The following is a 72,089-nucleotide window of genomic DNA, read 5'->3' on the forward strand; positions in this document are numbered from 1 at the left end:
ATATTTTTCTATGAAGTTTTAGATGTTTTTGATTTAGTCCCGAATTGTTTCTAAAGTGTTTCTAAGGCCTCGAGGGCTCGAATTAGGGATGTTATGCATGTGTTTGATTTGGACTTTGCAATGATTATGAAACATTGGAAATCAATGATTTAAGTTTTGTTTTTATGGTAATTCTTCGTAACCCTATTCTGGCGATGGATATGGGTTAGGGGTGTTACATTACTTATTAGCAGGCAAATGTTATTCCCTCATATTGTGTTCTATACCACCAGAAGAACTTTAGTCGTTAGTTTTCTTGAGTACATAAGTATCTTCTATAAGTATGTTCCTATATCTTGAAACCAAAAGAAAAAAAATATGTTAGTAAAGCTGATGTTTAAAATTTGTATCTCTAATGTATCAATTTCCTAATTATTCTATTAAAATGCAAAAATTAAAATTGCAACACCTCAAACCCAGCCTAGGAGTTATGGCCGAATCTGGCGGTGTCACATTGAGGTGTTTAGCGTAAAACTTGTTTTGTTCAAATCTTTAAAATCAATTAATCATTTTGTTATTAAACGGTGATTCCAAAACGGGTTGTTCATTTCCAAGCGTGCATCATTAGAAACTAATCACTTTTAAAATGTTATAAATTTTCCAAAATCTCATTTATTGCGAAAACGTGGTGTCTTTGAAAACTCGTCTTATTTTACAACTATCTGTTTATATCAAACTAAATAAATAAAACCCCCAATTCAAATTTCATAACTTTAAAGAGTCCTTTTTACATAAAAATACCCAAATTCAGTTACTTATAAATCAAAAGCTAAAAACAAAATCTGATGGTTACCTGCACAATTAAGAGGAGAGGATGAGTTTACGAAAACTCAGTGTGTAATCCCTTATCAAACAGTCGGCATATAGAACAGAATCAGTCTAGGCCAGAGCCCTTTAACAGTAACAGTACAGTGTTGGCCTTATCCCAAAACAGAAACAGTGTGAGCCTAAGCCCGATACAGAAACAGTGTGGTGCAAGTATGCAAACCCATCCTAATCCAGCCAACATACCACCCGTACCAACCCAACACACCATGTGGGGACAGAGTCGACCCACCCAACCCTCACACCAATATCACAACATAGCTACCAATAGTAATAATGCAGCAGAGCTACCAGTAGTTAGAATGGCTAAGAGCCGTAAACAGGATAGCTATAAGCTATAAACAGAATGGCTACAAGCCATAAGACAGTAATGTGATTGGCTCAAAGCCATCAGTAGCAGTGATATGACCGGCACACAGCCATCAGCAACGGTAACATGATCAGCTCAAAGCTAGCAGCAGCAGTGATATGACCGGCACACAGCCATTAGTAACAGTGAAATGATCAGTACAAAGCCATCAGTAACGGTACTATGATTCGCACAAAGCCATCAGTAACAGTACTATGATCGACACAAAGCCATTAGTAACAGTACTATGATCGGTACAAAGCCATCAGTAATGGTACTATGATCGGTTCAAAGCCATCAACAGCACCGCAGTAAAGTTGCCAGCAACAGTATTGCACCAAAGTTGCCAGTAATAGTATATGTGGCCAAGCCACCAGTAGCAGTGATTATGGCAAAACCACTAGTATAGTACTTCCTCCATAACAGTATCCTAACCCCATATAGTATGTCGTGTATGCAGAATGCTATGCTTAGAATCAATCATTCAAATCACAGGCAAATTATTCATACCAAACACAGACAAACCAGTAATTTAACCACAGACAAAATAATCATTTGACCTCGAGGGGGAAAAATTGTCATTTACCCACAAGGGCATTACGGTCATTTTACCCTACAGAGGTAATACGATCATTTTACCATACAGGGATATTACGGTCATTTTACCCTATAGGGGCATTACGGTCATTTTACCCTACAAGGGTATTACGATCATTTTACCCTACAATGGTATTACGGTCATTTTACCCTATAGGGTCATTACGGTCATTTTACCCTACAAGGGTATTACAGTCATTTTACCCTACAGAGGTATTACGGTCATTTTATCCTATAGGGGTATTTCGATATTCTACCCTATGAGGGTATTTCGGTCATTTTACCTTATAGGGGAATTTTACTCATTTTACCCATCGAGGGTATTTTGGGCCAGATATCGACCTCTTGAAAAGTCCACAATCACCTCAGCGACTCAGGTAACCTAATTGGTCACAATAGTGTAAATGGGCCCAAGGCCTATTACTCGGCCCAAGTGGGCCCACACGCTCATGTGGCATGTTGTACGAGTCACAAAGCCCAACTCAAGCTCAAGAACATGATGGGCTCAAATTACCACAAAGGCCCAATAATGAGGTCAAAGGCCAAGCAAATGCGTATGAAACTAAATGGAACCATTCAAGGCTTCATTAGCAAGGCCCTAGATGCATATACAAAGGAAAAAGAAAATCAAGATTCACTTTCTTGTTTTCAAGAAAATCAAGAAACCGAATCTTGGTCCAATTTTGCTGTTTTGAGCGATTTCAAGAATCAAGAAAATCAAGATTTCAAATCTTGGAAATCTTGGTCCAAGAAACTAAATCTTGCAGCTAAGGCGCATTGGATCTCAGTAACTAGCATCAACGAACCAATTTCGGGAGAGAACGGATTACAAGCTCAAGTTCTTGAAGATACGACCCAATAAGATGTTCCAAGCCCAACCAAGAAGTTTAAATTAGACTTAGTTGAAAATCAGGCCAAATTGTCAAAGTGACCTAATTTGTGAAATTTTAATTCTTTAAATACTTAGTTTTAATTTTTAGACTTTATGAATAAATTTCTATGTAAGAATTCAGTCCAAGAGGCCCATTTAAAGGCCTTGGACGAAATTCCCTTGAAAGGCAACAATTAGGGTTTTTTTTTTCCTAGTAGGGATAGGAAAGTAGTTAGGAGGCCTATATATATGGCTTGGCCGACCACCCTTTTACAGGATATATTGAATTCAGATTTTTTTTGTGGAGTGAAAACTCTCTTTGAGTTTCTCCAAGAATTCTCTCTTGAGTTTTCTTTAGAAGTAGTTTTAAAAATCTTTTTGATTGTGGGAGCCATCTTCAACCTTCTTCTTGCTGTGTTTTTACATTGGAGGGAAGATTAGAGCCGTTTGAAGGGAGTTGTGAAATCTTTCTTGATTTCAAGGCTTCTTAGGACTTTATCCATCCTTTTTGCTATTTTTTCTTTTTTAATTATTTTTGTTTGTGTCGAATTGTTGATTAACTTGGTTTAATTATTCTTGTTGCGTTTGCAGCCATTCCAAGCTTCAAGGATCTGTTTTGTAACATTCTTTGGCATCAAGAAACGTTCTTTATTCATCCTTTCTTGCCGCCCAAGTATCATTCTATTTCAATTTGGTTTTCTTAGCCTTTTAAGTTTAATTTTCTATTTTCTGTTTATGTTTTAGATCTAAGTGTCGATAGTTTTCGTAGGATTTTCCCCTGACTTGGCAACTCGATCTTGGTCCATGCGCAACCTCCTATCATTTGGTATCAGATTTTGGGCGTTTTGGGTGTTCTTGGTTGATTTCTAAACTGATTTCCTTTAAAAAACAGCATATAGCAGTTTTTACCAAGAAAAATTTTTGAAAAAAATTCATTTAAGTGGAAAATATTGTCCGATTGGTCTGAAATTTTATATGCATATTTGTGGCATTGTGATAGAATATTAAAAAACATCTCCCGCAAAAAAAATCAGTAGAAAAAGTCAAAAAAATAGAAAAATACGAAATCAAATAAAAATTTAAAAAAATATTCAGCGAGTTGAGTTTAGTGCCGAAACTTTCCAGATCAAATATACAATATTAAGGACATTCCAGTTTAAATTTTGTGATTTTTGGAGATCGAGAACACCTCGAACGAAGTTGTGAAGTTACTCCGCAGTTTTTTCGAGTTTTCGGGTGTCAGCAATTTTTATTGATTCTTAGCTGTAGGTTTTCATTTGTTTTTCTTTTATTCTTCCTTTACAGTATCTAACACCTTCTTGTTTCTTGTGTTAGTAGGATTTAAAAGTGTGCACAATTCTTCCTCGGTGCGACACAAATAAATTGGTGCCTCGTCACTTTTTGGACTCCTAGTGCAATTAAGATTCTTTGGTAGTTACGGTTCATACACTTTCTAATTGATTGATATAGACTCTACTAAAGTACTCACAAGACTGAATTCTACCTCTTTGTGAATTTGATTTTCCTTTTTGAGTGATTAACGGTGAGGTTTGTTAATTTTTGAGTGTTGAGTCTTTGTTTTGCAGGTATTCCAAAAAAAATAAAAAATAAAAATAAGATGTCTAGAATTGGTCAAGTCGTTGATTTTTTAGATTCGAGGACGAATCTTTTTGAGGAAAGGGGAATGATACGAGTCCCAAAGGCCCAACTCAAGCTCAAGAACGTGATGGGCTCAAATTACCACAAGGCCCAATAATGAGGTCAAAGGCCAGGCAAATGTGTATGAAACTAAATGGAACCGTTCAAGACTTCATTAGCAAGGCCCTAGATGCGTATACAAAGGAAAAAGAAAATCAAGATTCACTTTCTTGTTTTCAAGAAAATCAAGAAACCGAATCATGGTCCAATTTTGTTGTTTTGAGCGATTTCAAGAATCAAGAAAATCAAGATTTCAAATCTTGGAAATCTTGGTCCAAGAAATGAATCTTACAGCTAAGGCGCATTGCATCTCAATTATGAGTATCAACGAACCAATTTCGGGAGAGAACGGATTACAAGCCCAAGTTCTTGAAGATACGACCCAATAAGATGTTCCAAGCCCAACCAAGAAGTTTAAATTAGACTTAGTTGAAAATTAGACCAAATTGTCAAAGTGACCCAATTTGTAAAATTTTAATTCTTTAAATACTTAGTTTTAATTTTTAGACTTTATGAATAAATTTCTATGTAAGAATTCAGTCCAAGAGGCCCATTTAAAGGCCTTGGATGAAATTCCCTTGAAAGGCAACAATTAGGGTTTTTTTTAGTTTTCCTAGTAGGGATAGGAAAGTAGTTAGGAGGCCTATATATATGGCTTGGCCGGCCACCCTTATACAGGATATATTGAATTCAGATTTTTTTTGGGGAGTGAAAACTCTCTTTGAGTTTCTCCAAGAATTCTCTCTTGAGTTTACTTTAGAAGTAGTTTTAAAAATCTTTTTGATTGTGGGAGCCATCTTCAACCTTCTTCTTGCCGTGTTTTTACATTGGAGGGAAGATTAGGGCCGTTTGAAGGGAGTTGTGAAATCTTTCTTGATTTCAAGGCTTCTTAGGACTTTATCCATCCTTTTTGCTGTTTGTTCTTTTTTAATTATTTTTGTTTGTGTCGAATTGTTGATTAACTTGGTTTAATTGTTCTTGTTGCGTTTCCAGCCATTCCAAGCTTCAAGGATTTGTTTTGCAACATTCTTTGGCATCAAGAAACATTCTTTATTCATCATTTCTTGCCGCCCAAGTATGATTCTATTTCAATTTTGTTTTCTTGGTCTTTTAAGTTTAATTTTCTGTTTTCTGTTTCCGTTTTAGATCTAAGTGTCGATAGTTTTTGTAGGATTTTCCTGTGACTTGGCAACTCGATCTCGGTCCGCACGTGACCCTCTATCACCTGTTCAGCCCAAATTTCACCACGGCTATGAGATCTACATAGCCCAGTCTAGTATTTGCCACAAATAGTGGGTTTCATCTGTGTGGGGCCCACAAGCCCATTGAGCCCACATGACCCAACGTGGGCCATTACGGCCTAAGCCCATGAAAATGCTCATGGAGGCCTCCACAGTTTATTGCCAATGATTCGCAGGTTCAGCTTTCCACACGAGCGATCACACGCTCGTGTGGTCTCAAACATCGTATTTCAACCTTTTGGCTTTTGCCATTCTACAGTTACAGTGGGGAGTTTACACACCTAATGCAATTTGCAGATTCCCTTCGATCCGAACACTCTTATTCTGCAAATCAATGATCATCGCACCCTTGGTTCCCAGGAAATGTGCCAATCAACCTCGACTACCTCCAGTTAGGAATGGAAGCAATACAGGTTGGAGAAAGTGACGAATACCTTGAAAGCCTCGCTGATCTCCCCCATTTAGAACAAGGAACAAATGAGATTATATATAGCTCTCTACAACAACAACCTCCCCAAATCCCAATATTATCCTCCATAACAACCTCCAAGACCCATTCAAACTCTCACCCAACAGAGTTCGAAACCACCTCAAACTCCTATCACCTCATGCTAGCAAAATAAATATCCTTTTTGCTTGCAATGAGATTCGAACCCAAGCCCCCCTCAATAGCTCAACACGCCACTTGTTCATAACAACAACAATAAAAATTAAAGGATAGGGAACTAGAATCAAATCCAGTGTTTCTCTAAAGCTTGACTAGTTTGCTCTGCTCCTCCTTCTCCGCTTGTTCTTATTGAACCAAGGCTTCTATGAGCACTTGAATGCTACGTCGAATAGTGGTTGAAGGGCTCTTTTCCAGGAGGGGAAATCGACAAAGGAATGGAAGGGAAAAAGAAGAACAAAGGAACGGTTTTGAAGAGAGAAAGTGAGAGAGAAGTGAAGAATGAAAAGATAAGAGGTGAGTTTGAAATGAACAGCTAAGGGGGGTACTTATAGGTTGAGTAGGCTACTAAAAATAGAAAAAATTAGTAGCCATAGACTTCCCCGGTGGCCGACCACACATGTGGCAAGTTTGAAGCTTTCAGACTTGCTAAATTTAGCTAGGGCCAAATCTACAAAGGCTTGAATAGTAGAGGGGTTTGAATGCAATTTCAAGAAAGCTTCAAGGGTTGTTTTGCAAGCCAAATAATTAGGTAAATAAGCTGATTGGGTCAGCATGTTGGACAGTTTTTGTAACATTCTATTTTTCAGTGGTGTCAGAAACAGTGGTTTCGGGGCCACCAAATCTGACGAGTATGTTCGTAAATAATATTATTTAATATTTACAAGTCAAATATGGTTTTAAAAATATTTTTGATTTGATAATTTATGTTATATAAGCGCTTTTTTAAGTTCAAGTGCTAAAACCCTGAGGTCAAGTGGTTCTAGAAAATGAGGTATCGGGACCTCGTTTATACAAACTGAGCTGTAAATATTTTTATAAATATTTACGGAATGTCATTAAGGTGGTATTAAAGTTCCATTGAAAAATTTTAATGTTTCGATAGTTAATTAATTAAAATGGACTAAATTGTAAAAGTTGAAAAAGTCAATCGCTATTTAATGTGAGTGATTTAATGGCTTAATGAATGAAAGTATATGGACTAATATGGTAAATATACCATATTACATTTGAGTGGGCGGTTGGTTTTGTTTTATTATGAATATATATGTGTGTTTTATTAATTAAAAATAAAACAAATTAAAAGGTAAATAATTAAAGTAAAAGATATCATCTTTTTTCTTTTTATGTGTTGTTGAATTTGAGGAAGGAGAAAGCCATTGTTGGACCTTCAAGCTTCGGCCAAGCTTCATAGGTTGCATGTAAGTTCGTTTTAGCCTCGTTGTTAGTAATTTTGAATGTTTCCATTGATGATTCTTGTATTTTTTATGTTAGATGATGAATTTGGAATGTTGATTCATAATTAAAAGCATTTTATTAAGTGATTTTTGATGAATTTACCGATTAGGGACTAAATTGTTAAAATAATAAAAGTATAAGGATTTGATGTGAAATTATAACAAATATTGGCTGATATGGGTGCCATGAATTTTGGCTATTATAATTTGTCATTAAAATGGTTAATTTGCATGTTTTAGGCTTAGGGACTAAATTGAATAAAAGTAAAAATTTAAGGGTAATTTTGTAAAAGTATCAAAATGATCAAATTGCATGAAATATATTGTTTTACTATCTAATTTGATAAATTAACTGAAATCATTAATTTAGATCAAGATCGGGTGGAAAATTGAGGAAAATGGAAAATTACCAAAATACCCTTAAACTTTGGTATTTCTGTAATTTAGCCAGGTAAGTTCGTATGAACTGTATTCTGTATAATTTTGATAAAATTGATTGTTAATTTGTGATTATGCTGTGATTAAATCAATATATATGTTAGTATGCAATTTACCGTGTTATGAAACGACGTAAATTCAACGACGTACGACGATTATCGAGCCCCGTTTGAACCTTAAGAATTTGTAGGATACAAATGACATATCATTAGAGTTTACATGATTTGGGTGCTAGTCCTGAACGTCCTACCGATGGCTGAGGTCTGGCATGTGTTACGGATACTCCACATCTTGTGTGAGTAGCATCGTGTATCGACGTTCCAACCCAGAGCTCGTGTGAGCAGGCCCATTTTCATAGCTCGTGTGAGCATTCTGATTCACAACTATTGTGAGCATACATATACATAAATTGATAGATTACAGTTATATGAGTTGGCACATTATTTGTGGCTATCCCAAGTATCCAACGGTATTCTAAATGGTTCAACGGGCATTATTCGGATAAGAAACGGTAAGAGAACGATATGTTTTATGACATGCACATATATGAACATCCTTGATATGATGATACATGAAAATTATATAGGTTGAGATGAGTTATAAACTCATGAGATACATGTATTGGCTAAATGGCTATTTATGTTAATGTGCCTACGATTTATATCTTGTATGCTAACATGTTTGGTGTAAATGCTTAAGCTTTGGCCAAGTTGTGGTTGGATTATGCCATGTTAAACTATAAGTTATGCATTGAAATCGTAAGTGCCTAAATGGAAATATGCTTGTGATCATGAAAGAGTTGTAAGTTTTAAATTATGTAATTTCTTTTGAAATGGTTTAACATGTGGTTAATTCCAAAAGAGATATGTTTAAATGCACAAGTTTGTGGCTATGGTTAAGGACATCTTTATGTCTTGTATGTTATGCATATGAAACGAGTGTGGAAAGAGAATGAAATGGTAAGTTCATACTTAAAGTGTAAAATGATGAGAAAGAGAATGATGAGTTGAATTGATGTTGTTATTTAAGCTAAAGAAAGTAAATGCTATGGAAAGTAATGAAATCCAAATGAAAATAAGAAAATTTGAAAGGGTTTAAAGTTTTATAAAATCCTACTATGCTAGGGATGATATGTATATGTGATGCGGTGGAATTATTCACTTTGTGAGTTGTTGAATATGGTTTCATGAATCTTGCGGTATCGGTATAGGACTATTCTTGATATGTATAAATTTCATATTTGAAATGAATTGATATGACTAAAGTTTATACGAGCTTACTAGGCATTCATTGCTGACGCGATTGTTTTTCCTTTACTTTTCAGATTATAGGAAGCTTGATCGAGTTGGAAGCTAGTTGGAGATCCATCACAGTATCCAACGATTATATCGGTAGATTTTGATGTCTTGGTTAAGGTTATAATGGCATGAATAGTTGAACTTATGGTTGATGATTAGTTGAATGTTAGTTGATGTATTTAGCATGTATATGTTATTTTGGGTGATGTAGCCTTGTTGATATGTGCTAATTTGATAATGTGTTAAAGCATGTTTGAATGGCCAAAGTGATATATGATTAACTGGCCTCAACATGGTCAAGATGTGGTATGCTTTGGAAAGGTTTTGAACTAGATATGGCATGAATCTAATATGGTGTGGAGATTATGTAGTAATTATGTCATGTTTTGGCATGGAAACAAGTTAATTGATAATTGGATAAATATGCATATTTATAGGTGTTTTTGGTTGATGTTTTAGCCATTATGTTTTGGCTTGTAAATTTTGTATTTTGAATGATTGAAATGGTTGATATGTGGATATATGTATGTAGCCTTTTGATGGATGAATTTATAGTCTTTATGATGCTTAGACAATGGAAGTTGAACATGGTCATTTTGGTATTAAAAATGTAGTTGGTATTTATGGCTTATGATACTAAATGTTAAATGGTAGGTTTTGGCTAAACTAAGTATTTAGTTATACATGTTTAATTGTTGTGATTGAGGTGCCTTTGGGCATATTGGTTGTATGAATATGTACCTGTTTGGGTAGCTTGTTGTTGTATGGTTTGGTGTACTTTGGGATGCTTGATTACATGTGGTAAATTGGTTCTAGGTGTGTGCATGAATGGGTGAGAAAAATGGCTTGGAAATGACCTATTTTTCGTCCACACAGTCAGAGACACAGGCATGTGTCTCAGCCGTGTGTGACACACGGCCAAGCGACATGGTCGTGTGTCCCCTGTAGGTTTTTTAAAGGTTGCATTTTGAAATTTACACGGCCTGACACATGAGTGTGTGGCTTGGCCGTGTGACCCAAGTCAGAGAGTTACACAAGATAGGACACGGTCGTGTATCCTTACTTCGAATGTCCACATGACCATGTGACCCCTGCAATTTGCGAACTTTCATATTTTTCTGAAAAATTCTATATGTTTCTGATTTAGTCCCGACTTGTTTCTAATGTGTTTTTAGGGCCTTGAGGGCTCGTATAAGGCATGATATGCATTTTATTGTTTGGTTTACTGTGATTAATGATATGAATTAAAATGAAATTTTGATAGTTTTGAAACATAAAATTTGGTAATGCTCTGTAACCCTATTCTAGTGACAAATACAGGTTAAGGGTGTTACAGGTTTGGGCAGCCCATTGCTCGATTGGATCGGTCTGCTTGGTTTAGCCTAATTGAGCTTCTTTTCATAATTAATTAATAATTATTTAACCCAAAATAAATTAGATTAAAATTAAAATTAAATATATTATGAATTAATATTCATAATTTGGACCGTCTTAGGCTGAAAAATTAATTCGTCTCGATGATTCAAAATCGCTTCTCGATTTTGTGCTTCCAATAGTGTCTACCAAGCCAATTTTTCCCCTTTGTGCGAATCTATCGAAAATAAATCAAAATAAATCAAATTTTATTATAAAATTAATTAAAATTCAACATGTTAATAATATAAGTACAATTTAATTACTTTATAATTATTATATGTTTTTTGACAAGAATTACCACGAAATTACGTGAATTTGAGTTAATAAGGGCATGAAAAAGTGTGTATATTTTCGTGTTTCCACACCCCCAAACCTAATCATTGTTCGTCCCGAGTAAAACACAAATTGAAAGGAATTTCTCGAAAACACCTTTGAAAAATTCCTTAAAATTAACACTCTTCCCAAAATTATGAATTTAGTATACTTATGCTCAAAAACAAGAAATTTGATATTTATGCTACTTAAGTGTACATATCATTCAAATTAATATCAATTACTATTATGATAGCAAAAATAGACTAAATGCTTACTCAATAATGACATGTTAAATCCCTACCAATTTGATTTTATTCCCTTGTTTAAGATTAAGCTACAATAATTAAGTTTAACTTATGCCTCCATATGTTGAATATAGAAATTTTTCTCCACTAATGTAGGTAGCATAGAAACTTGAATCAATATGTCTTTTAAATAGGTTGTAACGTGACTAGGCTAGGGGTAGGTGAAAGATAGATAAATTTAGGCTAAAAACCCTAGACTTAGCTTCAGTTAGACCTTCAAAATATTTACCTTCAATACACCAACTTATTTTACTTTCACGTGCTCTTTTGTACATCTATTTTCTTTCAAATACATATGCTCTTTCTCTTCTTTTTTTTCACGAGCATTTTTATTTATGTACTATAATTTTTTGAGCACTTGATACCTCTTTTCAACTCTCCCAAACTTATTTTCAAAGAATATTTTGAATAGTACTGAGTCTAGTGTTTGAGACAATTTAAAGATAATTAAGAGAAAAGTGATGGCTAAATATTGCAAGGTTCAAATAAAATTAGGCCATGTAGCTTCAAAGTTGGGTTGCAAGGGATAACAATTCGTCAAGGTTGGCTTTAAAGGCTCAAGCGGTCCAAACAAAAGTTTCCTAAATCATTTTCAACATTCCATGCTTCCTAGGATTTCGTCTCAAGAAATTACTAAGTCAATTCTAGAGACATAAACTTTCATGCATTCCTAGCTTTTCTAAGGAACTAAAAATTTTATGGTATGATTTACATACTTATTAAAAGTACATTTATGTCATAATTCAGCTAGCATAACAATTATTGAAATAATAGAACTTTATTCATACTGAAGTTTAGCATACTTAGAAAATTTTCAAATTTTTGAACAAAATATAACTTAATCATAATTAAAAGAAAATTTTATTCTGAAAGGAAATGATTTCAATTTTTCGGTCCCCCTACTTAAGATGAACAATGTCCTCATTGTTAACAGTGAATAGATACTATACACTAGGTAAGATTCTAGAAAATAGAAGGTGAGTCAATTTGACTACTTAAGTACCAAGCTCTTTCTAGATCCAATCCTAGACATGTATATATCTATTGCCACACTTCTCATTATAAAAAAAATTCATTATTATGATTTCAATCTCTTCTTTTATTATGCGAAAAATTAAAAATTATAATAGATCCTAATCCTAAAATAACCTAAGAAAGAAAATAATATAAGGTAAAGATCCCTCCTTTCTTATTTATTTACAGAGCCCCATCATCTTTGTTCTTGCATGAATCGCTTCATTCCCTCTTTGATAGTGGACTCCATGGTTCAAATTAAAATCTAGAAACTCAGGCACAAAAATAAACGGGTCATTGAATATTTTCGTAAGAGTGCTTCTCATTGAGTCATCCCGTATTTTTGAATATCTCCAGTAAGCTTGTTGCTGCCACTGCATATGTTGCATTATGTCCATCAACTTTGACAACTCATCTCAAAGATCTGGGAGAGGCGATTAAATTCTGAACATTGAGGTTGTCATGTCAAGTTCGGTTACTAGTTCTATTGGTTCTTCCTTATCAGGGATTTCAGCTGACTGCATTGGTTCAATCTCTTTAGGATCTTCTTCTTCTTCTTCTTCGAGATCCTCGTTCTCTTCAACTCCTCACTGGAGAACAAAGTCTCCAGCTATTCGGTAGAAGTCTCAATCTGTGATTGTGTCTTGGCTATAACCTGTCTTTTGTTTGTTTGCAAGAATTTTAGCTTTCAAGCACAAAATTATTATCATAAAGGGAAAGTAAGTTGGGCGAGAATGTCTAGCGGCACAATTCTGCATTTCTATCAGAATGAATTTCCCACATCAATGGTCTTTCCAGTTAAAATCAAGTATAATAAGACCATTCACTCTAAATTGTAGTTCCATGCGAAATAGGCATAAGGTTGAATCAAATGAAATAGAACCATACATTCGCTAGTGGTGTCAAATATTCTCTACGACAAGTGTGAATTCCTTGCTTTGACACAGTCCACTTAGAACCTGGAACTGTAAGTTCCTTAAGAATTTCTTGTAAAATTTTAGCCTCAATATTTATCATCAAGGAAGAATATTCTTCGTCTTCAAAATCAGGTAATTCAAAGAATTCATTAATAGCGTTTGAGTTTATTAGTACCTTAATTCCTCGCACAGAAACTTCCGTCAATTCGTTTGAGGTCAAATTTGTCATAAAATTCACGAACTAATTCCTCATTTGCACTAAGTCTTTTCTCACAAAACAACTCTCAATTGAGAGCTTCAGCAATTTGTCGAATGCGCGACATGAAATCGATATAGTTGCATTCTTTCAGTATAAAGCCTTTTTCAAGGTGCATTTGTTGATTCTTGAAAACGTTTTCGTATCTCGCTTTGGCTTCTTCACAGTGGAATTTGTTTTATAATTCGTCAATTTGGACAGAGGCACAAGTTCTTTTGCGAGGCATGATCAACCTGAATATAAGATGGAAACAAATATTTTCTCAAAAATTCAATTAGTATAAAATATTAACAATTCAATAAATTGAAATATTAAATAAATTTGAAATTTAGGAGAAAAATTTGTCTTGCCACATTTATATAAAAATTAAGAACTCAAAGAAAATAAATATAAAGAAAAAGAGGTCGGTTTAGGGATGGTTGGAGGGTGTCTTGATGGTGTGGTGCGTTAGGTAGGGGTGTGCGGCTAGCAAAGGTGTGCACAGGTTTGAAGTAACGCACAGCAGTAGTGCACCTCCTTAGCATGAGTTGTTGCGTCATCTGGGCAGCAACTAGCGGCAGCGTGGTGTGATAAAGGCAGGTGCGTGGGAGTAGGCCTGGCGTGAGCGACAATAGCAATGTAGGGTGATCAGTTGCTGGGTGCAAGTGTGCCGTGTGGAGCTGGGAGATGTTGTGGCTAGAGGTTCGAGAGCTGCAGCACTAGGTGATTATTGGTGTGGTTTGTTTAAGGTGATGTGAAAAAGTGTAGAAGGTGATTGGAATTTATAGTGAAGAGGGTACGAGTTCCATTAGAATTCTTCGAACAAATTAATAATTAAAATATTCTAAGTTCTAATTCTACAAAAAGTTAATAACACTTAATAATTAATATAATGCATATTAAATTATTATTTTCTATTAATTTATTGAAAAAATTATTAATTAAAATATGATCAAATTTAAACAAATTCTAATTCTATGCAAAGTTGATAATAATTAATATAAATATAATTATATACCGTTATTACCATCTTATTTATTAAAATTAAATTAAAAACATTTATTTTAGATCCCTTTGAAGATATTTACAAAAGAGACATCTAATTTTTAATATTTTCAAAAGAGTAACTGAAATTTGAAAATAATTCAATTAAGTACGTAAACTTAAAGAAAATTCAAAATTGAGTTGCAATTAAAACTTGGATAAAAATTGACCCTTTTATTTGAAAAAGTAAAATATTATTTTGTCATTTAATGAATAATTTCTCGGAAGATTATGTTAAAATCAATTCCTAGGAAAGATTAGAGGGGTCACAAGCGGTCCCGCTTAAGTTCCAATCTCCTAGATAGAATTTTTTTAAACATGCTAATCCCGAAAATATACCTTAAATCATTTATTTAAAATGAAAAATGAGAAAAATTAAATATTTGATAAAATGAATGAGACTGTATCCTGCTCAATTTTATCCCCCCAATAATGTTTTAAACGCTGAGCATTGACTCGAAAATTACCTCATTTATCTTGAAGTTCAACAACTCCATATGGAAAGACTTGATGAATCTTAAATGGACCAGACCAATGTGATTTTAACTTACGTGGAAAGAACCTTAATTTGGAATTGAATAATAAGACTTGTTGACTTTCTTCAAATTCTTGAACTCGAATGTGCTTGTCATGCCATCTTTTAAGTCTTTCCTTAAATAGTTTGGCATTCTCGTATGAGAACATCCCGAACTCTTCTAACTCATTGAGTTAAAGCATCTATTTCTCTTTAGCAAGCTTAAGATCCAAGTTGTGTTGTTAGAAAGCCCAGTAAGATTTGTGTTCTAACTCCAAGGGCAGATGACAAGCTTTCCCAAAGACCAACCTATAAGGTGACATCCCTAAAGGTGTCTTGTATGCTGTCCTGTAGGCTCATAAAGCATCATCCAGACTTTTGGACCAGTCTCATCGATTCGGGCAAACTACCATCTTGAGTATGCCTTTTATTTCTTTGTTCTCCAGTTTAGCTTGTCTATTCGTTTGCAGATGGTAAGCTGTGGCAACCTTGTGCTTCACTCCATGTTTGTCGAGTAACCATTTCAACCATTTGTTCACAAAATCGGACCCTTCATCACTGATGATAGCTCTTGGGGTTCCAAACCTTGTGAAAACATGCTTCTGCCTAATGTACTACTACCAATATGTACTTGTGACCAAAAGATGGACGGAAAGGACCAAGGAAGTCAATACCCTAAGCACCAAATAATTCTACCTCAATGATGTTTGCTCAGGGCATCTCATTTCTGTCGGTGACGTTTCCAACCCTTGGCATCGATCACAACTTTTTACATAAGCATATGCATCTTTGAATAGCGTTGGCCAAAAGAATCCAGCTTGCAATACGTAGGCTGCAATACATGTACCTCCAAAGTATCCCCCACTTGAAGCTGTGTGAAAATGATATAAAATCTTATGTACTTCATCTTCTGCTATGCATCTCCTGATCATTTGATCTGCACACCTTTGCAACAAATATAGCTCTTCCTAGAAATAGTACTTCACATCGTGAAGAAAGTTTTTCTTTTGGTGATAGATCTTATCAACTAACATCAATCTACAAGCTAAATAGTTAGAAATATCAGCAAAACAAGGGGTATTATGGACATGATTTACCTTCAGTATGTGTTTACTTAGGAATGTCTCTTGAATGGCTATAAGTGGAGAATTCCCTTCTTGTGGCTCTAATTTGGACAAGTGGTCTGCTACTTGGTTTTCTACCCCTTCTTGATCTTGAATTTCCAGATCGAACTCTTGGAGTAGTAGTACCCACTAGATCAATCTCGACTTAGCTTCTTTCTTGGCAAGTAAATACTTAATTGTCAAATGATTCGTATAGGCAGACACATTGGTACCTCCAAGATAAGATCGACACTTGTCAAAAGAAAACACAATGGCAAGTAACTCTTTCTCTATTACTGTATAATTCAATTGAGCTCCTGTCAGAGTCCGACTTACATAGTAGATGGGATAAAAAATTTTGTTCCTTTACTGGCCCATGACAACTCCTATCACGAAGTCACTTGCATCACACATCAATTCAAATGGCAAATCCTAGTCCGGTGTGACGATTATGGGTGCCAAAACTAACCGACTCTTCAAATCATTGAAAGCTTTTAAGCACTCCTCATCAAATTTGAACATCGTGTCCTTCTCCAATAATTTGCATAAGGTTTTAGCAATTTTGGAGAAGTCCTTGATAAATATCTGATAGAAACCGACGTGGCCCAAAAAGCTCCTAACACCCTTTATAGATGTTGGAGGTGGGAGTTTCTCAATAACATCTACCTTTGCTTTATCTACCTCAATCCTATGTCTCGTTATCCGGTGCACTAGAACAATACCTTCTTGTACCATAAAATGACACTTTTCGTAGTTAAGTACGAGGTTTGTTTCTTTGCATCGCCTTAGTACCTTGGCTAGATTGGCTAAGTAATCATCATATGTATCTCTGAATATTGAAAAATCATCTACAAACACTTCCAAATACTTCTCAACCATGTTAATAAATAGACATCATACATCTTTAAAATGTTGCAGGTGGATTACATAAACCAAATGACATGCGTCTAAATGCAAATGTACCGTATGGGCATGCGAATGTTATCTTTTGTTAATCTTCTAGCACTACTGTAATCTTATTATACCCAGAGTATCCATCAAGAAAATAGTAATAGCTCACCCCGCGAGTCTATCCAGCATCTAGTCCAAGAACGGTAAAGGACAGTGATCTTTCCTAGTTGCCTTGTTCAACTTTTGGTAATCGGTGCAAATTCTCCATCCCGTAACCATTCTAGTTGGTATGAACTTGCTATTCTTGTTCTCAATGACTGTGATACCTCCTTTCTTTGGCATGCACTAGACCGGACTTACCCATGAACTGTCTAAGACGGGGTAAATTATACTCGTATCTAACCACTTAATGATTTCTTTCTTTACCACATCCTTCATGTTGGGGTCCAGTCTTTATTATCCATCAATTGCCCATTTCTCGCCATCTTCCAGGATGATCTTAGACATGCATATAAATGGACTAATGCCACGAATATTGGCTATGGTCCATCCAATAGCCTTCTTGAATTTTTTCAACAATAGGATGAGTTTCTCTTCTTTCTCTTCGGTCAATTTTGCTGAAACAATCACAGGCAAAGTAGAAGCATTATCTAAATAAACATATTTTAAATATGAGGGAAGTGCCTTCAATTCTAATTTAGGAGGCTCCTCGATTAACGCTTTTGGTTGGGCATAATCCCTCTTCATTCATTCCCTTCCAATAAAGTATGCTATCCATTCTATGCCTAGTAGCGTTAGTGCTTGAATGTCCACCAGTGGCCCTTCATCGAAGTAATTGAATAATTCCCTTCTCAACAAAAAATTAGAACCAACTACGAAATTCTCTTTCCTATTCAAAAGTTGACCATCCCATGTATATTTTGGATGAGAGGAAGACTACAGTTGCAAAGATGCACAAAGTTTCTTAAGCTTCAAAATTTGTCTCCGAGATTGTTATACCTTTCCCAACAATTTAGAAACAATGGAAGTACACCCCATTTGCCAATACTAACCTTCCTCAATGAACTATTGTCTAGACAACCCATCAGCCACCACACTGGTGTTGCCCCTTCTATAAATCACCTAAAAATCATAGTCGACTATCTTTGCCACCCACATTTGCTAGAAGTGTAACACCCCTAACTCACTTATGACATCGGATTGGATTATTGAGTAATGCAAAAAACTTAACAACATTTAACCTTACATAAATTCTATATATTTCTAAGTAAATATGAATAACAAAACACATTCAATTTCAGTCAAACATGCTTTTACGGGTATTAACTGAGCTTACTAGGCCCAAACCATAAATTGGAAACATTTTGGGGTTCATCTAAAACAACTAAAAAAAGTTAGGAAAAAGTTAAAAATTTTGGAAACAGGGGTCACACGGCTGTGTGGCCAGACCATGTGACATAGGATAACCCGTGTAGCTAAAACATGGCCATGTGTCTATCCCATATACCTGTATCCCCATCCTCTGTAACTCATTGACTAGGACCACACGGTCATGCCCCAACCCATGTGTCTGCCCGTGTAACTCACTACTTCGGGACACATGGTTGTGCCATAGGTCGTGTGCCTGACCATGTCAAACCTGCACTTGAAACTTAAAAAACACATAGTTGTACGAACAGACCGTGTGTGGTACACGACCGTGTGATTGCATGTGTCTCAGGCCGTGTGTACCAAAATGTACCTTAAAAATCAAGTTTACCAATTATATTTTCTTGTGCCACAAGCATACAATTAACCAACATATAAAACTATTCAATACTTACTTAAACATGACCAAGACATATCAAAATCACACATATACAACCTAATTCCACTAGCTAAGCAATGTACCCTCATTAGTACCACATGTAAATATTCAATCAACCCAAACATCATCACATTCAATATCTCAACTATTTCAAATATTATATATGCATAACATATCATATTTAAAGCATAAACACCAAAATATCAAACATACAATTCAAACATCAAAATGACCATTTCAACTCACTAGTTCTACTACATTATATCATAGTACCTTCTTAATTACATGCCACTTTTAACCAACATCAAAACGAAGTAAAAAATGACTACCAAGGTATGGATGATAGTGTATGAGCTTTGGAATTGATCCAACCGACGACACGATTCTAAGAGACCTACAAAATGAAATCAACCTAGTAATATCAACATAGCTTAGTAAGTTCGAGAAGTTAACCTAATTTTTTTTAGCTCAATTCGAAATTTAATAAAACATCAATAACCTAAAGAACTTGATTCATTGGCATAAAGCCTTCTAGGCACTAAGCCTGAGTACCACCGGTAAGAAGCCTACTAGGCGCTAAGCCTGAATAACACACTGGCACAAAGCCTGCTAGGCACTAAGCGTGAATATCACACCGGCACTAAGCGTGTTAGGCATTAAGCCTGAATAACACAACGGCACGAAGCCTGCTAGGCACTAGGCCTGAATAATTTTAAGGTACAACTAATCATTATTGTGAATTACTTCTCCAATTAACAATTTATAATAACATACTAATTTATAGTGAAACTAATAGTGATAATTAATTGTAAACATAAAATGTATAATACTAACTTACAGGAATTCGATAGATGTGGAAATGCGACTAAGTCTACTCAACGAGCTTTTCTTTTCCCTGACTAATGATCGACGGAGTTGATTCTTGATTTAGATAAAATCATTAATTCAATTAATGAACTCAACCATATCAAAAAACTCAAATAATTCACATAGCTAACCTTCAATGAAGGTATACACATTTAACCTAAACTTTTGCTATTACTCCATTTACCTATCTATCTTAGACTTCTCCATTTAAACAAACTAAGTTAAAAGAAAATATGTTGATTTTGTAACAATCCCTATGCAGTTAAAAAATTAGTTTTTAGTCCTTGACTTTACTACATTGTCACAATTACAACCCTAGCTACAAGACCATTCAAAAGTACCTTGCTAAATAGTCTAGATTTATCAATAAGATTCGAAATACATTTATTAACATCAAAAGATAAAATTTCCATCAATAGCAAATTTTTAAACATTTGATAATTTTAAAAGTAAATCCATAAACTAACTAGATGAAGCTCCCAAGACTCCAAAAATACAAAAATCAAAAGAAATGAGCCTCCAAATACCTACCACACGACCCCAAATATGCTTCACCGAATGTTGTTTAAGTTTTTATGAAGGTTTGCAGCATGGAGAAGATGAAACAAACAATAAAAATATAAAAAAAAGGTAAAGTGCTTTGTTTTCTTTTCTTTTTTATCTTAACTTTCTTATTTTATTAATAATAATATAATTATAACACATATAATAAACAATATTAACCATTTAACCGTCCACTATAACCATTTAAGGTTTATTTACCTTTTAAAGCCCGCAAATCATGGTTTTATAACCATTTAACACATAAAAGCTAATAGTGATTAACTTTTGCAGTTTTTTACGATTTAGTCCGTTTCAATTATTTAACTATCTAAACATTAAAATTTCTTAACCAAAATTTAATTCAACTTTAATACAACCCTATAATCATTAAAATATTAACTCACTTATCGAAATCATGGTCTTGATACCCTTTTTTTTGACACCACTGAGAATTGGTTGTTACAACTCTCCCTTTCTTAAGAAATTTTACAAGAAAATAGGATCGGATAGTGCACTTTCATAGCCTCATCTGGTTCGCAAGTAGCTACCTTAACCCCGTTATGATGCCAAAGAACTTTAACTAAAGCTATGCTTTTATTTATCAATTCTTTAACTTCCTGAGCCATAATTCTAACTAGTTCCTCATTATACGACATATCTAATTGAATTTGCACATCAATAGGCGAAATTACATGTGAAGGGTCGGATCGATATCGCCATAACATCAATACATGAAATATGTTTTGAATTTTCTCTAATTCAAATGGTAAGGCCAAACGATAAGTTGTCGGTCCGATTCTCTCGATGATCTCGTACGGTCTGATAAATCGTGAACTAAGCTTCCCATTTCAGCCAAAACAAAGAACTTTCTTCTAGGGCGATACTTTTAAAAATACTTTGTCATGGACCTGTAATTCAATGTCTTTTCTTTTCAAATCAACGTATGCTTTCTGTCGATCGATAGAGCTTTCAAACTATTTCGAATAACCTTGACCTTTTCTTTAGTTTCTCTAATTAAATCAGTACCGAAAAGTTTTTTCTCTCTCAATTCAGTCCAATATAAAGGAGTTCTACATTTTCGACCATAAAGAGCTCCGTACGATGCCATCTTGATGCTCGAATGATAACTATTGTTATACGTAAATTCAACTAAAGGAAGAAATTTTCCCAGCTACCTTTAGATTCTAGAATGCAACAGTGAAGCATATCTTCGAGTACCTGAATTACTCGTTCAAACTGACCGTTAATTTGTGGATGAAATACCATGCTAAAATGTAATCTAGTGCCTAAGGCTACGTGAAATTTATTCCAAAATCTAGAAGTAAATCATGGATCTCGATCAGAGATATAGATAGTGGTACCCCGTGAAGTCTAACAATCTCAGCAACGTACAGTTTTGCCAACTTTTCGAGTGAAAAATCTATCCGAATAGGTAAAAAGTGTGTTAACTTAGTTAAGCGATCAACAATAACCTAGATGGCATCTTTCTTCTTCAAAGATAATGGAAGTCCTGAAACAAAATCCATAGTAACTCGTTCCTATTTTCATTCTCGAATCATAACAAGCTGAAGCAATCTTGAAGGTACCTAATACAAATCAAACATTTAGATACAAATTCAGAAATTTCACATTTCATATCTAGCCACCAATACATTTGCTTCAAATCACTATACATTTTGTTACTGCCAGGATGTATCGAGTAACTACTATTGTGGTCTTCTTGCAAAATCATATGTTTAATTTCAGAGTTTCTTAGTACATAAATTCTATTTCAGAAACACAAGCTACCATCAGAACCAATATGATATTCTGAATCAAATGTATTTTACATTTTTTCCCGCTTACTAATCGGTTTGGAATCATTCTTCTGAGCTTCACAAATCTATAGCAGAAACATCGATTTAGCTTTTAATTTAGCTAAAATAGAATCATTTTCCATCAACATCAACTAAGAATTCAAAGCTCGTAAAGCAAATAAAGATTTTCTACTCAAAGCATCAGCAACAAAATTAGCTTTACCCGGGTGATAATCGATGACCAGATTGTAGTCTTTTAGTAGTTCTGACCATCTATGCTGACGTAAGTTTAATTCTTTTTGTGACATCAAGTATTTCAAACTTTTGTGATCTGTGAAAATGTGTCATTTTCCCCAAATAAATAATGTCACCAAATATTTAGAGCAAACATAATAGCGGCAAGCTCTAAATCGTGTGTTGGGTGATATTTCTCATGAGGCTTCAATTAATGGAAGCATAAGCTACAACTTTACCTTCTTGTATCAACACACAACCCAAACCATTAAGTGAAGCATCATTAAAAATTACAAATTCCTTACCTGACACTGGTTGACATCGCTTTCAACTGATCAAAACTTTGTTGGCACCTTTTTGTCCATTCAAACTTAACATCTTTCTATAGTAAACTCATTAAAGGTAAACAATCATTAAAAACCCTTTCACAAACCTTTGATAGTATCTAGCCAGTCCCAGGAAACTTCTAATCTGTGATGTTTTTCGGGGGCTTCTAATCCAAAATGGCAAATATTTTACTTGGATCCACTCTAATGTCGTTAACCGATACTACGAGACCCAAAAATCCAACATCTCGAAGCCATAACTCACATTTACTGAATTTTGTATACAACTATTTCTCGCATAGAGTTTGCAGTATTAATCTCAAATGATGAGCGTGTTCCACTTCATCTTGAGACTAAATCAGAATATCATCAATAAAGACTACCACCTTCTTCTCTGGCACTCTGGAGTCTAGAATGTAAGCTAAAAATGCATCACAACCTTTCCGAACTAGTTTATGCACCTTTACAGCTAAGATCATACTCGAAATACCATCAGCTTTATCAGATCTAGCATAAATTATCTCACCATCGGGACATCTCAAATCAACTCTTTTTTGTCGACAATTAGTCAAAGCATCATGTAGATTCAACCAGTCCATTCTCAAAATGACGTCAAACTCATTAAAAGTTAAAAGCATTAAAACGACAGGAAAGTTGTGACCTTGAATTTCAATGGACATTGTTTGCATACCAAGTCAACTATAACACTGTGACCTAAAGGATTCGTGACTTTGACAACACAATCAGTGGATTCGACAAGTAAATTCTTTTCTGTCACTAACGTAGTGCATATATACAAATCTGTTGACCCCGGGTCAATTAATGCATATACACTAACATTAAAGAGAGAAAAGGTACCAGTAATGACATCAGAAGTCGAGGCCTCCTGTAACAGGCCGTTTTTAGTGAAATCAAAATAGTGGTTTTGGGACTACAAATTTGACGTGAAAATATTTATTTTACTATTATTTTAGTGTCTATGAAATATTAGTAAGGTCGTATAAAATTTTCATTAAAAATTTTGACATTTCCTTGCTTAATTAAGTAAAAAGGACTAAATCATAAAAGGTGCAAAAGTATAATTCTATTAGCTAAAGTTAGCAAATGGCTATAGAAACTTAATGTAAGAGTACTTAGGTGGTAATTAGATCATTTTTGTGGTAGCGAACATTTATGAGATTGGTTTTATTGAAATTATACAGAGTTTTAAAGGACAAAATGGTAAATAAGTACTTATAGTTAAAATAACTTAAACAAAATATGTCCATCTTCTTCATTTTAACATCCTCAACCGAAATTATCAAGGGAAGCCATTGTTAGGGTTCGGTCAAGCTACATTCAATTGCATGTAAGTGGTTTTTGTCTCATTTTTAATGATTTTTATGTTGTTGAAGACGTTGTATCTTAATCTAGCTAGCCCAGGGACTAATTTGCAAAAATTTTAAAGGATTAGGTTTTTTCCATAAATTGTTTTGTATGATTTTTTAAGTTTTATGGAAGAATCAATATTTTTTGTTAAATAAGCAACTTTTGTAAAGAGATTTTTGATGAAATTATCAATTAAGGACTTATCAGTAAAAGTAGTAAAGTGTCATGGTAAAATTATGAACTGATGACTTGTGTGGGTTGATATGAGTCCCTAACTAAATCAGCTAGCATGGTATGTGGATGAAATTGCATAAATTTTCATTTACGAGCTTAACGACTAAATTGTAAAGAAGTTGAAATATTAGGGGCAAATATTTAAAATTGCAAATATGTGAATTTTGCATTAAATTGAATAGTATGTGTATTAAATAGATTGAATTTGCTTATTTAGATCAAGGTAAGCCTCGTACGGATCTAGATTGAGGAAAAGATAAAAGTCTCAGATTAGTGATTCTATTTCGACATCCTTAAAATCGAGGTAAGTTCATATGTTTAAATAATGTTTTAATGTTATTTGATATATGTATGCTATTTTATTATTTATCAAATCATGAAATGAGGGAAATCCAACAGCGTACGATGTCATTATGGTTACCATGTTTTGGGTGCTTATCCTGAATGTCCTACCCATGGTTGAGTTCCAGCATTTGTGTAGCTACATTGTGGTCAACTTGTGTAAGCGACATTGTGTAGCTACATTCCGACCTTTAGCTTGTGTGAGTAGACCCATTTATGGCTCAAGTGAGCAATGATGTAAAGGAAAAGGAAAAGGAATGGTTTCGACCATATGTATAGAACACTTTGTGTGAGCTTCTCACATATCCGATATTATTTTAAGTGGTTCAATGAGCATGAAAAGAGAAGGAACGGTAAGTGTTTCGATCGTCTATTTTATGAACCTATGAAAAGGTATTAAATGTCAATGATCAATGCATTTATATTCATGATTACGGAAAATATGAATTCAAAGATACTATGTTCATGAAATTTATCTTACCATGTGATGATTTTATTAAGTTATGTGTTAAAGCACTAACTTGTGTTGTTGATGATGCATAGGCTTGTGCCAAGCTTATGTTGGATTGATTCATGTTTAGTTTATAAGGTTTTGCATTGAAATGGTAAGCTATGTTCTTGATTTACAAAATTACTAAGCATTATTAGATTACATAGTTTTCTTTCCTATGTTTTATAGATTATAGGAAGCTCGACAGTTTGGAATCTCGTTGGAGACCTATCACACTATCCAGTGATTATATCAGAAGATTTTGATATTTTGGTCAAGGTTATAATGGCATGTATAGGTGGACTTGTGTATAAATGATCTAGTTGGTGTTTTGGTATATATATGTGTCATTATGGTTTATGTACTTATAGTATTTGATGCCCTGATGATTTGTGTTAATATGGTCACTTTGATGCATGGTTTTATGACCAAAATGGTAAGTTTGGCATATTTGCAATATGGTTAATTATGGTATGCTTGAATATGAAATTTAGTTCAATGTGTTTGTATGAAATATGACCAATTAGACATATGTTTAGATATGGTTGATGCTTTGTGATTGAGGTGCCTTAATGGCATATTTGTTGGATGGATGACGGCTAATTGAATTGGTCTTATTATGTATGTTTTGGGTAGGTGTTCATGCCTTGATCATATGTGCAATTTGTGTTTAGGTGCATGGTTGAAATGGGTGATAGAAATGGCTTATTTTTTTTCCAATTTCTTGTCCACACGGCCTAAGACATGGGCATGTGTCTCAGCCGTTTGTCCCCTATAAGTTTCAAAGGTTACAAGTCAGGCAGTTACACTGCCTAGCACACGGCCTAGCACACGGGCGTGTGAGGCCATTTCGAAAGTAACACGGCCTGGCACACGGGCGTGTGGCTTGGTTGTGTGACCCAAGCTAGAAAGTTACACAGGCAAGGACATGACCGTGTGTCCCTATTTCAAATGTTACACGGCCTGAGACACGGGCGTGTGTCTCAGTCGTGTGAGTCATAAGGCTTGGCCACATGACCGTGTGACCTCTGCAGTTTGATTTTTTCTAATTTTTCCTTCAATGTTTCAAATGTTTCTGATTTAGTCCTAAATCGTTTCTAAAGTGATTCTAATGCCTCGAGGGATCGAATAAGGGATGACATGCATGAATATGAATTGATTAGGCTATGTTTAATGAAATGTTTGGAAATGTATGTTTTATGTTACGATTTTATGGTAATGCTCCGTAACCCTATTTCGGCGATGGATACGGGTTAGGGGTGTTACATTTAGTGGTACCAAAGCTACGGTTTAGTCAATTCTCAGACTAAACGTAACGAGTACGAGTCTAGAAATACAAGCCATTATATAACCTGTGATATTGTGATAACTCCTGACTCGATTTCAATTATGCTTTCATATAGATAATATCATCCAATCGAGCCAATTCCGATGAGGCTGAAAGTAACACGCAAGCCTCCGTTCATGGAGCAGTGTGGAGTGGTAGTAGGCCCGTATCTGAGGGCTAGGGAGGAGAGGCTAAGGAATCCTTCTTCCAAATGATGAATAAGTGGTTTACCGAGTTCGTACGAACGAACCCGATGGCTCAACAACCTCTACCCCCTCCTGTTCCCCAACCAGGCCCCGTAGTTCCTCAGGGTTTGGAACCAATATGAGCTAGCAAACCTCCAATTGATAAATTCGTAAATATGGGGCTGAAGAATTTAGAGCTACTTCTAAAGATGATCCGAAAAGAGCCATGTTTTGGTTGGAAAATACGATCAAGGTTTTTTATGAGTTATCTTGTACACTAGCAAAGTGCATGAAATATGTTGCTTCCTTACTAAAGGACTCAACTTATCAGTGGTGGAATATCTTGATTTCAGTTGTGCCGAGAGAGCGAGTAGACTAGGAATTCTTCCAAACCAAGTTCCGAAAGAAATATTTGAGCGAAAGGTTCCTTGACAAGAAATGCAAAGAGTTTCCCGAGCTTAAATAGGGTCGGATGACAGTATCTGAGTACAAGCGAGAATTTTTTTCAATTGAGAAAGTATGCCCGATAATGTATACCGACCGAGATTGCCATGTGTAAACAGTTTGAAGATGGGCTGAATGAAGACATAAAGTTGTTAGTAGGGATTCTAGAATTGAAAGAATTTGTGGTACTAGTTGATCAAGCACACAAAGTTGAAGAATTGAGTAAAGGTAAAAGAAAAATTGATTATGAGGCTCATGATTCGGGTAAGAGATCAGCAGGAACATCTTACCAATCGCCATCAAAGAAGCCAAAGGAATATCATAACCGCTCGTCAGCTTCAGTGGGTCATTCTAATAGAGATCGAGGAAAATAACATGCGAGTTTAAAACCTCAAGCTATATCTATAGTGATCGTAGGCAGTGTTAAGAGTAACAAGCCTGATTGTCAACAATGTGGACGTCAACACTTTAGTGAGTGCAAGATGAAAGATGGGCATGTTTTAAATGTGGTTCGTATGAACATTTTATTCGAGATTGCCTGGAGAGGTCCAAAAAAGAAAAGGCTCAGACTGTTAGACCGAGCAACACTGCTGTGAGAGGTAGACCACCTCGGAACCCTAGAAATGCGAGAAATAGTCGTAGTAGGACAAAAGACTCTATTGTGATATCTGAGGCACGAGCACCAGCTAGAGCTCACGCGGTCCATGCACGAGAGGAAGTGTCAGTGCTAGATGTTATCACTGGTACATTTTCTATCTTTGCTACAGATATTACTGCTTTGGTTGATTGGAACACATTCATATGTACACACAAATCTAGTGTCATGTAAGAAATTGCCTGTTGAGTCCACTAAATTTGTGGTTAAAGTAACGAACCCCCTCTGTCAGTATGTGTTAGTGGATAAAGCCTGTAAAAACTATCCTCTGATGATTTGGGGTTGCAACTTCCGACTGATTTGATTCTACTACCCTTTGATGAGTTTGACGTGATTTTGGGTTTGAATTGGTTGACTTTGCATGATGTCGTTGTGAACTGTAGATGAAATTTTATTGTGTTAAAGTGCTAGAACGGTGAAAAGCTTCAAATTGAATCAGATAGAATGGATAATATGTCAAATGTTGTTTCAGCTATATCAGCACAGAAATATGTTAGAAAACACTATGACGCGTATCTTGCTTACATATTTCATTCTAGAGTTTCTGAGTTAAAGCTAGAATCAGTTCTAGTGGTATGTGAATATTAAGATGTGTTTCCATAAGAGTTACTCAGGTTACCGCCAATTCAAGAGGTTGAGTTTTCTATTGAATTAATGTCGGGAACATCTCTGATATCGATAGCTCCTTACAGAATTGCACCTATAGAGTTGAAAGAGTTGAAAGAGTTGAAAGCACAGCTGCAAGAATTGGCAGATAGGGGTTTTGCTTGACCTAGCTTTTCTCCTTGAGGCGCACCTATTCTATTTGTTAAGAAAAAGGACGGATCCATGCGATTATGTATTGACTATTGATAGCTCAACAAAGTTACAATCAAGAATAAGTATCCATTGCCGCGTATTGACAATCTATTTGATCAGTTGAAAGGTGCGACAGTGTTTTCAAAGATTGATCTTCATTCTGGTTATTATCAGTTGCAAGTTAAAGACTCAGATGTGCCGAAAACTACGTTTATAACTAGGTACGGACATTATGAATTTCTTGTGATACTATTTGGTTTGACTAATGCACCTACGGTATTTATGAATTTGATGAATAGAATTATCAGACCGTATTTAGACAGATTCGTGATGGTATTCATTGATGATATTTTAATCTATTTATGAGATAATACTGAACATGCCGAGAATTTGAGAATAGTTTGCAAACCTTGTGCAAAAGCCAATTATTCGCTAAGTTTAGCAAGTGTGAGTTCTGGCTTCGAAAGTTGAGATTCTAGACATGTTGTATCAGCCGAGGGCATTAGAGTTGATCCGAGAAAAATTTCAATTGTGGTAGATTGGAAGCCTCTGAGAAATGTATCTGAGTTTAAAGTTTCTAGGTTTAGCCGAATATTACAGAAGATTTGTCAAGGGATTCTCGATGATTGCTACACAGTTAACGAGACTGTTGCAAAAAGATGTGAAGTTTAAGTGGTCTGAGAAGTGTCAGCAAAGCTTCAATCAATTGAAAGCATTGTTAACTGAGGCACCTGTGTTAATTCAGCTAGAGTCGAGTAAATAATTTGTGATTTATAGCAATACATCATTAAACGGTTTAGGTTGTGTTTTGATGCAAGAGCGCAAGGTGATAGCGTATGCCTCTAGACAGTTAAAACCGCACAAAAATAATTATCCGACATATGATTTAGAGCTTGTAGCGATTGTATTTGCTTTAAAGATTTGGTGACGCCATTTGTAAGGAGAAAAATGTCATATCTTCACAGATCATTAAAGTCTGAACTACTTGATTTCACAGAAAGATTTGAATATGAGACAGCGCAGATGGCTCGAGTTATTGAAAGACTACGAATTGATCATTGATTATCATCTAGGAAAGGCTAACATTGTTGTTGATGCTTTAAGTAGAAAATCTTTGTTTGCTTTACGAGCTTTGAACACGTGGTTGACATTGATTGATGATGGTTCTATTTTAGCTGAGTTAAAAGCTAGACCGATGTTTTTGCAACAGAATTGCGAAGCTCGGAAATGGGATGATATGTTGATAGCTAAACAAAAATAGATTGAGACGACTCCTAATTCAGACTTTCAGATTGGGTCTGATGATAGTTTGTATTTTAAAGGAAAAATTTGTGTTCCGAGAAATTCTGATCTCGTTCAGAAAATTTTACAAGAAGCTCATAATAGTAACTTGTTTGTTCATCCTAGTACTAATAAAATGTATGGTGATTTCAAACAAACGTACTGGTCCCCAAGTATGAAATGAGAGATCTCAGAGTTTGTATCCAGATGTTTAGTTTGTCAGCAAGTTAAAGCCGAACATCAGGTACCTTTTAGATTGTTACAACTAGTGATGATTCCAGAGTGGAAATGGGAACGTGTTACGATAGATTTTGTATTGGGACTATCTCCAATAAAGAAAGATGTTTTTTAGGTCATTGTTAATCGTTTGACGAAATCCGCGCATTTCATTCCAGTGCGTACAAATTATTCACGCGAGAGATTAGCAGAGTTATATGTTGCTGAGATTGTCAGATTGCATGGGGTGCCATTTTCTATTATTTCTAATAGGGATCCGCGATTTACATCACAACTCTGAAGCAAGTTACATGATGCTTTAGGTACTCATTTCCATTTTAGTATCACGTTTCATCCCCAAACCGATGGTTAGTCTGAGTGAGTGATTTAGATACTCGAAGATATGCTTCAATGTTTTGTTTTAGAGTTTAAAGGTAACTGGGAAAGATTTCCACAGTTGGTTGAATTTGCGTACAATAACAGTTATTAGTTGAGCATAAAAATGGCACCGTACGAAGCTTTATATGGTCGAAAATGTCGAACTCTATTTTATTGGACTGAGCTCAGCGAGAAAAAGCTTCACGGGGTTGATTTAATACGAGAAACTGAGGAAAAGGTTAAAGTGATTCAACACAGTTTAAAAATAGATTCAGATCGATAGAAATCCTATGTGGGTTTGAAAAGAAAAGATATAGAATTTCAAGTCGACGACAAAGTATTCTTGAAAGTATCGCCTTGGAAGAAAGTTCTTTGGTTCGATCGTAAAGGAAAGTTAAGTTCACTATTTATTGGGTCGTATGAGATAATTGGGAGAATCGGGCTGGTAGCTTACACATTAGCTTTACCATCAAAATTGGAAAAGGTCCACAATCTTTTTCACGTGTTGATGTTACGACGGTATCGATCAAATCCATCACGTGTTTTTTCACCTATTAAAGTTGAGATTTAGCCTGATATGAAGTACTGTGAGAAACCGATTAGATTTCTAGCTCAAGAGATTAAAGATTGAGAAATAAAAGCATAGCTTTAGTGAAAGTCCTTTGGCAATGACATGGTATAGAAGAGGCTACCTAGAAACCGGAAGAAGCTATGAAAGTGCAATACCCGAACCTCTTCTTTGTTAAGATTTTCGAGGATGAAAATTTCTTTAGAGGGCGAGTTTTAATAGAGCGTTTTTAGTGAAATCAATATAGTGGTTTTGGGACCAAAACTCTGATGTGAAAATATTTATTTTATTATTATTTAGTGTCTACGAAATATTAGCAAGGTCGTATAAAATTTTCGTTAAGAAATTTTGACGTTTGCTTGCTTAATTAAGTAAAAAGGAGTAAATCGTACAAGATGCAAAAGTATATTCTTTTAGCTAAAGGTATCAAATGGCTATAGAAATTTAATGTAAGAGTACTTAGCTGGTAATTAGACCATTTTTGTGGTAGTGGACATTTATGAGATTGGTTTTATTGAAATTATGCATAGCTTTAAAGGACAAAATGGTAAATAAGTAATTACAGTTAAATTAACTTAAACAAAATATGTCCATCTTCTTCATTTTAACATCCTCAACCGAAATTATCGAGGGAAGCCATTTCCAGGGTTCGGTCAAGCTACATTCAATTGCATGTAAGTGGTTTTTGTCCCGGTTTTAATTATTTCTATGTTTTTGAAGTCGTTGTAGTTTAATCTAGCTAACCCAGGGACTAATTTCCAAAAATGTTAAAGGATTAGGGTTTTTCCATGAATGTTTTTGTAAATTTTTGAAGTTGGATGGAAGAAAATGAATCTTTGTTGTTAAATAAACAACTTTTGTAAAGAGATTTTTTCATGAAATTATCAATTAGGGACTTATCAGTAAAAGTAGTAAAATGTCATGGTAAAATTGTGAATTGATGATTTGTGTGGGTTGATATGAGTTCCTAACTAAATCAGATAGCATGGTATATGGATGAAATTGCATAAATTTCCATTTACGAGCTTAAAGACTAAATTGTAAAGAAGTTGAAATATTAAGGGTAAAAATGTGAATTTTCTATTAAATTGAATAGTATGTGAATGAAATAGATTGAATTTGCTTATTTGGATCACGGTAAGCCTCGTACGGATATGTAGATCAAGGAAAAGATAAAAGTCTCAGGTTAGTGATTCTATTTCAACATTCTTAAAATCGAGGTAAGTTTGTATGTTTAAATAACGTTTTAATGTTATTTAATATATGCAGGCTATAATGTTATTTATCATATCATGAAACAATGGAAATCCAACGATGTACGATGACTATCGAGCCTTGATTGAACCTTAGGAATATCTTGAATATCCTACCGATGGCTGAGTTTTGGCATTTGTTGTTGATATTCGTTAGCTTGTGTGAGCAACATCATGTAGCTACATTCTGACCGTCAGCTTGTGTGAGCAGACCCATTTATGGCACGAGTGAGTAATGGTGTAAAGGAAAAAGAAAAGGAATGGTGTCGACCATATGTATAGCACACTTTGTGTGAGCTTCCTGCGTATCAGATATTATTCTAAGTGGTTCAACGGGCATGAAAAAGAAAGGAACGGTAACTGTTCTGATCCACTATATTATGAACCTATGGAAAGGTATGAAATTTCAATGACCAATGTATGTATATTCATGATTATGGAAAGTATGATTTCAAAGATACTATATTCATGAAATTTATCTTACCATGTGATGATTTTATTAAGTTATGTGTTAAAGCACTAACTTGTTTTGTTGATAATGCTTAGGCTTGTGCCAAGCTTATGTTTTCATTTTTAGTTTATAAGGTTTTGCATTGAAATGGTAAACTATGTTCACGATTTATGAATTTACTACGCATTATATGCTTAGGTAGTTTTCTTTCCTATGTTTTATAGATTATCGAAAGCTCGATTCGTTTGGAAGCTTGTCGGAGACCTATCACACTATCCAACAATTATATCAGTAGATTTTGATGTTTTGGTCAAGGTTATAATGGCATGTATTGGTGGACTTGTGTATAAATGATCTAGTTGTTGTTTTGGTATGAATAAGTGTCATTATGGTTGATGTACTTATGGTATTTGATTCCTTGATTGTTGGTGTTAATATGGTCAAGGTGATGCATGGTTTTCTGACCAAAGTGGTAACTTTGGCATGTTTGCAATATGGTTAATTATGATATGCTTAAATATGGAATTTAGTTAAATGTGTTTGTATGAAATATGACCAATTAGACATATGTTTAGATATGTTTGATGCTTTGTGATTGTGGCATATTTTTTGGATCGATGATGGCTAATTGAATTGGTCTTATTATGTATTTTTTGGGTAGGTTTTTATGCATTGATCATATGTGCAATTTGTGTTTAGGTGCATGGTTGAAATGAGTGATGGAAATGGCTTGTTTTGGGCCAATTTGTTGTCCACACGGCTTAAGACACAGGCGTGTGTCTCAGCCATGTGTGACACATGGTCGTGTGTCCCCTGTAGGTTTCAAAGGTTACAAGTGAGGTAGTTACACAGCCTGACATTCGGGCATGTAAGGCTATTTCGAGAGTTACACAGCCTAGCACATGAGTATGTGGCTTGGCTGTGTGACCGAAGTCAGAGAGTTACACAGGCTGGGACACGGCCGTGTGTCCCTATTTCGAATGTTACACAACCTAAGACACAGGCGAGTGTCTTAGCCGTGTGAGTCACATGGCCTGGCCACACAGCCGTGTGACCCCTGCAATTTGAATTTTTCTAACCTTTTTCTTCAATGTTTCAAATGTTTCTGATTTAGTCCCGAATCATTTCTAAATAGATTATAAGGCCTCGAGGGCTTGAATAAGGGACAACATGGACGAATATGAATTGATTATGCTATGTTTAATATGTTAGGAAATGTATGTATTTATATTACGATTTTACGGTAATATTCTGTAATCCTATTCCGGCAACGGATATGGGTTAAGGGTATTACACCTCCTCTCGTGCACGGATAGCATAGGTTCTAGCAGGAGCTCTAACTTCAGGTCTATTCAAGATATCTTTAGCTCCACTCCGATTAACTCCAACTGAAATGTTATTCCCAAGATGTCGACCTCGGGTAGGAGTAGTCATAGACTTTGCATTACTAGGCTCAATTCTATCCGAACAATCCCTTTTAAAGTGATCAGGGGATCCACATATAAAGCATGTCCCGTCGTTAACCCTACATACTTTAAAATGATATTAATTGCATTGTTTGCACTCTGTCCTGTTGGAATTTCGCACGTTGCCTGTACTAGCCACTGAAGGAGTTGGAGTATTCTTGCCACTCTGTTTGAAATGATCCCTACCCGAGAACTTTGATGGTGCTAAGAATTTATCCTTAGATTCCCTCAGCTTTTTTTGTGGAGAACCAAATAAAGTTTTAGGTCCAATGCGTTTGCTGAAGTCGTGTGTTTTCGCCTTATTTTATCTTTTGCTAGCACAAATTTCTTTCATCTTTTGAGCTCGATCAAATAGAATCACAAACTCACTGATCTTTATGGCTCCAACTAAAATATTTATTTCATCATTCAGTCCATCTTCAAAACGTACACACATGTCCTCTTTCGTAGGTACAACCTCACGAGCATATTTCCTAAGTTGCACAAATTGTCTCTCGTACTCGGCCACAGTTCTATTTCCTTGTTTTAGTTCAAGAAATTCTTTCTTCTTTCACTCCAGATATCGCTTACTAATATACTTCTTACGAAACTCAGATTTAAAGAAATCCCAGTTGACTCTTTCTTTCGGTACCACTAACGTTAACGTGGACCACCACTGAAATGCCTCTTCTTTTAGCAACGACTCCGCGCAACGCAAACAATACTCTGAAGAACACAACATTTCATCAAACACCCTCTGAGTATGTTCTAACCAATACTCGGCCTTGGTTGAGTCATCACCCACATTACCACAAAATTCCATGGCACCACATTTTCTAACTTTATCAATAGTAATTTTCGAAACAATTTGCTGAGTTGAACTTTGAGAATGAAGGGGATAAGTTTGCTGAGCTGTTGAATTGATCTTTAAATATGTCTCATACATATCATGCATCATACAGAGAAAAGCATTCGGTGCATATCTCTAGGCCCTTGTAATCCAAGCTCATTCTTAGTACTACCTTTATCTATAGCTGGAATGAAACTTTCTACCTCGTTGGAATCTGCTCGATTGGATCAAGATGATATCTTTTATCTATATGAAGAAATTTCAAAATAATCAAGAGTCATCACACTATCTCCAGTTAATAAGTGGAATGTATTTCTAGACTCAATACATGCTACGTTTAGTTTGAGGACCGGCTAAATCGTAGCTCTGATATCACTAAATATAACACCCCTAACTCATTTACGACACCGGATTAGATTACCGAGTAATGAAAAAACTTAACAACATTTAAAATTACATAAATTCTATATATTTCTAAGTAAATACTAATAACAAAAACACATTCAATTTAAGTTAAACATGCTTTTGCAAGTCTTAAACGGAGCTTACTAGGCCCAAACCATAAATTGGAAACATTCTAGGGTTAATCTGAAACAACCCAAAAAAGATAGGAATAATTTGAAAATTTTGGAAACATGGGTCACACAGTCGTGTGACCAGGTCGTGTGCCACAGGCCGGCCCATGTGGCCAAAACATGGACGTCTGTCTATCCAACACGCCCTTGTGGTAAATTGACACACCTGTGTCCCCATCCCGTGTAACTCACTGACTAGGACCATACGGTCATGTCCCAACCCGTGTGTCCGCCCATGTAACTCACTACTTTGGGACACACATTTGTGTCGTAAGCCATGTGCCCGACCGTGTGAAACTTGCACTTGAAACTTAAAAGACACGTTGCCATGCGAACAAACTGTGTGTGGCCTACGGCCATGTGACAGCTTGTGTCTCAGGCCATGTGTACCAAAATGTACCTTAAAAATTAAGTTTACCAATTATATTATCCTGTGCCACAAGCATACCACTAGCAAACCTATAAACCTATTCAATACTTAAACAAGACCAAGACGTATCAAAATCACACATATACAACCTAATTCCACCAACTAAGCAATGTACCCTCATTGATACCACAAGTAAATATTCAATCAACCCAAACATCATCACATTCAATATCTCAACTATTTCAAATATTATATATGCATAATATATCATATATACAAGCATAAACACCAAAATACCAAACATACCATACAAACATCAAAATGACCATTTCAACTCACTTGTTCTACTACATTATATCATAGTACCACAATACTTTTCTTAGTTACATGGCACTTTTAACCAACATCAAAACAAAATACAAAATGACTACCAAGGTATAGATGATAGTGTGTGAGCTCTTGAACCGATCCAAGATTCCAAGATACCTACAAAATGAAATCAACCTAGTAAGCTCAACATAGTTTGGTATGTTTGGGAAGTTAACCTAATTGTTTTTCAGCTCAATTCAAAATTTAATAAAACATCAATAACCTAAACAACTTGATTCACTAGCACAACTCCTGCTAAGAACTAAGCCTGAGTACCACCAACACGAAGCCTGCTAGGCGCTAAGCCTAAATAACACACCGGCACGAAGCCTACTAGGCACTAAGCTTGAATAACACACCAGCACGAAGCCTGCTAAGCACTAAGCTTGAATAACACACCGGCACAAAGCCTACTAGGCACTAAGCTTGAATAACACATCAGCACGAAGCCTGCTAGGCACTAAGCCTAAATAATACACAAGTACGAAGCCTGCTAGGCACTAAGCCTGAATAACACACCAGCACGAAGCCTACTAGGCACTAAGCCTGAATTACTTCTCCAAACAACAATTTATAATACCATACTAATTTATAGTGCAACTAATAGAGATAATTAGTTGTAAACATAAACTGTATAGTACTAACTTCCAAGAATTCGATAGATGTGGAAATGCGACTAAGTCTACTAAATCACCTTCTCTTTTCCCCGACTAACGATTGATGGAGTTGATTCTTAATCTAAATAAAATCATTAATTCAATTAATAAACTCAACCATCTCAAAAATCTCAAATAATTCACATAGCTAACCTTCAATGAAAGTACACACATTTAACCTAAACTTTTGCTTTTACTCCATTTACCCATCTATCTTAGGCTTCTCCATTTAAGCAAACCAAGCTAAAGGAAATTATGATGATTTTGTAACAATCCCTATATAGTTAAAATATTAGTTTTTAGTACTTGGTTTTACTACATTGTCACAATTAAATCCCTAGCTACAAGACCATTCGAAGATACCTTGCTAAATAGTCTAGATTTATCAATAAGATTAAAAAAAACATCTATTAACATCAAAACATAAAATTTTCATCAATAGAAAATTTTTAAAACTTGATAATTCTACAAATAAATCCATAAACTAACTAGATGAAGCTCCCAAGACTCCAAAAATATGAAAATCAAAAGAATCAGCCTCCAAATACCTACCATGCAACCCAAATATGCTTGGTCGAATGTTCTTTAAGTTTTCATGAAGGTTTGCGGCATGGAGAAGATGAAACAAACAATAAAAATATCAAAAATAAGGTAAAGTGCTTTGTTTTCTTTTCTTTTTTACCTTAACTTTCTTATTTTACTAATAATAATAAAATTATACCATATATAATACACAATATTAACCATTTAACCATCCACTATAACCATTTAAGGTTTATTTACCTTTTAAAGCCCTCAAATCATGGTTTTATAACCATTTAACACATAAAAGCTAATTGTGATTAACTTTTGCAATTTTTTATGATTTAGTTCGTTTTAATTATTTAACTATCTAAACATTACAATTTCTTAACCAAAATTTAATATAACCATATAGTCATTAAAATATTGGCTCACTCGTTGAAATTGTGGTCCAGAGACCCTTGTTTTCGACACCACTAAGAACGGGTTGTTACAGGAAGGGTGTAATAGCCTGCTGGTCTGAAAGAAATTTCAAACTCCGGTAATAAATTCTAACGCAAAAGTGGCGCCCCATGACTGCCTCCAGATGTACTAACGTCCTGAATGCGACTACTGTAATAAAATATATAAATACGAGGCGATATTCGCAAGTGTATGGGTCGAGTTGTAATATAGTTTTTACAACGGAGTAGGTGAGTACTCCGAGGATCATACCTAAGGGAGACAAGTGCTAAATCAATTTCAACCTAAACACTAAAAGATATAATTAGTAATTTAAATTAGTTATATTAGGAAAACATAAAATAAAGGATTTTTAGGGTTTTATAATAAAAATAAAATAACATAAAAGATAAAAATTTGAGAGACTAAAGAGTAGAGTGAAACAAATCTTGATTATGGGTGATTAGCTTGCTTCGGTAATGCCCATCAACTTTTCCTTTGGGTTCCCTGTCAATCAACTAGTCATTACCTTGGCAGGATCTTTCGATCTTCCACTAACATAATGAGTCAGCAAGGACTACTCTTCTTCCAACCTCATAGTCCAGACTGGTTTGGGGTAAAGGTGTTCACAAATTGGCCATACCAATTACCACCTTAATAACTACCCGAGGTTGTCAAGCCTAAGGTTTGTTTCATGTTCTTCCTTTCCCAAATAGTTGATATGCTGAGTAACCCTACAAAACATTTAATAGATTATACCTCCACTCGCTAATCCCCCATAGAGGGATTAGTTCCTCATAGCTTCTATAGATAATATCATACCAATATAAAGAGCAAACATGTTAAAAAAATTACCAGTATAGAGTTTACAAAAGAGACTGGTTGTATTAAGAATTGATTATGAATCCATAAAGTTTCATGATCTCCCCAAATCAAATATCTTGAAAACAAAGAACAATTGAAAATAAATTATAATAACCTAAGAAAAAAGAAAGCTAAGCTAAAATTAAAAGACTAGTTCTAAATTGAATGAATGGTGTCCATAACATGTACCAAAGGTCCTATTTATAGATTCTTAGTGGTCATCATCCTTAACCCTAGGTTAACTAACGTTCTCGATCCTTAATTTTGATTGTGCAGACCAAAACACCCTCATTTCGTGTGTATCTCTCGTCTGAAGTTGATGTCAGACACACCAGGACCTATGTCGTGACATAGCAGTTAGTGTATTCCTCCCAGGATATCTTCCGGGGTATGTCGTGACACCACTAGTCTATATTGCAACATCGGAGGTAATTTTGTGATTTCTCCATTTTGGTCCCTTTGCTACTACATCGAGCATTCCGTGTTGTGACATAGCGACTAGTATTTATCTATTATACTTTCTAGTGGTCTCCTACACACTTATACAACTCATCAGCTCACCTTTAGATCTCATTCAGCCCATAGGGTCAATAAAAGATTCAATTTGCACATTTTATTAACTAGATGGAAACTTTAAGAAAACATAATTAAAACTTAACAAAACACTTGTCTTCAAGCTCCTAAACTACGAAAATTAGTTTAATCTACAACACCAAGTTACGGTAGATCAAACTCCCCCACACTTAAGTCATTGCTTGTCCTCAAGCAACATAGACATAAGCAAGAAATAAAAGTGGCGACAATATGATACAAGTATTGACTTCAGGGCACATGACTTAGACATTTCACATTCACTAACAACTTTAACATGATGAATAACTGATTTACCACTTTTGACCACAAACATCTAAGTTTAGTATGTTACAAAGTATACAAGTATTAAGGGTATCACCTATAGGAATCCATCAACAAATCATACAAGTAATTTGATTATCCTAGCAGAATACAAATAGTCATTTATATGCTTGTTTAATGCAATGTCCATTCATACATAAGGATACTTTGGTCACATAGGACTTTTCGGCTTGTAACATTCTGAGGCTTAGAACAGGTATGGAATTCAAAAACAGTAAGCATCAATAAGGGTTACAAACATGAAAATAGTTTGGCACATCATATCGATCCCTATTCTTTCCCCTTAGTGACCCTTACCTGCTCACCACCTTATTTCTCCTTCTCTCACTTTCCTTGTCTCTCCATATATAAGAAATCATAGCATGATATAGTAACTACAACTAGCCTACGAGTTTCTATGCACTAATGAACGAGTTTCTCTTTCTTTTGTGACTTTGTCACTTTATTTTTTTAGTTCATCTCACTCAAGAATGCTTTTTATTTTTTGAGAACTTTTTCTATTTGTATAACTTTTACTTTTTTGAATTTTTATTTTGTTTTACACTTTCAGGCTAACCTATAGTTCCCATATGACACCAATCTTTCCTATTCCACTCTTATTTTTACAAACACCATCGTGATGTATCTACTTAACCCTCAATATGTTTGGCCAAACATCTATAGTCATGCAGTGTAGGACCAAAGAAAAGGGTAAATAGAAATTAACATTTTTAAGCTCAAGGTTTGTAATGAAGTTCATCAAGAAATGTCAATAGGCTCAAAAATCAGTACTAAAGGTGAAATAAAAATAGGTCAGTTTTTTGGCTCTAGATGTGTTCCAAACAATGCCTTTAGGTCATCCTTGAATATCTCAATATGCAGAAATTTAATCAACCAAACAAACTCAAATTCAACCATTTATCATTCATACTAGCATGCTCGTTTCCTTGTATTTTCTATATCCTTTGGTACAATTGATTGCTCAATCCCTATTTACAGTGTAACATCTAGAAATTAGTAGTCTAATAATAAAAAATTAAAATCACCTATCATTATGCCAAATTTATTTGCAAACACAAGCAACCTATGTACATGCTCTTAACCCATCACTTGTATTTCTACAAGCTCAAGCACACCAAAGATACAAAAAATGAAAGAAAAGTATAGAAATTGAAAACGAATAAACAAACTTTCTATGTTACCCCCCTCACTTTAGTTGACACATTGTCCTCAATGTGTAGCTCATATAAAGATAAGGAAAAAAGTTACTCGATTGATCGTTTTCACTCCAACTGCTAATGGTGGGTGCTTTCTCTTTTGGTCATGTATGCTCGAATTGTTTGTGTCTCCTTCGTGTTGGTTTCCTACATAGAAATTTTAAACAAAATGCATGATAACTAAAAATCTACTATTAATCTTACTCCTATAAAGTCAAAATCAAAAATTAATACAAGTCTTTGAAAATAAAACTAAAAATGTTCAAGCCTCCTCCTCCTCATCCCAATGTGGTGCCTGCCTCATTTCCATTGGAGCTTTTCCCTTTCTTTTGACATATGTTTGGTGAGAGCTCCCACCCATTAAAGGCACATGGCCAGTTGGGCTTCGGATGATAAGCCCCTTTGGTGTAGAAAATTACAGCTGGAAAGTCTCTTCATATACGTCCTCCGTTCCAAGGTACTCTTGAGACACACCTTCCTTTTCGAAATTAACCCCCTTATCCTGATGAGTCGGTGTCGAGCTAAACATGTCTAGGGGATAATTCAGAGCACGTAACCTATTCATTTTTTCAAATTCTTGGATTAATGGGCTTGTTTCCTGCATCCACTGAACCATCCTATCAAACTTTTCCTCTACACTTCCGTTGGTTCCTCTTCGAACCACTGTCTTCTCCTTTCGCTTAAGTGAGACTAGGACATCAATCTTTTCCTCCCTCCTCTGATTCCAATCCATGATTTGTTTTATTTGAAGCTCAACATATTGGGTGTACAGTAAATCTCCAATTATGCTTTTTTTGGGTTTCATGAACTGTTCATTCTATCCCATTGGAACTCCTACCCGTTGACACAATGCAGTCACCAAGTGAGGAAAGAAGATTCCAGCTTTTTGGCTAAATCTATTTGCCCACACAAACCTGCTTGCACTGTAAAATGCCATATAACAAAATAGCTCAAAAAGTATTCACGTTAGAAACATTTAGAGCAGGCACAATTCTAGTGTTGACAAGCTGCATCCACATTTTCGCAATGGGGAACATTATCGCTTGATTGAAATTGTGGGCAACTCTGTATCGGGCCTATAGTTCCATGTACCTCTTCCTTGAGCCAAGTACTTGATAACATCTTCTATGTCTATATTCTCAAGTTTATCTAAATAGATGATATTAAGGAAGTCTTTGTCTTAGAAAGGTGCATCGTAGAACTCACATATCTCCCTAGGAGTGACCGACACCTCTTAACCCCTAACTGTCATAGTGTCCCAATTTATTATTTTTCATATTTCTTGGTGTCTAAAAGAAGAATAAAATTCTAGCACTACTAAGTCCACAACAGTTTCCTTGGGAGCGATACAGAATCGCTCCCAACTATGATATCTAACCAAAGTCCAAATTTTATTGCACAAAATCATTGAAATTTCGAACCCTTGTTCCTGATTAAAGGCCTACCCTATAACTGAAGAAAATATTTTTCCGTTTCTAGAGTCTCAAAATTTTCAGGATTCGAAACTACCGAAGTATTTTGTACCATAGTTTTCTTGCTTTTTCTAGGAGGCATTCTCTAAAAATAAAGTTTCTAGAAAAAATATGAACACTAATTAATGGAACAGTAAAAGAGAGTTGAGAATACATTAACCTTAATCTTTTGAATCTGTATGTGCCTCTACTTTGATTGATTGATGATGTTCTCCTCCAATGTGGCCTTTAGGAATGAGGGTGAAGGATTGAAAACCTAAGTTTTTAGAGGAAAAATGGGTTTGGAAATTAGAGGTTTTAGAGGGTTTAAAGAGAGGGTTGGATGTTAAAATTAGATTAGGTTGTGTTAATATCGTCTTTTTATGCTTAAAATGGGAGTTTTTGAAGTAAACAACTGAGTATTTCTAAGGTTAAAAAGTTAGGCTGCGCAATTCGGTCTGGTTGACCCTGAAAACATCCCTATCTGATTACTCATGTCGCGACACACCCTGCTATTTTGAAAAATTGGGAGACTGTTAGCTATGTCACGACATAAGTTAATGGTGTCACAACATCGAGATTATTTTTTAAATTCCTCGCCTCTACCCTCGATGTTGCGACACGGGGTGGTTGTGTCGCGATGTGCCATAAGTTTCCTATATTTCTGGTCTTCAGAGTGCTTCAAGTGCTTGTTAACCCTGTCTTCAATCTGCCTATAATATTTTAATCAAATTAGTTAGTAAAATATACAATTTTGTACAGTTAGTTAGAGCTTTTACATAAAGAATGTTAGTTTTTGATGCCAGACTCGTCCGTCAACTCTGTTAGTGTACACTAGGGTGATCCTTGTAAATTGTCTCTATTTGTATTGGTCCAACACTCATCATGTCATTATATTCACCTTTGATTGTCTCTCTCTCTCTAAACTTTCATTTTCAGCCTGCCTTAACAGCTGACAACTCTTTCCACATATCATAACTATTAATTATTTGTAGTATCACGTAACCAGGCAACCATTTTAATTTTCGCTTAACATTCTTGCTTTGTAAAAAGGTTAAGAATTGCGGCTCATACTCGTCGCTCATTGTGTTCTACCCATCTCACCGATCAGGAATAGTTTTTCAAGAGTACTTAAGGTAATGATTGGCATAGAATTTTGAACTACCTCACTTGAATTCTGAGTTTATGGTATTTTGAATTCCCCCATTTGTTTACAAATAAATTTCTTGCAGGGTTCCTGTAATAACTACTCATTCTGAGATGCACGTAGCTTAAGGCCTATGCTCATCAGTTGTCTCACTTGGTTGACTCCTCCTAAGTGATCATAGGTCTTGTTTATATATATTTTTCCAATTTTGTTCAGCGTCCAAAAAATTCCTAGATCGTCTAATCTTTGGGGCGCCAGATTTAGGGATAAGGTCATGCAAATTATAGTCAATTCAGGTTCATCAGATGGGACTACCAGTATCTTTTTATTTTGCTATGGTAATTTCTGAATCGACAGTCACTCTTCCACTAGATCAGCCATTACCATTGTTTCTATTGGTTTGTCTGTGTTATACTGCTCTTGTGTTTCGGAATTATTGGTAGAACCCAAGGTTTTTGGGACAATGAGTTCCATGCTAGCTCTATATATTTTCTTTCAACAGTTGTGTTTAATTTGTCTGAATATTCTTCTGTCTGCTGAGATATATAGTAGTTTGGGAGTTCTCCTTTTTCACAAGCGTCTACAGTGATATTCTCTTCTTCACTCAACTTTGGACGTAACACCTCTTGGTACCTTTCTGATGGTATATTAATACGGTCGTTATTGTCTTTGGAAAGTACTGGGGTTTCTCCTCGGAGTTAACTTAATTCAAGCACTAGTAATCGTTGGTTCTCCTATATCTCCTAGTCTTCATAAACTCCTTCTTCGTAAATATTAGCATCGTAATCTAATTCCTCGTCTGACCACATATAATCCATTATCCTTTTAACCGACTTTCTTTAATTATGGTAGCTGTAATTTTGCTTCTAAATATGCACTAGGGTCTTCCTTAAAAAAATTAAGTAATAGTAAAGTTAGTTAAATAAAATAAAATTCGTATCTATAACCTAAAAATTTCCTAATTAGTCTTTCTGAATACAAAAATTAAAATTAATCTAGAAACGTTGCCTCCTCGGCAACGATGCCAACAACTTGACTACCTCCAGATGTACAAACATCCAGAGTGTGACTGCTGCTATAAAATATATAAATACGAGGCGGTATCCATAAGTATATGAGTTGAGTTGTAATATAGTTTTTACAACGAAATAGTTGAGTACTCTGAAGATTGTACCCAAAGGAGGCAAGTGCTAAATCAATTTCAACCTAAACACTAAAATATATAATTAGTACTTTAAATTAGTTATAGTACAAAAACATAAAAAATAAAAATAACATAACATAAAAAGATAAAAATTCAAGAAACTAAAGACTAGAGTAAAGAAAATCTTGATTATGGTTTATTAGCTCGTATCAGTAATCCCCATCAACTGTCTCTTCGAGTTCCTCATCAATCAACTAGTCATTACTCTAGCAGGACCTTCCAATCTTCCACTAACATAATGAGTCAGCAATGACTACTTATCTTTTGACCTCATAGTCTAAACTGGTTTGGGGTGAAGGTGTTCGCGGATGGGCCATACCATTTTTGGGTTAATTCCCACCTTAATAACTTCCCGGGGTTGTCAGACCAAGGGTTTGTTTCACATTCTTCCTTTCCTAAATAGCTGATCCGTTAAGTAGCACTACAAAATAGTTAATAGATCATACCTCTACTAGCTAATCCCTCATAGAGGGACTAGTTTCTCGTAGCATCCATAAACAATATCAAATCAATATAAAGAGCAAACATGCTAAATAAATTGCCAGTATAGAGTTTACTAAAGAGTTTGATAGTATTAATAAATGATTGTGAATCCAAAAAGTTTGATGATCTCCCCAAATCAGATCTCTTGAAAACAAAGAACAACTAAAAAAAATTCTAAAAACCTAAAAAAGAAGGAAAGCTAAACTAAAATTAAAAGAATAGTTCTAAATTGAATGAATGGTGTCATAACATGTGCCAAAGGAGCGTATTTATAGATTCTCGGTGACCTTCATCTTAACCCTAGGTTAGCTGTCATTCTCGAGCTTTAATTTTGATTGTACAGACCAAAACATCCCCATTTGTGTTTATCTCCTGTCCAGAGTCACTGTCAGGTACACCAAGACCTATGTCAAGACATAGCAGTCAGTATACTCCTCCTGAGATATCTTTCAGGGTATGTTGCTACACCACTAGTATGTATCGCGACACCGAAGGAAATTTCATGATTTCTCCATTTTGCTCCTTATGTTACGACATTGAGCATCCCATGTTTCGAAATAGTGAACAGTATTTATCTATTACACCTTCTAATGGTCTCTTGCACACTTATACAGTTCATCAGCTCACCCTTAGGCCTTATTCGGCCCCTAGGACCAATAAAACACTCAATTTGCACATTTTATTAACTAAATGGAAACTTTAAGAAAACATAATTAAAACATAATAAAACACTTGTCTTCAAGCTCCTAAAGTGAAAAAATTAGTTTAACCTGCTACACTGAATTACGGCAAATCACCCTACCAAGTATGGATGCCATTTTTTAACAGATAGCAAAGCAACTAGCATTTCCTTTTCATATATCAAAAAAGATTGATATTTGATGCCCAAAGCCTTACTAAAATAGGCAATTGGTTGTCTATTCTGTTGCAAAATGGCCCCAACACCAGTACTACTATCTATGTCAATACAAAATGCCTCATTGAAATCTGGTAAGGTAAGGATAGGTGTTGAACTCAGGGCAACTTTTCATGCCAAGAAAACCTAATCAACTTGAGGTGACCAACTTTAGTTCCCTTTTCTCAATAGTTTAGTCTGAGGTTTAGCTATTGAACCATACCCTTTGATAAATCATCTATACTAACCAAACAGACCCAAAACCCCCCTTGATTCCTTTAAAAATTGAAGAATCTTCTAGGCCATGATATTGTCAATCTTGGTTCTATCCATACTGACTCTTCCATGTGAAATACATGTCCCAAATAATCAATTTGTTCAGCACCAAAATGGCATTTGCTTTTCTTTTTTTTTTTTGCATATAATTAACGAGCTCTCAAAATAGAAAACACCTCCCTCAAATAGTCAAGTTGATCCTACCAAGACAACGAGTAAACAAGTATGTCATAAAAAAACTAACACAAACTTCCTCAACAAATGGCTTAAAAATGGAATTCGTAAGAGCTTGAAACGTGGATGGAGCATTAGTAAGCCCAAAGGGCATCACAAGGAACTCGTAGTGCCCTTCATGTGTCTTAAAAGTAGTATTGTGAATGTTAGGTTCCCACATCCTGACCTTATGGTAACCTGACCGTAGATCCAACTTAGAAAATACCACTGCTTTCCCCAATTCATCTAGCAACTCTTCAATAATTGGAATTTGAAATCTATCATTGATTATCAAATGGTTCAAGTGTTTATAGTCCACACATAACCTCCTTGTACCATCTTTCTTTTTTACCATATAGGAGAAGCAAAAGAACTATTGTTGTCCTGAATTACCCCAGTTTGCAACATCTCTTGTACCATTCTTTCCATTTCAATCTTTTGTATGGCAGGATATCAATATGGCCTCAATTTTACCACAATAGTCTCATATTTTAGAGGGATTTTATGATCTTGTAATCTAGGTAGAGGTAACCCTTTAGGTTCCTTAAAAATGTCATAAAATTCCTCTAATAATTGTTGTAATTGCCCTAGAGTTGATGATGTCATGGCTCTCAAAGTAGCCTATGTTGGAGTAGGCACCATAATAATATAAGGACACAGAAGGCTTCCTGCCAAGGAAAAACATTCTCTAAAACCCCTCTACCAACTGAACATTACCAAGTTGAATACCCTTCAAGACACAAATCTGTCCTACATACATAAACTTGATGGTTAATGAACTAAATTGGCAACTAATGGTTCCCAAGGACAATAACCATTGCACTCCCAAGACTAAGTCATATTCCTTCAGGGGAAAAACATAAAATTCAGTGTAAAAGTGAGTAGATTCCACCTCTCATTAGACAACTCGACAAATGCCCCCCAGGTACTAAGATAGCTCTATTGGCTATAGTAACCTTCAACTTGTTCATAGGACTCACTGGTAAGCCTAACTCTTTGACTAACTTGACACTTATAAAATTATAAGTACTACCAAAATCGATTAGAAGAATGACCCTGGTTTGGCCAATGTTGGCTGCCACTCACATGGTGTGAATGTCTTGAGATCCTTGGATAGCATGCAAAGATAAGACTATACCAGAAATTGTAATACGCCTAACCCCTCTTCATCGTCAAATTATGGTCACGAGCATTACTAGCATTTCAAACTATTAATCAATCATAATTACACATATACATACTAGCCATTAACAATATAATGTACAGGGGCTGGTCACAAACAATCAAATTATATCATTTTAGAATATTATACAATCGAATAATGATTCATGCTATGCAATGTTAAACTTGGTCTTCCATTGTCTACACTCTTATCACAATTTATACATTGCTAACTTAGTATTCCACTGTCTACGCTCTTATCACCATTTATCCTTTCTTGAATGTCAGAATTCAGATACATACAAGGGTATTCCAATTATTAGCATCAGAACATTGGTTCATACTCCATCTACGATTATCTTTTTAAATTATCTTTGATGATGTTAGTGGAATGCACTTAATTTAGGTTTACTAACCCACCCCAATCCAAAGTAAAAGTTACTTTTATAGCCCCTATTACGAGTCTACGGGACCCTAAAAGTAGTTTAAAATTAGGCAGGGAATAATTTGAAACAATTCTAGAAGTTTAGGAAATAATTACAAAAAATTTGATTATAGGGATCACACACACGTGTGGCCAGGCAGTGTGCCTCACACACCTATGTGGCCAGGCCGTGTGCTTTACACGGTTGAGACACACGCCTATGTCTTAGGCCGTGTAACTATGTTCATGTGTTTCAATTCAATAGTATAATTTTTGTTCATTCCTTATTCACATCTACTAAGATTTTCACATGTTCAAATAGATAAGTATATATCAATGGCATTTCATTTAACATTTGAATACATCATCTCATGCAATGGCATGATTCATATCTTTGATCAATACTTGAATTTATTCAAGTTTCACATCTCAATTCATCAATTCATATCTCATTTCTCATATCATAATCATTTCTCATATTTGCCATTTCAATATTTTCTCATCTCATATTCATTTATCATATTTTTCATTTCAATATTAATCACATAAATTATTATTTTACTTTCCTCTATTAACACGACACAGACTCGGACGGATACACGGATCCAACCAATACACCAGTTTGGCACCCAGTGCCTCATCAGATAAATCCAAAGTAATAATTGCACGTAGCGCTATATAAATTGACACCTAGTGTCTCATCGGTTAAACCGAAGCAAATTGGCACCAGTGCCTCATCGACTTAAGGTCGAAGTAATCCCTAAACTCTTCTTATCATGTGGCATGCCATCTATATCTAACTCAGCCCGATATAGTTAATAGGGATTCATTTCACTTTTCAATACAACCAATGTCTCAATTTCATGAATATATATCATCACATATAAGCATATATTCAATTCGATAATAATCAGGTTTTTCTCAATACACATATATTCATAATCAGTATATTTCATAATATACAAAATCATTCATTTCATTTCAATTATGGATTTAATTCAATTCCCAAGTACCCAAGTACCCAAGTACTCATCTCAATTGCTCACCATATGCAAACAATTATATATGCAATAATCTACTATTTAATTCAGATTATAGAAACAAAAATAGTAATTTCTAAGCTATTTGACATCGATTTTGTCCTTCCCCTTTTTACTCAAGGATTCTGGTACGACGTTAGCTACGAAATAAAACAATTAAATCACATTAATATTACACATTTCAAGTTCACATTAAATTTCAATTTTCACACTATATTTTGCTTATTTTTCAATTTAGTCCCTAAATCGAGACTAGTTTTAGCCTTCACATTTAAATTCATATTTTTATACTAATTTCACTTTAGACCACATTTAGCTTCCTCTTTTCCAATTCGACCCCTTAATTTTAAATTTTTACAATTTAGTTCTTTTTATTCAAAACCTATCTATTTAATCCCTAATACTTAAACTATTTAACAATGTAAACATCTAAAATCTTGAACAATACTAAAAATTACAATATGGGTCGGGTAGCCCTAAGTATCGAGATTCCGAAAATATAAAAATTACAAGAAAAGAGGACTAAATTGACTAACCAATTGAAATTTGAAAGTTTGGAGCCCTTGGTGTCGTCAGCCACTTTGTTTCTTTCTTTTTTTTTATTTTTTTCTTTAATTTGCATACAATTGTTTCATCTTTCTTTCCACTTTCTTTCATTTCTTTATTATGTTTTCATTTTATTATCTTTATTATTATCATTATTATTAAAGTTACTTTAATATATAACATATACACATGCAAATTCATTAAACCATAACCGCCCACCATTTTAATAAATGGTAAATTTGCTAATTTAGTCCCTTCTATTTCTTTCAATCTATAATTCAACTTTTAACCCTTACATGATTTAGTCCTTGTACCTTAATAACTCCTAATTTCACGAAATTTACTAATCCAAAAATCAATTATTTATTAAGTTAGCCTCGTAAATATTTAATAAAAATATTTATGGGTTTGGTTTACGAAAATAGAGTCCCAAAAATAGGTTTTTCGACACCCCTGACTATTAAGTCGTTACAGAAACACTCCTCCCCCAACTTCAAATCTTCCAACTGCTTACTACATTCTTGAAACTTATCATTATCGCCCTCTATACCCGGTTCCAATATTAGTTGATATAACTTGGACTTCATGCACTTGTGACCAACCCGGTATTTGGCCCCGCACCAATAGCGAAGTCATTTCTTTATTATGTCTTCAATCTCAGCAGAAGATAAGGACTTAGGTATTCCACGAGGCTATCCTCTAATATTGGGTGAACCCGCTAGTGTAGCCCCCCATTCGATGGTTAAGGGTATTTAGGCCCTTTCTAACTAGTGAAATTCAAAACAGATTGGGGTGTAGGCTTGAAATGAGCACCCCATCCCACCACCAACCTTCGTTTGGATGAGCCATTGAGGATGGCTTCCACCTATCTAGCAGTCAAAAACCTTTCCATCAAGGTGGTAGGTTTTAAAAGCTCTAGGCATTGCCCCACATCAGCCTTCAAATTAGTGATGAATATACTAACAACGTATTGTTTAGGTAACTGCAACTAATTTAACAAACTAATGAAAGAATTATAGTATTGATCGACTGAACCTACATGTTTAAGGGAGAGTTATTCTTTCATAGGATCCTAGAAAGTTTGAGATCCAAACTTGTCCTTGGGACTCTGCGTATATGACTCCAATTCAACATGTGGAACCCCCTTGCCTTTGAGCATAAAAATGATGTCAATCGAGAGCCCTTCCCTCTAAATACAACATGACCATCCTTACTCTAGCATTCACAAGAATCTTCTCAGCCAAAAAGTACTATTCTAGTTTTGCCTACCAACCTCTAAAATTTGTACCGTCAAAATGAGGGTAATCCAATTTAGGGGGTTTAGTATTGACCTTGACAACACCAGACTTTTGGATTGGAAACAAGGAATCCTTAGGAGGGAATCTTGGTGGAGGCTCGCTCAACACTCCTATCCCCTTGTTAGACAGTAAAAGTTTTCCCAAATATTGCTCAAATATACCATGAACTTGACCTTGAAGCTCAGCCTTCAACTCACCCCGAAAATCCTCCTTTAGTTCTTTGAACCTATCCCTAATACGACTATCCAATTTGTCTCCAATACGACTATCCAGTTGAGAGGGTTCGGATTGAAGCTTAATGACTTCTTGTTGCAGATAAGTAACCTCCTTTTGCAGACAAGTGGAAATTCCATCTCCGACCATGAGAATTGACTTGCTCTGATACTTTTATTAGGAGATTGTTTCTAGGAAAACCAAGAGAACAGAAAACATAAAGAAAGAGCAGAGAAAAAAATAAAATTTTCATTAATTTATTCAATAGCCAAAAACATCCCTTCCTTCTTTCCCCGATTCGATTATAACGAAGAAGAAGGATTGCAACATGGAAAGAAAACAAAGGCAATTACAATTGAAACAAAACACATCGTTTAACAAAGACGAATCAAAACTATTCATTTCATTAAAACCCCTTTTCCCCAAAACACTATGTACAAAGACGAATCAAAACTATTCATTTCATTAAAACCCCTTTTCCCCAAAAACACTATGTAGAACATTAAACACAAAACATAACAGAATAATATAATTTAAAAACTTATTAAAGTACCCAACTCTATTATCAAAATATCTAACAGTTAATTTTTATCTTATTAAATTAAATGGCCATTTCAACGAAGCGGTCTAAGAAAGAGGCGACCCAAGAAAACCGGTTAAGAGAGGTTGCATATTAAAAATTAATTATCGTTCGCAGTAATACGGTTCCCTTATTTTCTTCTACATATCTCTCTTATCTATTTTCACATACCGCTCCAACCCGATTCGGCTCCGAAATGGACTCTGAGTCTGTAAGTTCCGCGAATCCCTCACGCTTGCCTCTGAGCGTTTAGAAACTTTTCGGGAAAATAACATAAGAGAAAACAAAAAAAAACTGAATCCATCCATTTCTAGGGCTTTAATTGAATGTATTCATCTATATATTTAAAATTTAAATATTAATTGGACGTTATTTTTTTCTTTTTCTTTTTGTTTTTCATATCTAGTTTTGAAGGATTCGCGATTGTAAATGCTGCTTAGGGTTCTTGAAGAATTGCTGCTTTGAAATATATATATTTCGATTTGGAACGGGTTTTCCTGGGTTGGTTTTTTAATGTTGGAACCTTTTCTTTTTGGAGGAGGTAGCTTGATTGGGGGGGTTGATTTTAGGGTTTTTAGCCATTGATTTGCAAAACGGGAAAGATAGGTTTGGGTTAGAGGATAATGTGTATACTGTGTGTGATTCAGAAGTGGTCTCGCCGGGTTGCTACGATGCTGCCTTGGTTAGTTATACCTCTCATTGGTTTATGGGCTCTTTCTCAGCTATTGCCACCTGATTTTCGATTTGAGATCACGTCCCCAAGGCTGGCTTGCGTTTTTGTGCTTTTGGCAACTCTGTTTTGGTATGAGATTTTAATTCCCCGGCTATCTGCTTGGAGGGTTAGAAGGAATGCACGCCTCAGGGAGAGGAAGAGGTTTCAGGCTATAGAACTGCAGAAGCTTCGTAAAACTGCGACACGAAGGTGCCGGAACTGCCTGACTCCATATAGGGATCAGAAACCTGGTGGTGGTCGGTTTATGTGCTCTTATTGTGGCCATATTTCAAAGAGACCTGTTTTGGACTTGCCAGGTCCACCTGGTCTGGGTATTTCAAATTCTGGGATCATTAAGGATCTTGTTGGAAAAAGTGGTAAAATCTTGAATGGAAAAGGATGGTCGGAGAATGGGTGGATGTGTGGGCAGGATTGGTTAGAGAATGGCAACTGGGTCTCTGGGTCCGTTGGAGGGAAGCCTAGCTATTGGTGGAAGAATGGCACTGGTGACTTTGGAGGAGATGAAGATTGTTTGGCGAAGAAATCTTATTCAGGAATTGTTATTTTTGCATGCAGACTGTTAACGTCCTTCTGGAGCATTAGGTGGCTTTTGAGAAGGATTTTTGGGGTTAGTTCATCGAATTATGATGCTTCATCTGATGCAGACCACAGGGGCATGTTGACTAAGAGGGGTGAGAGTGGGACAAGCTTTCATGAGAGCAGAGGAGAAAAAACACGCAGAAAAGCTGAAGAAAAGAGACAGGCTAGGTTAGAAAAAGAGCTTTTGGAGCAAGAAGAGAGAAAGCAAAGAGAGGAGGTTGCAAGATTGGTGGAAGAAAGGAGGAGACTGAGGGATGAAAAATTGGAGGCTGAAAGAGATCGCAGCAAATTATCACCATCTGCAAAGGAGAAAGAGATAAAAAGGGAAGCTGAAAATAAGTCTAAAGAGAGAAGGAAAGAGAAAGATAAAGCATTTAGTAAGAGCCACACTGATGCGGAAGAGCTTGAAAAGAGAGCTGTTAAGGAAGCTGAACTGAAGCATGACTTTGATAAGAAGTGTGAGATTGATTTCCGGGAACATCTGAGGTCTGGGTCTGATAATCTAAAGGGCAATGCTCTAGAAACAGGACATGTAATTAAAAGTACTCCTGCAATTAATTTTAGCCGGGCAAATGGTGGAACTAGATACCTTGACCGTATGAGGGGTACATTTTTGTCATCCTCTAAAGCTTTTACAGGAAGTAGTTTCTTTGGAAAGAATACTAATATTCCTGCTATTGCAAAAGAAAACAAAACTAATAATCCTGTAGACCATGCCCATACTTCAGCCGATAGGAGAGATTTCTGTCCATCTGAACGAGTAGCTGGGAAGTTGAGTATGGATGGAGATGATAAGAATGTTAAAAACAACCACTCTGTAAGTTATTTGGCCCTGTTTTTTGAGTTCATTATTTAGTAAATTAGTAAAATTCTTACCTTTCTGTATGATAATGAAAATACGGGCATTTTCTTTTGAAATGATCCCAAATGCTAAGTTACTACAAAGTAGAATACCACTATGGCTGTATTAAGAGCAACCATCAGCCAGCTGGTTCCAGTGCTAAATGAAATTTTCAAGCTTTCCTTGTTAGTAATATAATTGTATTATTGTTGTCATTTTTTCCCATGTGTGGTCCAGCACATATTTTCATGTCTTGGTTCTAAATGCGAGCCCCGAAGTTATTGGGTTCATGGCTTGTTGGTTTTGTTGGGCATATCTCATATTTTCCCTGGAATCAGCATGTTTTATTTATGTAGAATCTGATGTTTTCTTGAAGATTATGTGGTCTTCGGTATGCATTATAGAACTTTATGTAGAAATAAACGATGCTAAAATATGGAGTTGTTCAATGCAGGTGCTTTCAGAACCCCAACTGTGGGCAGCACCTAAAAAGTCTTGGCAACAGTTATTTACTCGTTCACCTTCTCTTCCTCCCGTCTCAAATGCAAATGTTATTAGTAGACCGACTTCGAAGAATAAACCAGAAGCTGAGGGCTCACAATTTCCTAGTCATTCAACAATACAAACATTTGATAATCCTATAAATTTTGGACTACCATCGCCATTTATATCTATGTACAGAAATGGAGTCCCCAGCAGTAGTTTAGGTTTCTCACCAGCTATTGAACCCATTTTCCGTCGTGCTGCTGAAGGGCTAAGTGAAATTATACCAGAAGAACCAGAGCTTTTTGAAGACCCCTGTTATGTTCCTGATCCTGTATCCTTGCTTGGGCCTGTTTCTGAGTCGCTTGATAATTTTCAGTTGGACTTGGGTGCTGGGTTTGGGACAGATGTGGGAATGGAAAGGCCTCGTGGTTTGAAGAATATATCTGCTTCTTCTGAAATTAACAAGCCCTCACCTATTGAATCTCCATTGTCAAGATCACGTTCTGCTACCCCAAAGGCCCAAGATCTTCAGACTTCTCCTGTGGATGATACTAATGCAAATGAGAAAAGGACATGGCAGATGTGGAGCAGTTCTCCCCTTGGTCAGGATGGTCTGGGCTTGATGGGTGATCCAGCAAGCTGGCTCCTACCCCTGGAACATAATAGATCAAACAAGGATGACTTTTTGCACCCTTCTTCTCAGAAAACTATGGCATCATTGTTCGCAAAAGAGGACCCTATACTTGCGGGAAAACTATCTCCTCAGAAGGTTTTTCTTGGTAATGGCCAGAATGGTGGAACATTCAGTCCTGTAACCAGCCTGAGTGATCATGATCCATGGTTACAGGATACTTCCTTTCCACCATTATGTGGCGGTAATAACCATTTTCCTAACAAGTCTCTGGACGAAATGAGTTATGGAAGTCTCAACAGATCTGCAGGCACCCATCCATTCGAGCCTTCTGCTGCAAACTGTTGGCCCAAGTGAGTCAATCAAACTTAAATCCTACCCTTAAATGCTAATATTTCACATATTTGTAGATGGAAAAGAAAGAACTTCAAATGTTGTTGAGTTTGCATATTAAATCGGTTCCATAAAAGTCAGATTATTGTTGAATCTCAGCAGTAGAAATGGGGTCGATCAAAGGTTTCCAAATTTCATTTCTACCTTTTGGTTTATATTGCATGCTTCTTTGGTCACTGGGAAATAAATGCTGTGGCTTGAATCTTAGTATGTGACCAATTGAGGCTAAATGGTGCAGCAGTTGACTATCATTCCAGTTACAGTGTTCTCGTTATTGCTTGTAGTGAAACTGATGTTGATGGCATCTTTGGAGTTATTCCTCGTATTAATATGTCTTTTATCATTATTGAACTGTTGACGGTATAATTTTGGTGTTGGTAGCCATTCACTTAATCCATCTGGAAAAATGGTCTTGTGTGCCCATGTTTGTTTAATGCATTTGAACTTATAATGGTTATCTAACATTTGGGGGGTACTGTTTTCTTTTGGCAGGAATGAATGGGTTATGCAAGATTCAGAACAACCAGTTGGGAAGTCATCTATTTCAAGGCCCCATGTTGGCGGTTTATTTCACAACCAGATGTACAGTCACTTTGGTAATTTGATTGAAATAGAAAAACAAAAGTGACACATAGCTAATTGGAGGATTTACTCGATGCATGCTTTGAAACAATAACAGCTCTTGATCCTACTTTGTCGATCATAGTTAGATTTGCGATATCTTAATGTTGGTAGTTCGGTAGACTTGAACTATGGTACATGGACTCAGATATGATGGATACGGGTATATTTAATTTTTTTTTTTTCTTATTTGGGTGATGTTTACATGGTTATATTCCATATACATATTCATGTTCGAATATGCTTACAAATACTCGGAGAAAATTCAAGAAAATTGAAAAGTGGATACAATCTTTGTACAATCCTGTTGAAGACAGATCCGGAGATGACTGTGCATTAACTTACAGTTTTCAATATTTGTGGGTTCAGTTGAAGTAGATGTACACAAGTATGAAGAACCCCATGGAAGTAATATCTAAGTATGAGTAATTTTATAAATATTAGAGATTTTATAACACGTGAAAACTAGAGTTAGCAAACGAGCAGGTTCTGATTAGGCTTACTTTGGATTTAAATTTAGGTTTATTTTGGATTTAAATTTTTTCAGAGGTCTGACTTTTTAGAGTTTGGATTAATTTGGGCTCGGGACCTTTTGGATTCAGACTATTTCGGGCTCGAATTGAATTAGACGGGCTCTAGCAAATTTAAATAACTATGAAATTTATAAGTTATAGTTTTTTTAAAAAAAAATTTAAATGGAATAATATATTTTACATTTATGCGATGACAACGCAACTCAAATTTGCTTTATAAAAAGTATAAATTATATATATTTAACAAAGTTATTACATATAAAATAATTAGAGTGCTTATTGTATGTAAAATATATTTTATATTATTTTATAATATTACAAAATTAATGAAAATATCTTTTGAATAATTATATGATATTGACAATTAAATAAGTTTTTTTATCTTTCTTATAAAATTTATAGACTTAATACTCATCCTAAAATATTTATTCTAAAATCTAAATATATTAGATTAAACTCAAACCCAAATAATATACTTATTACACATGAACTCAAAATAAATTAATGATAGCTTAAATTTGAAGTCCAAAATAAAAGATATTTAAATCTAATACACATAAAATTTGTAAAGTTAAAGACCAATTCAATATTTAATTTAAAAATAATATATTTTAAGATATTAAAATTTTAGTAAAATTTTATGTATGTTTAGTTATAATTATAAACATATATTTTAATATACTAAATTACATATAACTATTGATACAATATCTTTTATTAGAATCTATAATATAATAATACTTATTATATTAATATTTATAAAATATATTACTTCATTATATAATGCTATATCACATACTATAAAAGTAGAGTAATACTTAATATAGTAATTATTATCATATATTATTGTTTATTATCTTTGGTTGAAATATGAAGTCCTTATACTTTTCCTACATTTGAAAGTTACCTCTCCTACTATATTATATAATGCTATATCATATCATATCATATCATATAGTATATAATATATTAATAGTTTATATATATACATCAATGATTAAATATTACAATATCTTGTAATGCTATATCTTTTATTATAATATAATATTAGTACATTATATATTTATATTTTATATATTATTATTTATTATTATACTAATTGAAATATGCACTAAAAATTCTTATATTTTTCGTACATTTGAAAGTTAGCCTTCCTATTATATTATATAATGCTATATCATATCATATATTATGATTAAACATTATAATATCATGTAATCTTGAATCTTTTATTATAATCTATATTATAATAATAGTTATATATTAAAATATTATTTTATGTATCCAATTTAGTATATCAATTTAAGGTCGTAAGATAATCAATTTCGATAATAGTTATATAATATATTATTATATTATCATTAAAGTTTAATTTTATAGAGTTTGATAATTATTAATTTTATATATTTATTATACATATATAATTATAGTATTAAAATATTTTACTTTAATTTAATGTTTCTACAAATTTACTTCACTTTATAATCCAACATAAAAATTTATTATTAATTACTTTTCCTATTAATAAAATTTTAATCTAACATTAAAAAAGAATTCTTGTTTATTTATATTTTAAGTAATATAATAAAATTATATTAATTATTAATGTCTATCTTGGCAATTCAGTAATAAAGTCAAGCTTTTTCGAACTTTGAGTCAAATTTATCTCGGGCTCGAGTATGTTACAGTTTGGACTTTCTTGGACTTGGGTTTTTTCGGGTTCAGATTTTCTCGGGCTCAAGCTTTCTCAGACTTGGAATGTTATGGGCTCTGATTGACATGAAACATGGGTGGGCTAAAAGCTTGAGTTTGTTTTGCCCACTCTAGTGGAAAACCCTGTATTTAGAATACAAGTATGCATTTAAAATAACATAATGAATTAAAAAAATATTTATGGTTTGAAAGTAATAATAACACCTGTGTACAAAATTAAATATGCAATATGTACAGTGAAAACTTGTGTAATAATATTAAAATGTACAAAGAAATATAAAATAAAACATTGGTTGTAATGGTAAAGTTGAGGTTTTATGTATGTTGATCGCATGGAATCAAATCTTGTCGCTAGTAATGATTTATTGATTTTATTTAAAATGTAAAAGACAAACGTACCTTAGTAAGAATATAACATATTTCAAATATGTAAGGGTAGTTTAATAATTTTCCCAATTAAGTTTGTGCTTGTTGACTCGGGACACCAACTCAGTCAAGGGTTTAAATAATTGTATAGATATACAAATAATATGAGTGAAATAATTTGTGCAATAATTTTGAAATGTATAAAAATAATGATATAAAGCTTTGGTTCAAGTGGTAAAAGAAATATTTTATAAATGTTGTTGACATGAGTTCAAATTTCAACATATGAAAATTTTGTACTAGTTATATGAAAATGAAAAAGAAAAAAAGCATCCTTATAAATATATAACTTACTTTAAACATGTATAGTGTAACAATTTGATTTTTAGTGGTATCGAAAAGGTGGTTTTGAATTCCATTTCAGTAAATCGAGTCTATAAATATTAAATATGAATATTTTTGATGTTGGTATAAAAGAATATTAATGTTTGTCGATCAATTTTTTCAATTGAATAGTTAATTTAAGTACAAGGACTAAATTGAAAAAAATCCAATTGCTATAAAATTTTAATTGGTTAAAGACTTAGGGAGTTATATAGCAATTAGTAAAATGTCCAAAATGGTTATCAAACCATTTTATAGTTGAGATTGGTGGATGGTGAAGTCAAAATCCACTAAATGTGATTAATGTTAGATTAAATTCATTAAACCTTGTTTAAAATTAATTAAATTAGTTGAGAAAAACCTAAGCATTCTTTTGACATTTGATCTATAATTGGTAAGAAAATTTAAGTAATTTTCTTGCAATTTTTATGTTTTCGAGGTCATGGGAGCTTGATTTTAGCTAGCCCATGTACCAATTAGAAAGTTGTCATTGTTGATTTCTTGAAGAATTACGCTTGAAATTGATAGATTTTAATTGTTAGTTTTGTACGTAAGGACTTAAATGTATAAAATGCAAAACTATTATGAAATTTTGGTAGGAATAAAAAGTATAAGGTTTTTAATGAAGTTTTGTCAAATCAAATTTTAAACTGAGGTTTAAAATTAGAAGCTATGGCTATTTCAACTTCGGTACTAAATTGAATAAAATGTAAAATTTAAAGGGCATTAGAAAATTAAGTTATATAGGTTCATTTATGTCATGGAATAATGTGAAAATGTGTGGTATTAATAGATTGTATGAAATAATTGTATAGATCAATAATTGAATCAAAGAGAAAGTAATCGAGGAAAAACTAAAATTGTTGATTAGTCCTTGAAGAATCAATTTATTTGGTGTTTTGATCGGGTAAGTCCATATGATATTTATTTACTTAGGTTGTTATGCATTTGATTTGTATATATAAACTTGACATCCAAATTGAAAATCATTGAATGAATTGATCATGAAAAAATGATTGAAATCATGCTTTTGGTATGTAAGTAAATGTGTTATTCCTTAACTGAATGTGATTATGAGATAAGTTACTTAAAAGTGACATGAATTGGCATGTTAAGTGCTTGTAGGACTACATGATCTTGATTGTTACTTTGTTGATGTTTTGATTGTAATAGCTCGATTTTTAATGATATCGAAAACGGTGGTTTCGAAACTTCATTCTCTGATGATTGAGCATGTAAATATTATTAATTAAAATTTATGAGTTAATTATAATACTATATTGAATTATGGTCCGGTAAAATTTGTCAATTGACTAATTAGTTAAAGTACAAGTGTACTGACCCTGAAGTTAGTGGTGTCAGAAAATGAGGTATCGGGACCTTAATTCTGTAAACCAAACTCATAAATATTTCTATTAAATATTTACAGAGTTATTGTATAGATGAATTGAATTTTGGATTTGTAATTTTGTCGATTTAATGATTAATTAAGGTATAAGGATTAGATCATAAAACTTACAAAAATTGGTTGCTAGAGATTTTTAATGGATTCAAATGGCAAGTCAACTAAGGTCTATGGAAATATGCCATTTAATTTAGGTAGTGGAAAGTTTGGGTGGAGTTTTAATTAAAATAATGGTAACAAAATTAAAAATTAATATGTCTGTTGATAAAATAAAATAAATAAAGACATTTTTAATGGTTCATCCTTCTTCTTCGTAACAGCAACAACAAAGACACATAAAAGAGAAACTCTTTTCAAGCTTTCTTCAATTGGTCCTTCCATGGTAGTGAATCAAAGTTAATTTTTCGTAATTTTTATATTTTTGAGATCTTTGTTGCTTAATCTAGCTAACCTAGGTATTAAATCATAAAATTATTTAAGTTTTGAAAAGTTCCCTGTGATGATTTTTGAGGTTTTGGATGTTTAATGGTAGGATTTGAAGCTTAGAAATGTAATAGGGCTAATTTGCAAAGTGAAATTTATTAGTTTTGAGTTTAGGAACTAAAATAAAATATTTCAAAATTGACATGAAAATTTTGTAACTATTGAATTTAGAGGGCTATATAGGGATGAAATTAAAATCGGAATGAAAAACGGGGCGTAAATGTGAAAATTATGATAGTTTTGATTTTAGGGATTAAATTGAATAAAATGAAAAAAATTGAAAATTGTGTAAAATGAAATTAAGTTGTCATATGCCTTGAATAGTATGTTATAAGGTAATTGGCATTGATAATTTGAAAATAATTATTATAAATTGGGATTTAAATCAATCGGAAGTTAATTGAGAAATTCACAATTCCACATTTCTCATAAATTGTTTTACCGATGAAACTTTGTAAAAGAAACTCGATACACGAGTAAAATAACGTCTGATGCTTGTCCAAACTAATCATATACATAAGTATCAGGTTACTTGTCCGGGCTAAACCTCTAACGACAGAGTAAATAGCTTGGCCAGGGCTATATATAGCTAAACCTTTAAAATGACAACAGATCACTAGTCCAGGCTAAATCTGTGTCACATGTATCTTCGAGTCTACAAAAAATGCTAGAGCTCAGTAACATCGGAAATGAACTTGAAACCTCGTGTACAAGACTTTTACTATGTTCATCGGAAATATCTCCATATTTCAATTCAATACAATTTCATTACCATTAAGTCAAATTCCAAATTGTATACTAATTCATTAACCGTTCAAACTTTCAATAGAACATAAATAAATATTTAAACATAACTTGATAGCAATTTGAAATAACTTAAATCGTATGAACTTATCCGATAAAACGACAATTCTTTAGATACTAGGGACTATTCGGTAGTTTTTTCTTTTTCGCCTAAGTCAACAACCTGATCTATATAGTAGTTAAGATTAAAAATATCAATACCAATTCTCATAATAATACTCAAATTCATGCTTATAATCTTTTAATTTCATTTTACACAATTTCCGAACTTTCATATTTTATTCAATTTAGTCCATAAAACCAAAACAAGTATAATTTCACAATTGAGCTTCGTTTTCATTCCAATTTCACTTATACCTTTCTACAACCCCAAAAATTCAATTTTACGTAAATTAATGTCACTTTTAACATATTCACAATTTAGTCCTTAAATGATCATCCAATCATTAAAATTTCGGACCAAAATTAAATACATCTATATAACAACTCCATAAATATTTAATAAAAATATTTATGTGCTCAGTTTATGGAAACGAGGTCCTGATAGCTCATTTTCTAAAACCACTTGACTTTTGGATCAAACCACTTGTATTTAACTAATTATCCAGTTAAATAAAAATGATCAAATTAAAAATAAATAAAAATACTAAAATAAACTCATAAATATTATTAAATAATATTTATGGACTCTCTCATCAGATTCGTGGCACTGAAACCACTGTTTCTGACACCACTGAAAAATGGGTTATTACAACTCTCCCCCATTAAGAAATTTCGTCCTGAAAATTTTTACCTACGAATAGATTCAGATGCTATGATATCATAAATCTTCCATTTTTTCCACATAGCTTCTTCAGTACCATATTGGTGTCACAGAACTTTCACTAACAATACTCACTAATTCGGTAGTTCTACTATTTCCAAAGCTAAAATTTTGACAGGCTCTTCTGAATATACAACATTTATCTAAATAGAGTTTCTTTTTCTTTTTCGGAGATAACGATAGTCCCGATTTGCAATCCATTAGAACATATTTCCATTTTCACTTGGGAAAACTCAATAGGCTATAGCTAATTGGATGGAACCTAACAATTTACTTTTACTTCTTGATTTACAAAACATCTCGATATAAAATCAAATATTTATTGTTTCATTCCTGACTATCAACATCTGTATTTCAAGTCATACATTTTGTTATCACCTAGATATAACAACTTCGTCAATGATAGAGCTATCATCGAAAAACTTGTACAAATCATTTGTAATATAAAGTAAATACTAGAAAACTACGCATTTCTATAATATTTCCCAAAAAATTCCTAATTCAAAATTATCAGGAGTTTCTTCAGAATAACTCAGATATCTATAGCTATTAATAAAAGGTTTAGAAAACTTACTTCTCGAAACTAGAATTCACATTTACTGACATTCTCCTATAATTATTTCTCTCGTAAGATCTACAACATTGTTTTCCTATGCTGATCATGTTCCATTTCAATACTCGCATAACTTGAATATCAATTATAACATACAGCTAGCAAATCCTAACTATTAAATTTATATGGTGACTAAGTGATTGGTAATCCCAACGGTGTTATTAAAATCTCACATTGTTTAAGTCAAGTCTGAAAAGAAATCTTCAGTACATCTGGTTCATAACTCGGAGCTAACAACAATCTGATCGAAAGTCAATACTTGAAACTGCGATAGTTCTATTAACCAAACAAATAAGTCAACTATATAAAATAACAAATACCAGTTCTTCATGGTGTCACTGATTTGCTATCTGAAATGGATACACTATTCTCAAAATTATATATTTTTTTTCATAACATATTATTGTTTCTTCAAATTACACACTCAGTTGAACAAGTCTTTTGTCAAATAACTATTTTAGCAAATGCATACAATTCTTATAATTTTGATAGTAACATTCTATACAGAGAAATAGAGATCTAAGCGATTCCAAATATCACATTAGTTACAAACTCATCTTCTCTTAAGGGTGATAATCAAGATAACTCTTCTAGAAATATATCAATAAATGCTTTAATTGTCTATACCTGATTATTCCTCAATTCAGACATTCTGATATCTAGGATACTAACAAGATACCATTCACAACCTCTTTCTATTCGTTTTAATAGTCGTTAACACTAACATGCTATCATTCACATAGTCAATTCTATCAATTTTAACATTTATAGACTTCCCATACTAGCACATAAGTACAATCTGTATCTATCTACAGTCAATCACAACATCATATACAATCAATCAATTCATATCGAATGTCGTATCAAACTCATTGAATGACAATGACATCAATTTGAAAAGAATTTCATAACCATGAATTCTCAATGAAATACATTACTAGCGCAAACATATTGATCTAACATATTTGTTATTCTAATATTACAATCAGTCAACTCTACTAACATAATCTCTTCAATTATTTAAACAAATGAAAAGTAAGAATGCATTACTCCATAATTAATCACAATCTGTATATAAATAGTAGATGAAGAAAATGTACCCATAATATCATTAGGAATAGTGACCTCTTCTTTGACTTTACCAATATGAACTCGGGAAGGTGCACAAGTTTCAGGTCTTACTGATGTATCTTTGCCTCATGCTCAACCAATTTATCAATAAAAAATTTCTTATCATTTATCACAATAATATACTAAGAACAGAGGAGTGTCGAAAAAAACATGATCAAGGGTGGAGATTGCCCAGCCTTAGGATTAACTTTCAAACACTCTAAAAAACCATTCACTTATTATATCGAAAATGACATTTTCATATCACTATCTAACATTTACATAACTAGTAGACTGTGACTTACTTCCTGTTTAGAAGCCAAAAATGTTACTATCAACTTCATCATTTACGACATGAATAGACTTGCCCAACATTGCAAATCTATAAGAAAAACATAGTCAGATTGGATCAAAAGCATCACACAAAATTACAAGTTGTTGTGGTATGTATTTTTAGAATTAATACGTGGTACATTCAATCCTAGAATCGACTAAACCGTAGCTATGATGCCACCAAATGTAACACCCCATACTCGGTCCAGTCAATAGGCCCGAGTTACAAGATGTCACAACAGTAAATGAAAACATTCATATGCAATTTAATCAATATTATTCAATAAATCAACATATACAAGTTAAGTTCATGTTAAATGTGCATTACAATCAAAACTCTGTCTCAATCGAGCTTACAAAAGCTCTTAAACAAGTTCGGAACTAGATTGGGACCAATATGAAACATTAACAAAATAATAGGTAAAATGTTAAAATAGGGGTCACCAGACCCATGCTATAAGGGATTACGACTATAAACCTTAACAACGTTCATAATTTAGTAATAGATAATTAAATTATTCATTTGAAATCATTTCCATGCTATTCAATCAAATTAAGGCCTAATTCAACCTTACAAAACATTTAAAACAACTCAAGAACAATTTTGGATTAAAATGAAACTTTTACAAAATTTTGAGTAAAAAGTGTAAACAGGGGTCACACGGCTGTGTAGCCAGACTGTGTGACAAAGCTCAACCCTTGTGGCTCAAAAACATGGCCGTGTGGCCAAATCGTGCAACAAACTATGCTCGTGTAACTCACGATCACAAGGCTGTGTCACCACACCGTTTAACTAACTATGACCGAATGGAGAAACTTGTACCAAAATCAAAGAGCCACACGGTCGTGTCATGAAATTGTGTGGGACACATGGGTAGGCCATTTGTGCCCAAAATTTCTTCAAACTCAAGCCAATTCAGCTACAATTTATTAGACTCCAAGCCAAGAATTTACTATATCATGAACCTAATAAAAAAGTTCCAAAACGTGTCGAAATATGTCAATATACATACAACCTATGTGCCTAACCAATATGCCTTCATTGGCACCACAATTCAAATATGAAATAATAACCATTCATGCCAATATTTTTATACCTAAACATACTAATATCTAAACACATATAAAGCCAATCAAATATTGACAAACATCATCACATTACCAAGCATCATATAGATACTAAGCACTTATTACATCAAAGTTGTTTATAATAAGAACCAAAACATGATCATTATCTTGAAACAAAAATATCCTATATACATGCCACAAGTAACCAGCTTTCAAACTTCAAAATCTATTAAATCAAATGGTGGTAGGTGTGAGCTCCCATTGATCCGATTGACACGTTCCGAACGTCCAAAATCTACAGAAAAATAGTAACACGGGTAAGTACATAAAATACTTAGTGTGCTCTTACAATTTAAGCAAGTAACTTACTTTATTCACTTAGTACTTAAATACAATTTGTTATTCCAAAATATTTTCCCAGTCATGGCATAACAAAACAATGTCAAGGGGGTGAGATTTTAATTTATGATCATACTTATAATCACAATTGAAAACATATCAAATCAAAATTATTAAACAATTTACATAGAAATATTCAATATTAATCTTTCATCCACATTAACTTTACAATTCCACATTTCTCATCTTTTATTTTATCGATGAAACTTTGTAAAAGAAACACGATACACAAGTACAATAACGTTCGATGCTCGTTCGAGCTAATCATATACACCATTGTTAGGTTACCTGTCCAGGCTAAACCTTTAACGAAATAGTAAATAGCCTGGCTAGGGCAATATATATACGTGTAAGGTTACCCGTCCAGGCTAAACCTTTAAAATGACAACAAATTACCAGTCCAAGCTAAATCTATGTCACATATATCTTTGAGTCTGCAACAAATGCTGGAGCTTAGTATCATCGGAAATCAACTTGAAACCTCGTGTACAAGACTTTTACTATGTTTGTGGGAATTATCTCCACACTTCAATTCAATACAATTTCATTACCATTAAGTCAAATTCCAAATTGTATACTAATTCATTAACTGTTCAAACTTTCAATAGAACATATAGAAATATTTAACATAACTTGACAACAAATTGAAATCAGTTAAATTGTATGAACTTACCTGATGAAACGACAACACTTTAGATACTAGGGACTATTTGATAGTTTTCCCTTTTTCACCTAAGTCAACAAGTTGATCTATATAATAGTTAAGATTAAAAATATGATTACCAATTCCCATAATAATACTCAAATTCATGCGTGTAATCTTTTAATTTCATTTTACACAGTTTCCCTAAACTTTTACATCTTATTCAATTTAGTCTCCAAAATTGAAACGTGTATAATTTTCACAATTGAGCTCCGTTTTTCATTCTAATTTCACTTATGCCCTTCTATAGCCCTCAAAAATTCAATTTTATAGAAATTAAATGTCACTTTTAACATATTCACAATTTAGTCTTTTTTTTCCTTAATTCATTAAAATTTCTGGACCAAAATTAAATACATCTATATAACAACTCCATAAATATTTAATAAAAATATTTATGGGCTCGAGTTAAGGAAACGAGGTCCCGATACCTCGTTTTCCAAAACCACTTGTACTTAACTAATTATCCAATTAAATAAAAATTACCAAATTAAAAATCAATAAAACACTAAAATAATAATATTTACGGACTCATTCTTCGAAATTGTGGCCCCAAAACTATTGTTTTTGACACCACTGAGAGATGGGCTGTTACAAACTTACTCATGACAAACTCTTTCACAACAGACTTGTGTATGTCATCAGAACACACATATTCACACTTTACTCATTCAGAGATATTAATCATTGACCTCAGAGATCATATCCATTTTCCATAAGAATCATTCATGCAAGTTCATCACACATACATTTATCATAGAATAATCACAACATGCATTTTTAGCTTATTTTCACAGACGATTCTAACATGCATAATACATTTGCAAGAGTCGGCTTAGAGATTCACCTGGTAGCCTTATTAGGAGCTTGGGCTCCAGTTCTAAGTTCTTCTCAGAGATTACTACGACCACTACCTTGGTATAAAGAAATCACCGATTAAGCTCAAGATTTCTACTCTAGTTTAAGGAATACTGTCTCTCTATTCTTCTAACTTGAAGATAGTAGGATTTTTTTTTGAAGATAGAGAAAGGGTTTGTTCTATTTTTCTTTAGACTCAAGTTGAAAATACTTATTGGAGAAAGAAGTGAAAAAACTCTTCTTTCAGTCCTGGTCACCTAGATTTATACAACCCTTGTCCACATGATAGCTTGACACATGTTACAATCCTAATCAAGCTGTTGTATGGGTGGTTCACAGCTGTATGGAAATGTGAATGACAATCCACCTATAAATTCACATAGATATTTGTGATTTTATTTCTTGGTTTGTTCCTGACTACATGTTAGGACATAACCAAGATCATACCAGACAAAATTAACGTGCAATGCCTTTTGGAGGTATCCTTAATAGTCAAAATTCCTTGACTACTCACTAAGTTTCTTTATTAGAAATCCATCATTACTCCAAAGCTAACTATTCACCTTACCTTTTTTTCCAAAAGCATCGTTGGGCGAATAGAACCACGTCAACCTATTCTCTTCAATGACTTTTCCCAAGGGCGCACTCATGAACTTTAACCCTTAGTCAAATCCAACATCTTGCCTTCTCATGACCTGTTCTGAAGTTCTTGCAGTATTCAAATATCAAGGCCTCACTGGATGAGGTGTCACAACTCTCCCCCACTTTTGTCCACGAAATTTCTATCTTAAGAGATTATTGTTATATAGCATCCAGTAATTTTTCCCGCCTGGCACAAACCATAAGTTAAGTGCCTTCGAATTCTAACCGTCATTATAAAGTTCTCGAACGTTGCACTTACCCCATTTTAGGGCAGATGTCAGTTATTCATTATAACTTCTGGAGCAAGTTATTTCTATAAAATAGGTACTGTAACTCTTCATCGGTTGCTTTGTAGAAATTATTTTAAACCCTAACTTTCCTCTATTTTAATTTTTAGAAATCTTTATTCTCCACTTTTGATTCTTATCAAAAGTAATTATTTTTTTCCTTCTTCCATCATTCCTCTACTTTTAGTGTCAACCATACGAAGAACCATTATTAGAGGTAGGGTCCGTAGCTAGGTTAACAGAAATGTTACTCACGAAAATTTTTTGGTCATAGAGATTGAAATGTGTGATTGCTCCATTTCAGAACGAAATGGAGCACTACTTGAGGGCTCGGGGTCTTTGAAACCCAAACTTCACTTTCAACTTCTAGATTCCTGACCATGGCCATATTAGTGATAGCTCTTTAGGCTTCGTCTTACCACTCATTCTGTTGGAAGTCAGATTTCACCTACCACTCCACCTATTCTTTTGTGCCATACTAAACAATTATGGGATTGCTCCGGGTTAGTTATTAGCCATGTCTTTATAGACCTTAGTTGAATTCTTCATTAACTATTGCATTCATAATGAACATCTAGTTCTGGGGGTCTTTCAAAGATTCTACCAGCTGAAGGTTTAGAGGATCGGGGCTACCATTGGCAATGCCTATTTTGATGTGAGGTCTGGCTACGAACCTCTTATCGAAAACAAGATTTGTAATCTTTATCTAAGGAAGGATAAATTCGTAAGGGTGCTAAGAAAACTTTGCACTGGTTTTGGTTTCTCCACCAAGTGGTCCCTTCCTCTAGAAAATGTCTGTGGTACATGCCAACCAGAAGATGCTTATGCAACTAAAAGATAGTACCAGAGACTAAGAAGGGGTCGCATTCTTGATTTGGTTGAATTGGTTTCAGTAAAAAATGTGTTCCAACAATGTTTGAGGAGCCTACGTCCCAATGGTTATAGTATGACTTTTTCCGCTAATTAAGGAGTTGATTTATCCGTGCCTTCTACACTTCAAGCTTGGCCATACAATTCAAGTAGTGAACATGCTCTATTGGGGTGCATCAGGAGCCTCCATTATACTTTTATCACATTTGTAATCTACGCCCAAGAAATTGGAAAATTATATCTTCAAGCCTCACTAATTCGCCTGTTACTGATGCAGGGTCTTCACCACATTCTATATCTTAAGACATGGATATTTCTTCACTTCTTAGGGGAAATCAAGGATAGGGTGAAGCCATTGTTGCACCGTTGAGTAAATTGATAAAAAGGAAGAGAGCCATATCTACTGAAGGCACTTAGGAACCTAGAAGTAGTGAATGCCCACTCTTGGCAGGGTATCTGTAACACCTGTTACCCGTGTTCATCGCCGAAACAGGGTAAAAAGTATTATTAAACATAAAATACATATTTTCATACAATCAGAGTTTTTTTTTAGAAAATTTTTGACATAATCCATTTTACAAATGTCTAATCCCTCCTGCAAATTTTCAAAACACAATCTCAAACCAATTCAATATTTCAACTAATACAGCTATATACTTAAACATAATTAAATCATTCACAACATTCAAAGTAACCTCGCTAGCATTTTAAAAAAACAACCAATCAATTAATATACATTAACATCTTAAGCTAGGTAGTAATTAGTATATATATACATCACATTAACATTAAGTCTTCTATACATGCCATAATTCAAAAATATTGGATTCAAAATACCAAAAGATTTAGATAGTGTGGATGATCCTCGACTCATCCAAATTCGAGATGATTTATAACACTATAAAACAAGAAAAAAAAAAGTAAGCATATAGCTTAGTAAGTATGTATGTAATTGATAAACAAATTTAAAACATGTTTCCATAGATAACATAATTTTAATCAACCATAAATTTGATATTTATTCAAATTCCAACAAACTATTTTTCTGCATTATAGTCACTAAATTATTTTTATCCAGAGCTAATTAACTCCAAATTAAGTTTTGTAAAATTTCCCTGAAACTAGACTTATATACCGTCTTATCATAAAATTTTCAGAATTTTTGACTTGGCCAATTAGTATAGTTTATTCCTTAAAGTCACCCCTATTTCACTGCTCAACATCTCTGACCTCTCTTCACTAAAAATAAATTATCTCACTGTACAGAATTCAGATGATATTTTTGTTTGTTTTTTTTGAAAATAGACTCATTAAGGATTCTAATAATATAAATTATATCTCATAATTATTTTTTACAATTTTAATTATTTTTCAAGTTAGAATAGAGGATTCTAAAATCAATCCGACCTGCCTCACTAAAATTCAAATATCTCAAAATATACAATTCTTTTGCTTGATCTGCTTCTTTTATATGAAATTAGACTCATTAAGCTTTAATTCCATATCTCATTTAACTAGTAACTCAATTTTTACAATTTTTTGTGATTTTTAAAACTAACATCACTTCCACTATTTGAATCTGTTCTGTTTCAATTTCACTCATTTACATAACATTACAACAATTTATTTTGTAAGCACAGTACGAAACTTCATTACTCCAGTTACTCTTTAGCAAATTTTCACACTTCAATCACATACTCATATTTGTTTATCAATACTCATATCCCGTTGAACACGATGGTATAATAGCAAATATTCGATGGTTTGCACATATTACCACCCGTGTAATTATTATCATTCGATACACGTAGTAGCCTTCACATAGTACTACACACATGATCAAACTTTTCGGTTCACGTAGTAGCTTGCACATAGTACTACAAACGTGACCAAAGCCTTCCGGTACACATAGTAGCCTGCACATAGTACTACACATGTGACCATTATCTATCGATACACGCAGTAGCTTGCACTTAGTACTACACACGTGTTTATAGGTGCTTTATTCAAGCCTTTCTTATTCCGATAGTCCCACAGAGATTCTTACTTTTCAAGGATTTACAATTTATCCATACACAAATCACAATTTCAATAATTCAGTCCAATCCCATAACAAATTTAATAATTCAATTCAACTACTTCACTTATTACTTGTCAATGATATATCCACAATTCAAGCAGATTTTAATCGATTCAACTATAAATTCTAAATTTCTAATTGTTAAATAACTATTTCATATTCAACCATTTCTCATATATTATAACAAAATATCGAAATAGTTATAAACAATGTATTAATTACATATTACTTACCTCAGTGCAAAATATAGGAATTTTGCAATTCAATCCACAATCTTTTCCTTTCCCTTATCGAGGTTGATTCCACGTCTTTCTTGATCTATAATAGAAAATTTAGCTTGTTTACTATTCACATTTATCAAAATAATCCTCGACTCAACTTTTAACAAAATTACAATTTTGTCCCTAAAATTTTGCATATTTATATTTTTGCCCCAAAGTTCAGAAATTAAATTTTATTCCTTATTCTTATGTTTTATAACATGCTGAACACTTTTTCCTTCTATGGAAACATCAAATTCTCACTCTAACTCTTATGAACATTAAATATTTTTACCGATTATGTTATTTTGCTCGGTTTCACTTAAAATCAACTAGCAAAAGTTGTTTAACATAAATTATAG

At 34.0% G+C, this 72,089-nt stretch overlaps 1 protein-coding gene across 1 annotated transcript; it reads left to right on the plus strand.

Moving 5' to 3' along the window:
* The first annotated feature begins 51,773 nt into the window (after positions 1-51,773).
* On the plus strand, positions 51,774-56,182 carry LOC105793953 (uncharacterized). Its single transcript, XM_052628232.1, has 4 exons — positions 51,774-51,920; positions 52,116-53,838; positions 54,317-55,332; positions 55,865-56,182. Exons 2-4 carry the CDS (start codon positions 52,333-52,335, stop codon positions 55,998-56,000), a joined length of 2,658 nt encoding a protein of 885 aa, XP_052484192.1. The 5' UTR covers positions 51,774-51,920; positions 52,116-52,332; the 3' UTR covers positions 56,001-56,182.
* Positions 56,183-72,089: the final 15,907 nt, after the last annotated feature.

This window comes from Gossypium raimondii, chromosome 3 (genome assembly GCF_025698545.1).
Source record: "Gossypium raimondii isolate GPD5lz chromosome 3, ASM2569854v1, whole genome shotgun sequence".
NCBI classification, from domain to species: domain Eukaryota; kingdom Viridiplantae; phylum Streptophyta; class Magnoliopsida; order Malvales; family Malvaceae; genus Gossypium; species Gossypium raimondii.

Coding starts and splice junctions, on each gene's coding strand:
- LOC105793953 (XM_052628232.1), top strand. CDS start 52,333: ATGTGTATACTGTGTGTGATTCAGAAGTGGTCTCGCCGGGTTGCTACG. Junction 53,839..54,316: donor ATGTTAAAAACAACCACTCT/GTAAGTTATTTG, acceptor TGTTCAATGCAG/GTGCTTTCAGAACCCCAACT. Junction 55,333..55,864: donor GCTGCAAACTGTTGGCCCAA/GTGAGTCAATCA, acceptor TTCTTTTGGCAG/GAATGAATGGGTTATGCAAG.